A 61,271-nucleotide genomic window follows, 5' to 3' on the forward strand; every position below is an offset into this window, starting at 1 on the left:
AGTTGCTTCTGGAGTGAGAGAATTGGCCATCTGCAAGGACGTTGCCCAAGGGGACGCCCGGATGTTTTGATGTTTTACCATCCTTGCGGGAGTCTTCTCTCATGTCCCCACATGGAGCTGGAGCTGATAGAGGGAGTTCATCCGCGCTCTCCCCGGGTGGGATTCGAACCTGGCAGCCTTCAGGTCAGCAACCCAACCTTCAATTTCCAAATGGTAGCTGTTTTGAAAATGACAGTTGCAGCTTATTAGGAGTGTGGGGATCAAACCCAGTTGTAGTGGATTGCTCCTCCTGGCCATCCTGAGAATGACACATTTATGACTTATGTAAGGAATCCAGGTCAAAGATATACTGGTAATTAGGAAGCAGAATTTATTGGTGTTTTACAACCTGATGAACCAAGCAGTATTTGTTTTGTCATAGGAGTGGATGCATGGCCAAAATCTGGTTTCCTGACAGATATCATTCTTTTGTTTGCTGAACCCCAGAATGGATCACCCCAGCTTTTGAAATCCATAGAAGTTTGGTTTCTTGTTGGGATCATTTTTAGCCTTTGAAAAGAATAAAAACCAGATGGTTAATGCTGTCTTATAATATCAGGAATCAGTATTGCACATGTGTTGATGCTGTGTAACACTAAAAGGAAAAGAAAAATGGCAGCTAGTCAATAAGCTAACATTAATTTTCAGTTCCCATTTTTTTCAAGTCTTTTTCATTTTTGTTGCATTGTAAAACAAATTAAACTACATGGTATGTGAACAACACATGGGTGGATGGGTAAGACAAATTTTCTCCAGCAGAATGTCTCCTCCCTGGCAAAAGCAAGAAATATGGTCTAGAACATGTGTCAACCTCAAGGCTGATGGGTCACTCAGTATCATTTTGTGAGGCTCTCAGATGCTGGACTCACAACTCCTCATCATTAGGCATTATGGCTAGAGCTGATTGGAGTTGTGATACAGTAACTTCTGGAAGGCTGCAGCTGGTTCTGTTTAGTCAGGAGAGCGGGGTTTGGATTTAGATAGAAGGCTTGTGGATATGAAGTCTTGACTTCAAAATGTCCTCTAACCTTTCTCCAGCCTGAGCCACAAGTGCTGTTGAGCTGTAATTCCCGTTACCCTCAGTCTGCATGGCAGATTATCAAAAGCAAATGGAGTTGCCATTCAGTAACATTTGGGGATCCAAACTGGGTAAAAACTAATGAGCACTGGCAGATATGTAAAACCACTGTTGTTGGCTCTCTGTACCCACAGATTTTCCATCCATGAATTTTGATGGAGGACAGATGTTTATCTAGGTAACTACCATGTACCAAAAAATAGGGAAGGTCATGATTATGTGGTTTAAAGCCACAATAACCACTTGCAAATTGGAACAGGAGGTCTTTTTAAAACAAAAAAATTCAGCATGGTGTAGTAGTTCTGCAGGCAGACCTTTGCTAGGCTGAACCATACACCACCACCACATAGTCTCTGAGATATACCTCCTCCCCTGGACCCTGCACAACCATTCGCTGCTTCATGGGGAACAGGCAGGATCAGATAAATGTCCTCATAGCCAGATGTAAAGGTATGACAGCTGAGATGTGCTGGGTCTCTTCTCTTCCCTTGGTTAAAAGTAAACCTCATGACAATAACATTCATCCTGTATTTGCAATGGGGAGTAACTGGACAAGTTTAAAAGCACTCCTTAAAAAACACCTGGGAGCTCTGGGGATTGCATGCAGCCTATGGGCTGGAATTTCCTCATTCCTGCTGAAGGCTAACCTTTTTTCCAATAAACATATTCAGGGATAAACATGTTGACTATGCACCAAAATCCACAAAACAGCAATCCATTATGTAAGCTTTTGAAGTGCCATTGGCTTTTTCATCAGGCAAAAATTGTAAAAATTAAACGACAGAAAAAGTGTTGATTTTAAAGATCTGCGATTTGTCTCAGATGTCACTTCTGTTGCCAGTTAAAATGGTCTGGAGCAGTGGTTCCCAAACTTTGGATTTTTGACTTCACAGAATTATAGAGTGGGAAGGAACCCACAAAAGCCATCCTGACATGTAGGAATACATAATAATCAAAGTACCCTGACAGATGGCCATCCAGCCTTAACTTTAAAACCTCCAGAAAAGGAGCAGCATAGCCCACCGGCAAACAGTTCTTGGCATCTGGAAATTCTTGCAAATGTTCAGGTGGAATCCTTTTTTCCTGCCATTTGAATCCATGGCTCCATCTCCTAGTCTCCAAAGCAACAAAAACAACCTTCCCCAATATGACATCCTTTCAACTATATAAACATGTCTATTATATCCACTCTCAGCCTTCTTCTCTCAAAAGCATAATATACTCAGCTCCCTAAGCTGCTTCTCCTAGGGATTCATGGTCTCCAGACATTTTATCATTTTAGTCGTCCTCCTCTGGACAAATTCCAGCTTGTCGATATCCTTCTTGGATTGTAGTGCCCTGGATTGGACACAGTGCTATTCCAGCTGAGGTTTGATCAAAGCAAAATAGAGTGAGACCATGACCAAGTAGCCACAGTAAGAACAGATCACGGAACAACAGACTGGTTCAAGATTGGAAAAGGAGTACGGTAGGGCTGTATACTTTCACCCTACCTATTCAACTTGTACGCAGAACACATCATGCGACGTGTGGGGCTTGACAAATCCAAGGCTGGAGTTAAAATTGCTGGAAGAAACATTAACAACCTTAGATATGCAGATGATACCACTCTGATGGCTGAAAGTGAGGAGGAGCTGAGGAGCCTTATCATCAAGGTGAAAGAAGAAAGTGCAAAAGCCAGGCTTCAGTTAAACATTAAGAAAATCAAGATCATGGCAACCAGACTGATTGATAACTGGCAAATAGAGGGAGAAAACATGGAGGCAGTGACAGACTTTATATTTCTAGGCATGAAGATCACTGCAGATGCAGACTGCCGCCAGGAAATCAGAAGACGTTTACTTCTTGGGAGGAGAGCAATGGCCAACCTCGATAAAATAGTGAAGAGCAGAGACATCACTCTGGCAACAAAGGTCCGCATAGTTAAAGCAATGGTATTCCCCATAGTAACCTATGGATGCAAGAGCTGGACCATAAGGAAAGCTGAGCAAAGGAAGATAGATGCTTTTGAACTTTGGTGCTGGAGGAAAATCCTGAGAGTGCCTTGGACCACAAGAAGATCCAACCAGTCCATACTCCAGAACATAATGCCTGGCTGCTCATTGGAGGGAAGGATATTAGAGACAAAGATGAAGTATTTTGGCCACATCATGAGAAGGCAGGAAAGCTTGGAAAAGATCATGATGCTGGGGAAAATGGAAGGAAAAAGGAAGAGAGGCCGACCAAGGGCAAGATTCATGGATGGTATCCTTGAAGGAACTGGGGGCAGTGACGTCTGACAGGGAGCTCTGACGTGGACTGGTCCATGAGGTCACGAATAGTCAGAAACGACTGAGTGATTGAACAACAACGACTTCCCTTGATCTCAACACTAGACTCCTACTGATGCAGCCTAGAATCACATTGGCCATTTAACCTACCGCATCACTCTGTTGATCCATGTTCAGCATGTGGTCTACCAAGATTTCGAGATCCCTTTCACATACCTTTGAATATACCAAAGTGTAGTAGCTTTGAATATGCATCAAATATGTTTGAATAGTTTTAACTGTGAATCCTTTAATACTGTTTATATTTAATTCTGTTTTAATATTTGTATATTTTAAATGCTATGCTAACATTTTTATGTTAAGCCACTTTGAGTCCCCTTTGGGGGAAATAAAGCAGGTCATAAATGAATATAATTACTTATTTTGTGTCAAAAGTATTGCATAAATAAGTATAAAATTGATAAAATAGAAGGAACACAAACAGTTAAATAATTTTAGACCAAAAACGGGGAACAGCAACTGCATTGTGTGTAGCTTTAAACAATTCTTTTTGCATGAGGGGGGCAATGCGGGCAAGCATACAGATGTAGAGAAGTTTGTTCTGCTCCACAGTCGCACAAGGTGGAGGATTCTTCTAGGTAGTTCAATTTTGCCGGGTTGTCTTTTGATAGGCCAACTCCACTTCTGAGTCTATTCAGTGACTTCCAATTTGCCCATTCCTGGTTTGCCCTTGGAAGAAGACCCTCGTGCGAGGGGGGCATCCATTTGGGATTTCCTGGTTTAGCTGCCCACACAGATACTCTTGTTGTTGCTGGGGGAACATTAAGTGGTTCTCATGAAGCTTTTCCTTGATTTAATTCTACTTGGAGGAGGCTAATAGCCAAGCAATGGATGTAAACGTAACATCAGATCAGATAGCACAACAGCTAATTCAGAATGCATAATTGCAGCAGAGTAAAGGTGAAAATCAACAGGGCACCAGAACTTGAAACCACCAATTGTCATCTCCAATCTGAAAAAACTCAGAGAAGCTATTAAGCGATGTAAAACTAGTAACACACCTGGCCTAGATGACTTATTGATGGAACAAATCAAACACTTGGGTCTCAAAGCTGAAAACTGGCTTTTGAAATGTTACAATCAATGCTTGGCACAGAAACAGATTATGGAGGGAAACTAAGATCATTGCCACTTTAAAGCCTGGTAAAGACACCTCCAATGCAAGGAACTACTGACCAATCTCTCTCTTATGTCATCTACGTAAAGTGTATGAGAGGATGCTATTAAATCGATTAGGACCTGTTATTGAACTCCAGTTTATTGCATAACAATCATGTTTCAAACCAGGGAAAAAATGTACAGCCCAAATTCGTAATCTGAATATTATAATAATAATAATAATCATCATCATCATGCCATACATTTCTCCCTGTTGAAATTCATTTTGATCGTTTTGACCCAGCTCTCTAATGTTACAGTCGTTTTGGATTCTGATTAATATTAAATATTCCTCCCAATTTAGTTTCATCTGCAAATTTAATAAGCATGTCCTCTATTCCATCACCCAAGGAATTGATAAAGATGATGAATAACACTGGGCCAAGACCAGAACCTTGCGGCATCCCACTAGTCACTTTTCTCCAGGACAAAGATATACAATACTATCCTTCCTCCTTTCCTGTTTGGTCTATTTTTCCGAAATAGGTTACACCCTTCTATTATGACATTCCAATCACAAGACTCGTCTCACCAAGTTTTAACTCCCAAAATTTGTTACTGTTGGTTAAGGAGGCCAAGATGGCTAGACATATGGGAGCTGAAGTCTAAAAATAAACATTTGGAAACCACTGATCTAGAGAGATCTCAATGCTGGCAGCTTCCCATATTGGCCTGGGAGGACAGGGGAAAGGGGCAATAAAAGGCAGGTACTAGAATTCCAGACAGAAGGAGCTACATATATTTAAATGAAGTGAGTAAGAGATGTTCTTTGAAACAATGACTGAAATTGATGAAAAGCTTTAACAAATGGAAAGGGGGAAAAAATAAAAGCCAAAGCTGAAAGGAAGACTGGTACAGGAACGTTAATACATGGAAGAAGGTCAAAAAACAGCAAGTTGTATAACAGGAATTGTGAAAAAGAGATTCAATGAAAAAGATGCACTCGTGTGATTAGCGAGAAAGTTGTGACAGGAAACCCATAACGAAAAGTATAAATAAAGACAAGTAACAGCAGAGCATGTTCTCAAACAGTGAGATGGTTCCAGTCATCTTGCAATCAGGTAATGCTCTCCTCCTTCTCCTTCAGGGTAAAAAATATTTGCCATTTTCCACACTGATATACCAGTTTTACAAAGGAGGAGTTGTCAGCCTGATACTGGTTCCTGTTGGGCTTAGGCAAACTGCATGGATTCATGCAATTATGCTTCTGATCTTCAGAGACAAACATCTCAGATTTTTAGCCACCATCACTAAACTCTTCTTCCATGACCAGGAAAGCAGTCATTCACTTGATCCACGAAAGGCACATACATTTATCTACGCCACCACCCCCTTCAAAGGAGAAACTTTCTTTAAAAAGATTAACACGTCTTACTGGCTCCTCAGACGAATTTCACTATCCACATATCTAGGTGGAACTTTCAGCCACTCTATTGGACTCAAAAGCTGTCGGCTCAAGGGAAGCAATGGCAGCTCTGTCTTATGGAGTTCATTCATCTCTTTGTGAGATAACATTCTTCCTGCAGGAAGTGGAAACCATGAAAACAGAAGTCTTTTCAAAAACTGGAACAGCTAAGCTGGAGATGAATTAAAGGCAACCCCCAAATCCACTCCTCCCAGTTGTATCCCCTCCACCGATCAACCACATCAGGAAGCATTACAGAGTTGCTGTGAGTTTTCCGAGCTGTATGGCCATGTTCCAAAAGCATTCTCTCCTAACATTTCACCCTCATCCTCAGAGGTTGAGGGGTCTGTTGGAAACTAAGTGGCCAGCTAACACCTTCCAACAAAAGACCCCCCCCCAGGCAGCAACCAGTCAGGCCTTGAAATTGCAAGGCCATTAAATGCTAATCAAAGTGGCAAATTGCAATATTCACACGTGCCTCAAGCAGACAAGAGTTCTTTCTCCCACCCTCCCAGAGATATATAAACCTTAGTTTCCAACAGACCCCTCAAATCTGAGGATGCCTGCCACATATGTGAGCAAAACATCAGGAGAGAATGCTTTTGGAACATGGCCATACAGCCCGGAAAACTCACAGCAACCCAATGATTCCGGCCATGACTGCCTTCGACAACACAGTAAGCATTAAAGGCTACCTGTTTCACATTGTTTGATAATGCCGGCTTCAAGGTATCTGTCTTCTATTTCCTTTAACAAGGGATCACATAAAGGCGGAACTGATACCTATTAAAATATAACTAAGTTTATGCTTTTGCAATCAAAATGTCATCGCAACATCAAATTAGCAAGAAATCATAGATACAATATATGGAAGTGAACAAAAATTTATACACTGAGGGCCAAATAAATTTGCAGATCATTTGTGTAAGGCAGTGGTTCTCAACCTGTGGGTCCACAGGTGTTTTGTCCTACAACTCCCAGTAGGACAGTTTACCAGCTGTTAGGATTTCTGGGAATCTCAACCCATAGGTTGAGAACCACTGGTGTAAGGTCTGAAAAGCTTCCTACATGTCTTCTATTATACTGTTTTTGGGGGAAGAAGTATTGGCATGGGAATATGATGCTGCCAGAACTAGGCTGAAAATACCATACACACATAGAGGAGCATATTTCTGTGTTAATGCTCTATTGTAGACCAGCCAAGGCCAGAACCAGGAGAGCCCCTTGGCATTCCAGTTTAAAACAAAGAGGTACAGAGAAGAAATATACTCTTAGTGATAAGGAGCCAGCTGCTTTCCCAAACCCAGTAGAAACTGGTTAGAACAAATATGACAGGGAAAGAGCTGGGACCCCCCCCCCCCCCCCCCGACATATAGGTGAAAAAGCTTCATTTATATAAGGACTAGCCAGGATTATTTGAAAAGGGCCTTGTTTGTTTTTGGGTGTTGGTTAATATCCGTTTGCTCATATTTCTTAGAAAAAAACTCAGTCATTGCTTTTGTTTTTTATGAATGCTCCCATTAGAAAATGCATAAGGGAGTTGAACTACAATTCACCAAAAAATCTTGGGTCAGCTCTCCCAAAACTCCCACAGTATTCACCGTTGGCCATATTGGGTCTGTGTGCCAAGTTTGGTCCAGCTCTGATGTTATCTGGGTAAAGTTTTTTCTGAAAATGGGTGAATTGTAACTCCCGGATGCCGAATTCAATCAACCCCAAACCCTGCCAGTATGCAAAGTTGGCCGTGCTGGGTGTGTGTAGCAAGTTTTGTCCTAATCCGTCATCAGCTGGGTTCAGTGTTCTCTGGATAAAGTGAGCTACAATTCCCAGATTCCCAGGGCAATCTTCCTGAAACACTTGCCAGGATTCAGGAATACAGGTGAACTATAATTCCCAGAGATAAAGGTCAATGACCTTCAAAGTCCACCAGTATTCCCAGTTGGCCATGTTGAATTTGTGTACCAGGTTTGGTCCAGATCAGTCATCAGATGGGTTCAGTGTTCTCTGAATACAGGTGAACTATAACTCCTGGATGTCAAGGTTAATCACCCCCAAACCTCGCCAGTATGCAAAGTTGGGCATGCTGGGTCTGTATGCCAAGTTAGTTCGAGGTCCACCGTTAGTGGAGTTCAGAGTGCTCTTAGATTGCAGGTGAACTATACATCCCAGTACTTAAAACTCCTATAAATCATAGTGAATTCTCCCCAAACCTCCCATGCCACATATACACATACAGATATGTGTATAGATATTCCCACCCCTGCTATTATGATTAGATGTTATTTTTTTGTTACCTGAGTATCTACAAAAAGCATGCACAGATCCTGATTTATAATTGTAATATTAAGCATTTTGCATATAACCAATCAAGATATTTGAGTGCTAACGAAGGAAAAACTTTATACTATAAATATATAATGTTCATATAAGATTTGGTTAAGTAGACTTTCGAGGGTGACCCCACAGTCGGCCACAACCTGCAAATCTGTTGAGTGATATCCTATCCTTGGCGTGGTTTTCTGTACATTGATGGGGTGGCAATGAAAAGTTTGTTGGTCATGGTGTATTTGCTATCTAATTTTTTAAAAACTCATCCCTTTGCAAGCTCTGCCTATATAGCTAAGCAAACAATACAATTCTAGCTTTATTAATTACAATATTTACCCAGAACAGAAAGAGCACGCTGGCTACCCTACCTTGGAAGCATCTGGAGTCTTCAGGAAGAAAGGGTCATAAAAGGAAGTATTATAGTTGTCTAAAGATACAACACCCTGGTTAAGAAGAAAAAGTGACAAAGCAAGAAAAACTGCAATTTAACAATACTTAACAAGGAAATTGTTCATATCTGTACATCACTGAAGATATACCCTAGATCAGTGGTTTTCAACCTGTGGGTCTCCAGGTATTTTGGCCTACAACTCCCAGAAATTCCAGCCAGTTTACCAGCTGTTAGGATTTTTGAGAGTTGAAGGCCAAAACATCTGGGAACCCATGGATTGAGAACCACTGTCCTAGATGAATCGTCAACATATGAACATTTGCCAATCTCAAATTTAGCAAAAAATGTATTTTATCCCCATAATGCTTTAATGCAAGGTATTTAACCTACTCCTTGGGGAAGCACAGAGGAGGAAAGATAATTCAAATTGCAAAACAACTCTGCTACTAAAAAGGAAAATCCCACAATCAAGCCACAAATCAACATATTACTTTCAGCATTATTGAGGTTGCAATTTTGAAGGCAATAAATCCCAAATTAAGTTATGAGTCTTTTAAGAAATCTCAGTTATTAAAAGCTTAACTTAGGAACATTATGGTCCAGCTTAGACATTATACTAAGAATTTGAAACAGTGTCAGTAGTCAGATTTTTCAGAAGAAATTTTCCAGAACCAAAAGCATGGGGTTGAAAGGTTTGACATCTTTTCTTAATGTCTGGTCCCAACTGGTGTCTTGCTTAGCTACTTTTTTATTGTTTGTCGTGAGGAGAAAGTGGTGAATGCTAAATAAGTACACTACTCAAAGGTAAGTGCCTAATTTATTTATATTCTGTTTATAGCCTGACCATATGAGACCCCAACTAGTTCACAGCACAGATTAAAACGCAATACAGATAAGCAAAAATATAATTTAAAATCTTAGAGGAATTAAATCAAAGGCTAATTTAATTTTACATAATTTAAATGTTATTACAATATAACCAAGACATAGATATGCAGCACAAACACCCTGCTAGAAGAGTGTTCTGCAGCAATCAGTTAACGACCAAACAGCAATCTAAATAATAAAATCTGTGCTTGCCTGGAGGAGGCCAGCATAGCTTCCTGAGGCAAAGAGTGCAACAGTCTGGGAGACACCAAGGTGGCCCTCACAAGTCCACATCAAATGTGACTGCAAATGTGATGGTACCAAGAGATAGTCCTGATGGTTTGAATGCTCAGGCAGGCTTATACAGGAAGATATAGTACAAGATCCTACATCAAGCTGGCAGAGCATAATGCTCCATTTATACAGCTTCTTGGTCTTTCCTCCTTCCCCAGAGCAAAAAGCAGACCAAGGACTTCATCACATTAAGGCAATGAAATGGATGAAATTTTTTTGCTCAGTAGAGCTCAATTTTCTTATGAAATGGATGAATTCCTTACCTTCACCATACTTTCATGCAACTTAGTATGTTCTCCTCATTCTTTGAGTAAATTTCTCATCACATTACAGATTTGAGGCCCCGCCAACCATCCCTCCCCCCGCATTATTTGTTGAAAGAAATCCTCCTCTCCAAATAAATTACCAGGGGATACTTGCATCATAGCATTATTGTAGCTTTGAAGTTGCAAGGCTATTCTATGCTAATCAAGGTGGCCAGTTGCAACATTCCCTCTTGCCTCTGATAATAATGAGATAATGCTTCTGGAACATGGTCAGACAGCCCTGAAAGGCACTGGGCCTTATTTCCAAGAAATTTTATCTTGATGTGGCAATTGCAACAATCCCACTTGCCTCTGACAATGCCTGCCACAGATGTGGGCAAAATGAAATACAGCTTCTGAATCTGGATACTTGCTTGATAGCATTATTGCAGCCAGGCTTTGAAGCAACAGAGCTATTCCCCCCCTCCTCTCTCTCTCACTCTTTCTTTCTTTCTCTCTCTCTCTCTCTCCCCCTCCCTCCCTCCCTCCAACAGCTAGCTATTGGTTGCCTTCCTTCCCCCCCCTCCTCTCCCCCCCCTTCTCTCTGACAGGGATGGATCGGCTGCCTTCCTCCCCCCTCTCCACCCCCCCCCCCTCTCTCTGGAAGGAACAGAGGGACGGAGGGACCCGGAAAGGCCTTTTAAAAAGAAAGAAATTGTTTTGGCAACTTGCTCCATGAGGAAAAGGTAATGGATGCAACTGAACTCTTCCTTACCAGAGTGGGTGGTTTAGCTCCTCCTGCAACTTTCCCTCCCACATTTTCAACCTGGGAACAAGGTTGATTACAGAAAAGGCCAAACTTCCAGATGATTTAAAAACATCCAGTTCCCCACCACCTTCTGAAATGTTGAAAAAGACTGCTGGCCACCACGCTTAAAAATATGCAAGAAAAGCTCTCTCCTACTCTTGAAGCCAAAGTAATGTGGTGGGAGCAGTGGCTTCCTGTATTTTAAGTGTAGCACTCAGTGGAATTTAGTAAATGTGATGAAGCGGCAAATTACTGCTGCTGCTTACCAGTGGAGAGAAATGGAGGAAGGCAATTTGAACAGGGAGAACTAAGGAGGCACTAACAAACTGAGTGTGTCCTCCTTTTCCTTCCCCACCAAGGCCACAGCAGGTGCCTCTTTGTTGTGTGAATTGCCTCTCCCCTCTTGCTCCCAGAGCTTTACAGCTGTTGGGGGTTGGGGGGGGGGAGTTTTTGGATGAAAAGAAAGCAAATTGCAAAGGAACATCTTCTTGTATCACATGCATCATTAACAGGAGGTTGTACATAATCCTTCAAACAGTTTGGACCTCAAAGGTTTTATAGGTCATAATCACCACTCTGAATTGTGCCCATAAGCAAACTGTGAAATTATACATTTCCTGAAATGAACTGCAACCAGCAGTCTGGCCACAGCCTTTTGGATTCAAGATCTTTCCGAACAGTTTCCAAAATCAGCCACATGCCAAATTCACTTACGATCCAAACAGGATGCAACTAAAGCACATATTACTGTAGTCAAATCTGACATCTCCAAGAATGGGGCACAGCTAATGTATTCGCAGTAACAGACACCTATAATTTGTAACATGTTATTTGGGAAAATAATACAATATGTTTTTATACCAATTTTATCCTCTGATCATCTATCACTTGCAACTAACAACCTGGGTGAAAAGCAGATAAATGGAGTGAACTAGAGTTTCCAGTAAAGTATTCCCCGTCCCAGTAAACTACAATTCATAGGTTTCTCTTGTCCTGGGCATTTATATTAAAAACAACCTTGAAACCAGATGTACTTGCAGTGTAGATGTATTCAATATAGGAGAGGTACTACAGTCAACAGTCTGGAAATCCTAATTCACTTTTCATTAATCATACATTAAATATACAATTACAAGGAGTGAACCCTGAATGAAAACAAAAATGGAGGTGTTCCTTCTCCAAAAAGCTCATAATCTCATGGTCAAAAGACATAGTTGTGATGGCATGAAATATCAATATGAAAAGCTATATTGCAGCATCTTAAAGAAGGAGAGAACGAAGTTGGTAGCACAAGCTTTCACTGATTAAATCCACTTTCTTAGATACGGTCTTATGAAGTGTACATTTTTCCCAGTGTTGAAGAGGAATAAAAGTACTTCACTACAAAGTCAATATGCAAAGTCTATAACAACCACATTCCCTTTGCTCCTTATTACATTTATGGTACAGGAAGCACTGGACCCTGAAGATGTTTCCTTCAAGCCAACAGTAATATTCACTGAGTATTTGAGAAGCACTATAACTATGAGCACCTGAACCTTGTCTGTACTGTAGAAAAGCTGATTCTTGTTTATGGGTTATGGTTCTGAAGGAAACCAAAGCATCTTGTGTCTTCAGGGGTATTTAACGCTGTCACTATTCTTCTCCCGAGCTTGATACCTTCTGCAGGACTGGATCGGTGCAGGTACAGGAAGGAAGAAAGGATTATGGGAAAAGTAAGCACTGAAATCACGAGAAGGCTCCTCCTGTTCAGAAGCCGGAGGTTCTTTTGGGGCCACAGGAAAGTCAGCCAAAGAAGGGTGAGGAGCAGAAGGGTAAGAGGCGGAGGGATGAGGAGGGGATGGAGGGGGAGAAGGGGAAAGATCTGGTAGAGCAGTTGGGGGATCACTGGGAGCTGAATGGGAAAGTTGTAAGAAGGGTGAATGAAAGAAAAGGGAAGGCGTGAAGAGGTAAGGAGGAAATGGGGGAAGCAAGTGAAAGAAATGGCATGGAACTGAAGGAGGAAGCAAGACTGAAGGGAGAACTACCACTGGTGGATATATGGATGGGGAGACAGAAAGGAGAGAAAATGGAAATGGAGGAAGAAAAGAGGGAAAATATGAGCTTTGAGAAGGAGAAGAAACGAGTGGGTGAAATGGAGGAAGGAGCACACAAAGAGAGAATGGAGATCCAGAAGAACCCTAATGGAAGGAAAGACACAGTGAACACAGAAAACAAATACATGAATAAAAAGTCCAACATGGGACAGCTTATGCATGAAAGACAATAATGGTTTGTACACCTTTCCCTTTTCTATATTACAAAAGGTAGCAAAGCAAAACTAACAAGATGCATGAAGTGCATCCTTAAACTGAAAAAATGACAACACAGATCTGCACCAATTCAGAATGTGGGTTTATTACGTCTGAGGAGGTTGAAATGTAATAATAATAATAATAATAATAATAATAACAACAACAACAACAACAACAACAACTTTATTTTTATATCCTGCCACCATCTCAGGGCGGCTTACATGGGGACCAAGCCCAGCATAAATAAAGATTACAAGCTAAAACACAATTAAAAACATAATAACATATAAACAATCCAAATAGATTAAAAACAGAAGAGTAAAAACATCATAAAAATACATCAATCAACATCAACAACTAGTAAACCAGGACATGGTGGGCATGATCAGATTCAAGGAGGAAAGGCAAGGACTTGTGCAAAGCACAGACTATAGGACTGGGGATGGGGGTAAAGTGCTGAGAAAACCTAATCAATAAATGAGGGCTCGGCAGACCTGAATGATCATTCTGGGATGGCAGGAGGAGCAACCCACCCATTAATACATTAATTCCTGCTATATTTGGACTCCATTCCTATCAGTTTAATTACTTAATCCTGACCAAACTATATGCCACTTAATAGCTTAATACAACTCAACTGTATTCTTGTTATTTTTGGTTGTGTTTTGCTGTCACAGAATTATCATTCAAGGTAAGTTCCAACATCCCACAGAGGAAGATGTCTAGCATGGGTCAGACTTACTCAAGACCCATATACTTGGGTGGGAATGCCAAATACTTTTAAACTATCACTTGAAGCACAATTTGCCTGAACACAGACCGTGCTGATGTGTATCTACCTAATTTGTAATGCTTTATAAATATAGTTAGTATACTCCAACCTACTGCAAAAAGTGGGTTCTTTGATTGGGTCAAATGGAAATTTTGATACAAAATTTAATACAAAATTTAAGTCTCATATTGGAAATCTACGGATTACAGAAAATAACATGACAGATGTACCTTACTGAAATGAATGGATTCCACTGGAAATTACTATAGAGTTGTGCTGGAGTATCTAGGAAATTCCCAGTGATCCTTTCTAGGAATTGTCAAGAGGATTCTATGTTAGCTTCCAAAAGAAGCATACCATAGAATTGCCTGGAGAACATAGACAATTCCTAGAGATATGGGTCGGATATGGATAGGTGCAACCACAAGTACTGGTCAGAACAGAATTTGTGAATGCAAGCATAATTATGACTGGGATTCTTTTTCATTTTGGCAGTGTTCGTATTGTTTCCCGTTGCAAATATTTGAGCAGAGTCACTTTCATAATTCTACTTCAAATTCTTACCTCATTCCTAAAACAAATACCAATTATCATATATTAATTGCCCATCCAGACTGAAAATCTCCCTTATCTATAATCTAACTACCAGCATTAGTAAAATAATACTTTTCTACCCCACAATCCTGTGAGGTATTATTCCTGTTTTACATCCAAGAAGTTGGGGCTGTAGATTAGAAATCTCCTCTGAGATGCACAATGAACTTGAACCCAAATATCCATGTTCCAACTCCAACCATCTATCTGCTGGTCCAATATTGTATGGGTTTTTTTTTTCATTTTCACTTATCCAGTTCCATGCACTTCACTGAAGATGCAAGTGACATCTTATAGTCCAACTGTTTGCTCTGCACGCACACTAAGATTTCCGTCTCATTTTATATGAATATGCAGGTTTGCTTTCCGATTGTTCAGATGGCTTGTGGCCATCATATCCATATTCATAGTCCACTGATACAGAAGCAGACAAATCATTAGAAGAAATAAATGAATTCATATAAGCTGTATACTCTCGTAACAAATGATTTTAGAAAAAATGTTCAGAATCAATATGAATTAAGGGTGTAACAAGGGGGACAAATTATGCCAGAGTCCTGCACTTCACCCATTCCACCCACCTGCAGATAACAGGTGACAAAAGGCCCACTTTCCCTTTGATATTTAGTAGCTGGCAGTAGAAGCAGAAACCACTGAAAGCTACCAGCTTTTCCCTGCCAACTGTACAAAGAAAAATGAGAATGAGGTGGGAGCTGGCTTTTAAGTAGCTTGGCACCATAGTCCACATATGCATACTGGTACATATGTTTCATTCCATATGATGAAAATTTGAGTCAAACTTCCCTGAAGAAAGAAATGTTTTTGATTTCTTTCAAACCGGTTGTATTGCCCTCAAATATTCAATTCAAACTCAGATAATGCTGAAGTATTTTGTTAAATTGTGGCACTGACCTCAATTTTTTTCTCAGAACCCTTCCTGGTTCACAGACTGTACTGACAAGAACAAACAAACAAACAAAGAAACACACACACACACACACACACACACACACAGCACCTCAATCTCAAATGACTTATTTAACTGCCTGGGCCACACTTTACATATACCCAGTAGAACACAACCTGTATTAGAACTTAAAATGAGTATTTATTCTAGGGTGGCATAATAAAGGCATATGGAAGAAAGGATGGATTATTTCTTCCCCACTGCTTACAAGGGCAAGCATAATCCAATGCATTTTCATAATAAGAAAGAATTAAGACACTGCTTTATATCTGTTGTTAACTACCATCATTGAAAGACCCCCATAAACCACAGTTCCTAACAGTTCTGCTTAGATCTTCCAAACTCAGGCCTGTGGTTGTCTTAGTCAATCCAATTGTCTTCTCCTCTTTTTCTACTACCATCTACTTTGTTGAACATCACTGTATATTCCAGTGAGTCATGTTGTCTTATGTGTGTCTAAAATACAATAGCCTCAGTTCAATTATTTGGGCTTCCAGTGAGAATAATTACAGAAGGAAAATTACAGTTCTTGCCTGGCCTCTAAGCGAGTGATTATAAATCTATGGTGAGTGTTAGAACAGAGTAAGGAGACTTGACCAGAGGCAATGTGAGTGCTTTGAGCACCATTAGGGGAGACTAAGGAACCCATTCCCAGGGACTAAAATGATCAAGGGTCTAGACAACAAGCTGTATGAGGAGTAGCTGAAAGAGCTGGACATGTTTATCCTGCAGAAGAGAAGGCTGAGAGGAGATATGATAGCTATGGATAAATACACGAGGGAAAGTCATAGGGAGGAGGGAGAAAGTTTGTTTTCTGCTGCCCTGGAGGCTAGGACGCGGAACAATGGCTTCAAACTACAGGAAAGGAGATTCCACCTGAACATCAGGAAGAACCTCACTGTGAGAGCTGTTCGGCACTGGAACCCTCTGCCCCGTAGTGTGGTGGAGGCTCCTTCCTTGGAGGCTTTTAAGCAGAGGCTGGATAGCCATCTGTTGGGGGTGCTTTGAATGTCATCTTCCTGCTTCTTGGCAGGGGGTTGGACTGGATGGCCCATGAGGTCTCTTCCAACTATGATTCTATGACCTCTTCATGTGAAGGAAGAAATCAAGAAGAAAAGCATAAGGTAGAGATCACTGATACAACAGATTTTAGATGAAATCAAAAACAAAGAGGAGGAATGAACAAAAATCCATCTAAGACAATGCTTTAAAAGCAAATAAAAATGCGTTGAAAGCAAATAAAAATATACAAAAATAAATCCCCATGAATATGATGGTGGAAAATGAGAGAAGGATGAGCCAATGCAAGCAACAACATTTTTTGCAAATATTTTTGAAATAAACCTGATGAGTAGGCTTGGAAAGGAAAAATAAAGAGAAGAAACTGATCCTTAAGATTTGAGATGAGAAAAAGATAACTAAAAAGATTTTCTATAATTATTCTTCTTCTCCATCTAATAAGCAAGATGTTTCTGTGGAGAACACTGAGAAATACTTGGAGAAGCAGAATTTACCAACAGACATGTAGAGGCTATGACAATGGGTAGTTCTACACTGACCCTAAAAGTAGGTTTGAACTGCCATCCCAAATGCTGGTTCAAGTCCACTTGTCAGTCTGAAAGGGAGTCCCTGAGCTGCCTAGTCAGTAGTCCTATAGAACAGCCATGCCATCTTCTTCCCCATGTTACTGCTGGCTACATGAGGGACACAGACACCTACCTTGCTCTTAGGGGTCCACAAGCCTTCTGGTGACTGACTAAGGAGGTTGGGACAAGGGAAAGGAAGGGGTTTTCCCCCTTCCTCCTCAGCCTCCTTCATGGATCATGGGAACTGCTAGAAGGCTTGTGAACCTCTGAGAGTAAGATAGATGTCCCAGTCAATGGGGGAAGCCGTGGAGGGGAGAGCTATCCCATGTCCTTGGGCCACTTGAGTCAGAGAGTGAAAGATGGCCGTCAAGACAACTGTAATCAGTTCTGTTTAGGAAGCAGTTGAGGCTGTCTGGACTGTTTCCTAACTGAAGGGGCAACCTGATTCCTTCTTTAGGATTCGGGGTTGCCTTCAAATTAGGTTAACTCAGGGTAAGACTGCATTAAGCAGCTTTACATCATGTGAACCCGGATCAGCACTGTGCAGTGTTTAGCCCTGGTAGGACTTCTCAAATCACACATTGGACAAAGTGTAGAGGTGCCCTTAATGTTGCAGAAATAGTGAAAACTATTAAGAAAACTAAAGTAAGGAAGGCCCCTGGACCAGATGGTCTTTGAGCCCATTCCTATAAATGGTTAAAGAACTAGTTGTTTCTACCATTGCAACAGACAATGAATTTAATTTTAAAAATTAAAAGATCCCAAAGTTATGTATAATGCAAACATTAATTATAATACCAAAGAGGATCTGTGATGTGATAAACCCTAAAACTATAGCCATATTTCCTTATTGAATTGTTTTTTTTAGTTTTAGAATACAGGATGAAGATGGTTTACAACACTTGATAAATGATGACCTAGAATCATAGAGTTGGAAGAAACCACATGGGACATCCAGTCCAACCCCCTACCATGCAGAAAAAAAACAAATTACCTCCAACAGATAGCCATCCAGTCTCTCTGTTTAAAAGCCTCTGTTTAAAAGCCTCCAAAGAAGCTTACAAACCTATGTGGTTTTCTACATAAGAGAGTGGAATAGCTAGATAAACATAATATTTTTGGGAGGGTATAAATTGGTCATTTATGTCAACAGTACTCATTAAAGAAAATTAAATTATTGACTAGACCATAGAAGTCATTTTTTTCACATACATGCACACGAACATATGTATTAGTCCCTATGATCCAGATAGTAACAATTAAGTTGTGAAATCTTGCTTTAAACATTATTACCAATCTTGCAAAGAACTAACACTGGTCCTAATCTTGACCAAGATTAAAGAGCCCAATAGTTTCCTAAGAGCCCTTCAAATATATTTGAGTAGTAAATGTTTCTTTCACCAATACCTTCTTATTACAGTAGTTTAAGTAAAGGGAGAGCTGTTTTCGTTTTCTTTCCTCTATTTCTTCACTTGACTCCTTGTCAATTTTGTCCTGAATTTTCTGGTGTAGTGGTCTTGAAACATTCTCAAACCATTTCTTGTGCAGTATTTCCTTCCTCCTTAAGGCTAAGAAATCACTGTGCTTCAAATACCTGTCTACTTCCTAATTGACAGAGAGGCTATTATAAAGACAGGGAGCTTATGAACAAATGAAACAATCAATATCACTGGTTGTTGCAGTGGATTAAAAAGGCAGATTATTAATCAATAAAATGAATTATTAATTCATAATAACATTCCTATATGGAAGACATTTGCATGAACAAAATGTTTTCAAAGAGACAGCAATGTTACGTTTGTTTCAACATAAAATGGAGAGGGGAATGAAAAGATCAAGTAGAAACCCATTTGTACAGTATAATGGCAAAATCTGTACACTCAAAATCTTTTCTTGTTCAATTTATAAATATGCTTGAGTTTTTAAAGTATTTTTAACAAAATCTAAATCATTATGTGTTTAAACCGATTGAACTTTTACATTTCCTGAGATCCAATGGCATAAGGCAAATTTATGCAAATATTTTATAAATTATATAACAACTATTTACTACATGGTAACAATGATACGACTTTCTACAGAGCAAACATTATTTGCTACATAGAAACAGCTTTTCATAGGACATTTCCAACATACATTACATTTCTAATACAAAATTGGGTGTTCGCAAAGAGAAACAAATGATAGATCAGGAACAGCTATCTTGCAAAAAAGGCAATATTTTAATAGTAACAAACAGAATCTTCGAATAGTGCAAAATTCTACTTCAACTTATGGGACTCTAATATTTATACTTCAACATTAATATTTCTTTGGTGTCAAAGTTGTACAGAACGTATGGACAACCTAGCTTTTAGGATGTATCATTATCACATAAGAATGATGATGATGATGATTTCAGAGGCTAGATCAGGCATGGGCAAACTTCAGCCCTCCAGGTGTTTTGGAGTTCAACTCCCACAATTCCTAACAGCCACTGTTAGGAATTGTGGGAGTTGAAGTCCAAAACACCTAGAGGGCCGAAGTTTGCCCATGCCTGGTCTAGATTATGCTTGAGATATTGGTTTGGGAAGACAACTAGAGAGCACTGTCACACTAACTGGTCAGAATCCAAGCACTATTATCTATTTTACACTCTGCTCAATAACAGATCTCTCTGGAATATAATGTAACATGATGTAACAGTACTAAGGGCCCTTCCACACAACCACATAACCCAGAATATCAAGGCAGATAATCCACGATATCTGCTTTGAATTGAATTATCTGAATGCACACTGCCATATAATCCAAATACCAACTAAATTGCTCCACGCTCCCTTATCTATCCTCTAAACATGGACACAGTAATAATCTGCAGGCAACACTGCATGCATCAGAGAAGTGGGATGCAATTCATGAAGGTTCACCAATATAAAACATTTTCATATTGAAAATGTCACAAGACACTTCGTTTAATCCCCATGTACGAGAATTTTAAACATTGTATTTAGTAGTTGTGGGTATTTCATGGTCTCAGTAAGAATTCTCATCCCCACCCTATGGCATTAACCTACTACAGTCAAAGGACATTATTTCAGGTTTGCTGAAAAATTATTAGACATTTTTGACCCATTACACTGGGTAGAACGAACAAAATAATACTACAATGATAAAAAGCAAGCAACCCTTCTTTCTACCATTTCTGAAAATGGTTTACAACTATTTTGCGAAAATGAGAAAGAATGCCTATATGGCAAGTCTAGGTGTTGTCGACTCTGCCACAAAACCTGTCTCAGGGACAAGGAGAGAGACAGGAAGATGTCCCATTCTAGTTCTGAGAGTTTATGTGCCAATTTTTGTTATTTTAACAGCATCTGGGAGGCAGGGAGCTATAATTTACACCAGGGGTCCCCAAACTAAGGCCCGGGGCCCACATGCGGCCCATTGAAGCCATTTATCCGGCCTCCGCAGCAGCAGCTCCCTCCTCCTCCGTTGAGGAAGGTGAGTGCAGCGCAAGGGAGAAGGGAAAGGCACACGCCTTTCCCACCTCCTCCCTCACCTGGTGCGCGCCTTCCAAAGCTTTGCTTGTTTATAATGGTATTTTAATTATTATTTAATTGACAATTAATTATTAAGGGGCGCTTTGCTAATGCTTTTGGTGCACAAAGACAGAAGGGGGTTGGACTAAATGGCCCAAGGGGTCTCTTCCAATCCTCTTTATTATTATTATTATTATTATTATTATTATTATTATTATTATTATTATTGACACAAAGACACAGTATAACACAGCAAGCGAGATATAGGTGCTGGATTTTGTATCACAAAATCACAAGTCAAAACTTCCCAAGTGTTTAGGACTGTGTAATGTATTATTATTATTATTATTATTATTATTATTATTATTATTATTATTATTTATTAACAACAACATTGAAGCTGGGTGGCCAACTGTCAGGGGTGCTTTGCTTGTGCTTTTGGTGCACAAAGGCAGAAGGGGGTTGGACTAATGGCCCAAGCGTCTCTTCCAACCCTCTTTATTATTTTTATTATGATTAGGATTAACATTGAGGCTGTATTTGTTCCCGTTTTGTTTTTACTTCAAAATAAGGTATGTGCAGTGTGCATAGGAATTTGTTCATAGTTTTTTAAAAAGCTATAGTCCAGCTCTCCAACAGTCTGAGGGACCGTGACTGGAGCCTCCGGTGGCCAAGGGGATAAAAGCCTCGTAACTTGAAGGTTGGGTTGCTGACCTGAAAGCTGCCAGGTTCGAATCCCACCCGGGGAGAGCGCGGATGAGCTCCCTCTTTCAGCTCCAGCTCCATGCGGGGACATGAGAGAAGCCTCCCACAAGGATGGTAAAACATCAAAACATCCGGGCGTTCCTTGGGCAACGTCCTTGCAGACGGCCAATTCTCTCACTCCAGAAGCAACTCCGGTTGCTCCTGACACGAAAAAAAAAAAAAACTGGCCCCCTGTTTAAACAGTTTGGGGTTCCCTGATTTACACAGTATGGAAATAATAATGAGACTTGGAATTGCTCCTGATTCCTCTCCGACCTTTTATTAGCCTGAGGGAAGAAGCCTCAATTGTTACCTGACTACTAAAAATCAGGCATACGAAATGCTTTTGAGATTTTAATATTATGCCTACTTTATCCCATAATGGGCTAACAAGTAGTTTATCTACTCCAAATTTATAACAACACTAACAAAAGAAAATTTGTAGAGAAAAATCAAATAGAAAAAGAAAAGACGTTCATCATTTAAAATATATCTATACTTTCTTAATGTTCAGAAAGGCATACTGCAAATAAACGTTATGTTTTCTTACCCTGACAAAGCAGTTTTCTCTATCCAATAGGGATTGAGTAGAAGCAATATCCTGTCTTTCATTAACTAGAGCCTAATAAAATACCAATAAAATCTGTAAAGTAAAACTGGTTAACAAAAACAGAATTAATTTAATGAGCAGATCTGCATTCTATGATATAGTAAGTTCCATGACTGAGAAGAAACAGCTGAAAATAAAATAGGTTTTAAAGAATTCTTTGATACAGAATCATGAGTATTGGGATGGCACAACTTTGAGGGCATAACATATAGATAATTATTTCATGATAAAATATAAATGGGAAGACAATTAAATGGGAAGAAAAATGTCACTTTTACTAAATGCACTGTCTAGATGGGGGAATCATCCAAACATGCTTCAAGAGATATTAAATTAATTAATATGTAGAACATTCCTAATCAACTTGTAAATCCCAATTTAAAATATTTTAAATTTTAGTACAATACAGTATAATCCCTGTGAGCACACCTGAGTACTTTGCTATGCTCTGACAACATACAAAGTTAAGTAACTAGGGTTAGAAAAGCTGTATCAGTGTAACTAAACAGATGCACAAATACACAAAATCATCAGTTCAAAAATAAAAAGCCCTACTTTTACACATATTCTAAATCCATGCTACCAACCATATTTTGCCATGTAGAATAGTGGTGGGAAAAAGACAATGGTGGTTTTTCTAGCATTTCTGTTGGTCTGTGCCAGCTATCACGGGCTTCAGATTCACATTTACGAGATCTTCAAAAAGTGTGGTTGGGACTTCCAGGATGGAGTCCCTCTCAGTTATAAAGCTCCTTTCTTTCTCTGAGTGGTAGGACAGCTGTCAGTCCTACATGCATACACATTTAACCCAAACAATTTATAAAACTATATTTGAATTAGATATTATTAAAATACAACTACAGTATGAAAAACCCTTATGCAGAGCAAAGAGGAACTACGTTTCTTTTAAAATCAAAACACAATCAATAAACTGCATGGACCTCGAAAAATGGATGCCTTCATAACAATGAAGTGGCAATCAGCCCTAAGAATGTGTAGCTTGGGGTTTTCATTCAAAGAAAAACATTGTCAAGATGGCTTTTTCTCTCCCATAAGTTGATAAAGCTTTAACAGACAGTTGGTGGAATTAACCATTTACTCTTACCCCAGTTCCCAAGTCAATTTTACCTGTGCAATGGAAAATCGTTTCTGAGTTTGCCAGTTTTCTGAAATTTTTGACTTTTCAGGCTGAGTATTTCTTGTCTTGCTTGTTGATCTGCTTAGGCATGTAGAGGCTGTTGGAAGAGACTTGAAGGGGGGTGGGTACAGTGAATGCTCCATGTTCCATATATCCCAATTTCAAAACAACATATTGTATATACTCGAGTAAGGCGTGTTTTCAGCCCTTTTTAAGGCTGAAAAGGCCCCTCTCAGCTTATATTCGAGTGAGGGTCCTGGTTGGCTTATGTTTGGGTTGGTTTATACTCGAGTATATAGGTAATCAGAGTTGGACAGTCTTATCTTAAATTACAGTTTTACGTAAATATTCTAAAACATTTAACCTACTAATGCCTCAATTACGTAATTTTATTGGTATCTATTTTTATTTTTGAAATTTACCAGTAGCTGCTGCATTTCCCAGACTTGTCTTATACTCATACTCACTTACAGGTTTTCCCAGTTTTTGGGATAAAATCAGGTACCTATGTTTATATTTGGGTCGGATTATACTCGAGTATATACGGTACATAAAAATCAAACACATGTATGTATGTATGTCAGTTGATTGTTTGGTTTGTACCACAAAGGCTCCTCCTTGGCTTGATGGATCTGAACCAAACTTGGCACACATATGTTTCATTATTCAAACTAGAACAACCAAGGCGTTTAAACTAACAAATCACAAATACAGCAATTTCTTTATTTATGGTTTTTCACTTTCATGGGGAGCCTGTGTTCCTAACTCCCATGAATGTGGAGAATGGATTGTACTTTTTTTAAAAAAAAATCTGAATGAAGAAAATAGTATCATTAAAATATTTAGAAATCACCTCAAAATCATACTGGACATGGGGGTCATTAAGTCATGCAGAATAGAATGCTTAGTCAAACTTGGCTATATAACCACATATAGCTAAGTTTCAACTCCTCTTCACTGACATGAAATATGTAATTCTCCACAAAATTTAGCAAGTGAGCAGTGATTTTGAGTATTCAAAGTACTTCACATATGTTATCTTTTACAATCTTTATAACAAACATGTAGCAAATGTGAACCTTAGGCCAAGAGAGCACAAATCTCCTGATCTATTTATAGCAGAAGTGATTCAAACCCCGGATCATATCTATATTTGTTCAGCGGTAAGTTCCACTGAGTCCAATTTCCACATAATTTGTTTATTTAATTTATATTCCACCAATGAGGCACAAAGTAATTAAGGTAATTTCAAAATATCATGACAATGTGATATTATAATCTTACCCTCTACACAACCATCTTAAAAAAAAAAACAGCTTTCTGAAATACTAATCCGAAAGGTGATTGAAGCCAGAAAACCTTTATAACTTTTCACATGTTTAAAATCCAGTTATCTGTGGGAAACGTTGCTATATGTATGAATCAATTCATTTCACTGGAGGTTTTAATTAAAAAATAATTATATTATATTTTAATGTACTGCCAAACAATTGATAAGTTCCCACCCTAGGCACTCACTCACCTCTTTGGCCTCTGGTGTCATCTCTTCCATTAGGGCCCTTGGACAACGAAGTCTTATAAGCCACTGCAAATCTAAGCTCTCTTGTTTTGGCACTCCCGGGTGCACCTAGTAAAAGGATGTTTAAAATTGAAAAACAAAACCACACTATAGTTGTTTAGGGTGTGCAAAAATAAGAACCGGGATGAATAAAAACAACATTCAATGAAAAATATATTGGCAGACACACTTTCGGACTATAGCTTGTCAAACCAAATATCAGCTTTCTAATAACGCTGTGTCTGTCTTTTCTACCAAGTGGAACAGTTAGCCAACAGTCAGATGTTGTACATCAGAACATAGCAGTTCTAGTGTCACATCACAATAGGCACTATGGTAACTGTTCTCAATTCCAACTTGCTCTGTTCTTTCCAACCTACCAGTTTTGCTTCACAATCAGCCCTTGATATCTGCTGGAGTCTGGTTCCAAGACCTCCCCCTCTATGGATACCAAAATCTATGGATGTTCCAGTCCCACGGTATACAATAGCACAGTAGAATGGTGTTCCTTATATAAAATGGCAAGATCCAGGGTTGCTTTTTGGATATTTTTTGGGAGGGAAGAGATAGTGCTCTGCACTAAAGAAGGTGGCACAAAAGCAGTAAATATATAGAAAGCTTAAAATGAAGAAATAACCAAAAAATTCTTTAAAAATATGTTGAAGATATTGAGGTCATAATGTTGTTTACTCATTCAGTACTTCTCAGCAATTCTTACCTTCTACAACGAGGTGGGTAAACTGGGCAAAAACAAGTCCCTTAATTACACAGAAACACATCCCATAAACTGAGAAAACAATAATTTTGTTTATCTGTAACAATCACAATAAGCCCTAAAAAAAAGTAAGTGACTGAACCGCAAAACCCCTCATTCTAAGCCAGTGGTTCTCAACCTGGGGTCTCCAGATGTTTTGGGCCTACAACTCCCAAAAATCCATCAATTTACCAGCTGTTAGGATTTCTGTGAGTTGAAGGCCAAAAACATCTGGGAACTCCAGTTTGAGAGCCACTGTTCTAGGCAGTTTTGCTATCAATGCTTGCCATGCTCGTATATCCAAAAATACATGTCTCTCTGAACAAAATAAAAAATAAGTTTGATCACAGAAAATGAAACGCTGAACAGATGGATGTTCAGGAGGCAAGCACAGAGCAGATGATTAGTCCCTTTCACCTTGTGCTCACTTCCCGAGGATGGGGCTGCCCTGTGAATTTTTACAGAACAGCCCCATCTTTGAGTGGCAGGTGTGCCACATGTCTGTTTCGTCTAGTAACTCCTTAGATGTTCTAAATCTAAACCATATTAGTGTTGCAGATTTCCAAATAGCAATAAGAAACAACTAGTCATGACATACAGAAGGCCCCTCCAGACAGGTGCTATTTCCCAGGTTTTCGGTTTATCCCAGATTATCTGGCAGTGCAAACTCATATAATCCAGTTTAAAGGAGAAAACCTGGGATCAGATCGTGGGATAAAAGACCTGTCTGGAAGGGCCCAGAGTTGACAATCAGAAAGTCGCTAAATACCAAATCAATTTCAGTTCACTTGGCCATGTGCTTCTCTGAAAATTTAACGCATCGTCTACATTTATACATTGCATGATGCATACATTTCTGTCTTTAGAAGGACCGCATAAATTCAGGATTTTTGGCATCTTTTCAGTCTGTCTAAAAGGAAACACTTTTCAATCATAAAAATAGGGAACTTCCCTTATAAGGACACCTGCCAATCCTATAAGGGACAAACTTTCCAGCTCTCATAAAGGGATATCCCTTATAATTAGGGACATGAACTAACCCTACTCCAGAGGACATGGGCTTATGTAATGAATAAATTGTAGATGATATTTTGATTAAGATGGTTTCAAATTCTTTCTTGACATCTGTTTTTAAAGTTACTGTTGATTTTTTAAGATTTCTATTTATAAAGTGTATTAATTCTCTACCCAATATAAAACATTCACACTTCACTTCATTTACTTATTTTTTTAATTCAGCCTCTCTAACAAAAATGCAGAGGGAACACATAATGACCTAGCACAGGGAGTACAAAGACTGATATATTAACCAATTATGTTTTCTCCTAAGGGAAAATCAACTCTGTAATTTCTATTAAGATCCAAAACTAACCCTCCTACTAAATCAACTTCACTCAATGTGTTTTTGAGGTAAAGAACACTTTTGAAAAATGATAAAAATTGTACGAGGAATTGCTAGGAAAAAAGGAAACCTGTATCTTTAAAATGTGCAAGAGAAGAGGTTACAAATAAACATTACTATCCCCATAAAATCCAGCAGTATTCCCTTAAGATCCATATGACCAATAGAAATAATGCCTCAACTTTAAATACAAAACTTTAAGAAAAGGTTTGACTGTGTACCTTGTAAGATGTAATAGGCATCCATTCTCTTGCTTTTGTTAAAACATCTGCATCTAAACTGTCTGATATTCTTGCCTTTTGATGTGATGTCGTTCGCTGTATCAAGGTGAAGTAAGAAAAAAAATTCATCTGAAACTATGTCTCATTGCCATCTCTGTCTGATCAACATGCTTCAGGGACAACAGTGTGCATCAGAAATGGTTTTAACACCTAACTGAGTGATACCCAAACTCTGGTCTTCCAAGTGTTTTGGACTTCATCTCCCAAAATTCCTAAACATATTTAGTAGTCTTATACTTCATGAATCCACATACTGCTCTTTTAAAGATATCCATCATTATATTTTGTAGCAATTTAGTGTTTAACTATACATTGTGTGAACAGACATTTATTTAAACTGTCCTGGATCTTTAATCATTTAGCTCCACTGGGTGATTTGAAATGTCAATATGATGTGAAAAAGATGTGAGAAAGAGAAAGATCACTGTTCAGTACAACAACAGTCACTCTGCTAGTAGACAACGAAGGAAGAGAACATCTTCCTTGAAGCTACTCACACAGGAACAAAATGGAGCTTTAGGAAATGTGGGAAAGGAGTGTGTCTCTTATGAAAATCCCACAACTCTAGAATATTTCAGATTCATGGCTCTGCAAGATTCATAGGCAAGGCCATTTGTGTGAGTTGCAGATGCTATTAAGAAGGTGTTCACAAGTGCAATTCTTGCAACAAAATAAGATGGTGGTTTCATCAGGTTTATGTTTCTTGACTGTGTGCACAAGTACTACTAGATGTTATACTCTCTTGTATCAGTGAAATAGAACATAGAACAGGAGGGATAGACAACTTAGAACCCCACTATATGCTAAATATATGTGGACAACTTGGCATACAGTTATAGTTATATAGTTACGTAGCCCATTAGGCATCTTACACAGTTAAAACAGTTAAGACAAATATTTACTTTTTTGCGTTTAGCATATCTACGATATCGATGCCGTGCTCCTGGACAGCAAACCTTTATAAGCCATTCTTCTCCTGAACTCTCACTACTACTTAAGGATGTTGATGAACCAGTCTGAAAAACATTAATACAACCAAAATTAAATATAAATAATTTAGCGTACTAAGTGCTTGTTAGTGCCGCAAGATGTGGAAAATATTCAGATCGATGTAGTTGACTGGTTTCTTCTCAGATGCTAATTTGACATAAAAATCCTTCTAAGTCAATCACCATGAACTAAATCAGCCAAGTCTTCACCATAGCTTATGCTGGATAGGGACTTACAGTCAAGCAACACTGAACATGTCTCATGATTCCCATCACTAAAAAAACCAATTTAATTTTTCCACCTCACTCGAATGCCATTCTGATATCTCTTCTTATTGGGGGGCAGAGTAGAAATATTGTAATAAATAAATGACTAGATGATCAATTGAAATGAATTGATCTATTCATCATAATTAAGTCATATTCATTTCAGTGGAACTATTCTAGTTAGGAATAACAATAGATTTAGCTACAAATATGGATATTTCCTGTTGAAATGTCAGCGAAAGGGGTGAGAGAGCAACAGTACTGCTTCAGCTTTCAAAATGGTAGGAAAGAAATTTAGTGAATGATACTAGGACATCGGTAACTGCATACTATGCCATTTCTGCTTCAAAAATGACAAAATATCTTTCGACCCTTCAATCCTAGATAGATTTCAATATCTGACAGTTGAATACAGAGATATTTGGGACTGTGCTCTTTAAGCATGAATTCAGATTTGACACATCAGTGTGATACTTTGGTAACTGAATTAATCTTGTGGTAGGATTTCAACTAAAGTGAGGAATATGATTATCATAATAAGTGATCAAATGTGAGAGCCAGAAAGAACAGACTTGATTTCACTAAAAGACAAAAGTCTTGCAGAAGAAAAAAAAACGTGCACATGATCAAATATTCGGTTAGCGATGACTATGCTTTGTTAAAGTAACCAACTAATATACATACTTTATAATTTCACGGTTTTTAAAAAGCTCCCAAAATTGTAAGTCTATGTTGCTTACCTGCAATCAAGGCCTCTTCCACACAGCTGAATAAAATTCATTTAAAATCCACATTTTCTGCTTTGATAGTCAGGGGTATATGGCTGTGTGGAAGGGCCCCAAGTAGCAACATACATCCTATTGGGCACTATACATTATATATAATGGCTTGACAGTGGCAAAAGGTGCTACATAGAAAGATTGATAATCCTCCTTGAATTTTATATTCTGAAGTCTCTGAAGGGCCAACGGCAAGTCATGCACACCTTCTTCACTATGTTTGGCCTTTCCAGATAAACTTTCAAAATATTCAATAGGAAAAAAACCTATTGGCAAGCCACTCGCTGGGCCCACCCTCGACCGGTTCATCCTGCTGGACGCAGAGGCTCTCGATAGGCTCATAGCTGCAGCTAGACCGACCACTTGCTCCCTCGATCCGTGACCCTCATGGTTGGTGAAATCCTGCCTGGAGGGATTACGTGACCCGCTGCTGAAGATAATAAACAGCTCCCTTGAGCAAGGAGTCTTTCCAGAGGGATTAAAAGAGGCGGTGGTCTCTCCTCTGCTGAAAAAAACAGATTTAGATCGTTCGGTTCCCTCCAGCTACCGCCCAGTTTCGAATCTTTCATTTCTGGGCAAGGTGATTGAGAGGGCAGTAGCGGTGCAGCTGCAGCAGTTCCTAGATGACACAGCCGGACTGGATCCTTTCCAGTCCGGCTTCCGTGCGGGGCATGGGACAGAGACTGTATTGGTTTCCATCACGGATCATCTCCGATGCCAGCTTGACCAGGGCGGGTCGGTGCTGCTTGTGTTATTGGATCTCACAGCAGCATTTGACACAGTCGATCACAATCTTCTGACCCACCGCCTTGCCGTTGCTGGAGTTAGGGGGACAGCTTTAAACTGGCTGGCCTCCTTTCTTCACAACCGTGGACAGCGAGTGGAGAGGGGAGGCCTGGTCTCTGAGAGGTCCCCTCTACATTGTGGGGTTCCTCAGGGGGCCATTCTCTCCCCTCTGTTGTTTAACATCTATATGCGACCACTTGCTCAGCTGGTCCGAGATTTCGGTCTCGAGTGTTATCAATACGCTGACGACACTCAGCTTGTGTTAAAGATGGAGGGCCGACCGGAGTCTGTACCCGACAGTTTTCATCAGTGCCTCAAGGCCATTATTGGATGGTTGCGTTCCAGTAGGTTGAGGGTGAATCCAGCAAAGACGGAGATCCTATGGCTGGGCCGACCGGGCAGTGGGGATATCCAGTTGCCAACCCTGGATGGCGAAGTGCTACGCCCGTCTTTACTGGTAAAGAGTCTGGGAGTCCTCTTGGACCCTTCATTGACGATGGAGGCCCAGGTCTCCGCCGTTACCAAAACTGCCTTTTTTCATCTTCGACAGGCTAGACGGCTAGCCCCCTATCTGTCTAGGGACAACCTGGCTACGGTGATCCAGGCTACAGTCATCTCGAGACTGGATTACTGTAACGCCTTTTACATTGGCCTTCCTGTGTTGGTGATCCGGAAGCTCAAATTGGTGCAAAATGCAGCTGCCCGGTTCCTTGCAGGAGTCCCGATAAGATGCCCCATAACACCAATCTTACGGCAGCTGCACTGGTTACCAATTGAGCACCGGATCACTTTCAAAGTGATGGTGCTTACCTTCAAGGCCTTACATGGTCTAGGGCCGATATACCTGAGGGACCGCCTCACTCCCTACAAACCTCAGAGATCCCTCCGTTCTGAGGACCAAGACCTGTTGGAAGTCCCCAGTTTTAAGACTTTGCATCTAACTGCAACCAGACGCAGAGCCTTTTCAGTAGTGGCGCCATCTCTCTGGAACACCTTGCCACCTGAAGTTCGTGCCTTGCAGGACTTGTTGGCCTTCCGCAGGGCATGTAAGACACACCTGTTTCGACAGGCTTTTGAGTTCTGTTGTTGATGTTTTAAAAGGTGCTTTTAGGATGTTTTTTTTAAAGATGTTTTTAAAGACGTTTTTAAAGATGTTTTTAAGATGTTTTTTAAATTGTTGATTTTAGCCGGTTCTTGTAAGCCGCTCCGAGCCCTAGGGGAGTGGCGGCATATAAGTTCGAGAAATAAATAAATAAATAAATAAATAAAAATTATTGTTGTTTGTGAACAGACATTGTACACATTAGACAGAATTGGCAGAAGCTATAAAGCAAAGCCTTTGGCTGCCATCTATAGGTGTGTCATGCAAATGAGAAATGACAAAAATCTTGGAAACGTTATTTTACAAATCATATATTTTAAAAAATATAAACACATGTTTTTCATGACATATGTTGTGGCCCCATAAATTCTGTTATTATCGTTTATGTGTCCATATCTCTTTATAAGAAACCCCTCTGGTTTGCTAGCAAAACTGAATCACTGTGTTGCGAAATGATGCCTGCCTAAAAAGTGTGCCATCAACATGAAATGTTGGGAATGCGCTGCCTTTCTTGTCATCTTTTCTAGCCTAAAGCAATGCAAAGTGACTGTGGAGTATATCTTGTTGCGTTCTCTCCAACCTGGTTCAAAGTTACAGCCAAACACTAAGCATGGACAGACCGAGTGCAGAACAAATGCAATTCGACAGTAATTGCACAACTGCCATAGCTCCCTCCCCCACGTGGGATCCTGGGATGTGTAGCTAGTTGTGGCCCCAGGGCTCTCTGACATGGCGGGAGGGTCAAGATAGGTTCTATTTTATCCCCCATGCTTTTTAATGAAACCGCTGGGTGAGGTCATACAGAGTTTTGGAGTGCGGTGCCATCTCTACGCGGATGACACCCAACTCTACTACTCTTTCCCACCTAAATCCAAGGAAGCCCCTTGGATACTGGACCAGTGTCTGGCCGCTGTGTTGGCCTGGATGAGGGCAAACAAGCTGAGACTTAATCCTGACAAGACAGAGGTCCTCCAGGTCATTTGCACGTCTGATTGGGGTATTGGGTGGCAACTGGTGCTTGACGGGGTCGCACTCCCCCTGAAGGCGCAGGTCCGCAGCTTGGGGGTCCTCCTCGACTCGGGGCTGACACTTGAGGCCCACGTGTCGGCCGTGGCCAGGAGGGCCTTTACACAACTAAAACTTGTGTGCCAGCTGCGACCATACCTCGAGAAGTCAGATCTGACCATGGTGGTGCATGCCTTAGTTACCTCTAGACTGGATTATTGCAATGCGCTCTACGTGAGGCTACCTTTGAAGACGGCCCAGAAATTACAATTAGTACAACGCTCGGCAGCCAGGTTTCTAACGGGCAGATTACAGGGCGCATTCAACGCCACTGCTTAAGGAACTCCACTGGCTGCCGTTTATTTTCCGAGCCCAATTCAAGGTGCAGGTCATTACCTACAAAGCCCTAAACGGTTTGGGACCCATCTACCTTAGAGACCGCATTTCCCCCTATGAACCAGCACGATCTCTTCGCTCGTCGGGGGAGGCCCTCCTCTCGCTTCCACCACCCTCGCAGTCGCGGTTGGTGGGGATGAGAGAGAGGGCCTTCTCCGTCGTGGCCCCCCGGCTCTGGAACTCACTCCCCAGGGAGATTAGGCAGGCCCCCACCCTCCTTTTTTTTCAGAAGAGCCTGAAAACCTGGCTCTTCCAGAAGGCCTTTGATGATTGATCCTTGTAGGATCGACTTACTTGCCTACTAAGCAATAGACCCTCAGATATGCTTTTTCAAGATACACTTAGCACTTTAATTACCTGCTGTGTAATTACCCCTCCCTGATGACTTGACATTTTTTTCTGCACCTTGGCCCAGATCTTTTGATCCAACTCATGATTTTAACATCATTTTGTATATTGACCTTTTATGATTGTTTTATCCATGTTGATGTTTTATTGTTGGCTGATTTGTTTATTGTTCTTGTTTTGATTTTGTGCTGTTGCGTCTGGGCATGGCCCTTCGGGGAGATAGGGCGAGGTATAAGAATAAAGTTATTATTATTATTATTATTATTATTATTATTATTATTATTATTATTATTATTAAGATAGGCAATCTCCAAGTTACAAACAAGATTGGTTCTGGAGGTTTGTTCTTAATATGAATGTTTGTAAGTTGGAAAAGGGACATTTTTTCAGTGTAACTTCAGCCATATATGCATACACACACACACAGGAAACTCAACTTGAGCATCCCAACTTAAAAGCATTTTGAATTAAGAGCAGTTTCTCAGCCTGGATTTCAATTTGACATAAGGGTAATGTTTTGAATTAAGAGCTGCCGCTAGGTCTCATTTTGCTTTAACATACGAGTACTTTGAATTATAGGTTGTTGCTTGGGCTGAATTTCGCTTTGACAAAAGAGCAGCATTTCGAGTTAAGAGCTAGTGCCAGAGGGAGCGCTAGCACAAGAATACAGGGCTTTAGGGCTTCAGGGCTTCAAGGGAGCAGCCTCTGTGCCTCGTGCCTTTGTGTCTCCATGCCTTGTGCTGTCAACTTCGAGGAAATTGGGGTTAGTTGATTTTGTGTGATTTTTCCCCCCTGGTATGTTTGGCTTCATGGAGAGAGAAAGGGAGAGACAGCGAGGGAGGGAGGGAGGCTGGAATGAGTGCAGTATGAAGCAAACGATGCTTCTGCTTCTTCGCTTTGTGCTTCCTTGAAATACTTTGTGCTTCTACCATTTTAAAGTTGATCTTTCTTTTTTATTGTACCATGTGAATGTACTTCCTTGACATAACTTTGTGCTTCTACCATTTCAAAGTTGATCTTTCTTTCTTTATTGTTCCATGTGATTGTGCATTTATACATTTGTTATTTATAAAGTACTAGCTGTGCCCGGCCACGCGTTGCTGTGGCGAAATATGGTGGTATGGGAAATAAAGTATTGAGGAATTGGTGGTAGTTAAGGTAAAGGGTAAAGGTTTTCCCCTGACATTAAGTCCAGTCATGTCTGACTCTGGGGGTTGGTGCTCATCTCCATTTCTAAGCCGAAGAGCCGGCGTTGTCCGTAGACTCCTCCAAGGTCATGTGGGATGACTGCATGGAGCGGCGTTACCTTCCCGCCAGAGCAGTACCTATTGATGCACTCACGTTTGCATGTTTTTGAACTTCTGGGTTGGCAGAAGCTGGGGCTAACAGTGGGGGCTCTCTCCTCTCCCCCAATTCAAACCTGTGGCCTTTCGGTCCAGAAGTTCAGCAGCTCAGCGCTTTAACACACTGCGCCATCAGGGAATATTATTTCCTAAAGGTTGTGAATATACAATATTTCTGAATGGTTTTTTTTTTCCTGTTGGACGCAAGTATGAATGCTGCAATTAGGAAAATGACTAGGATGTAATGGCCTTGCAGCTTTAAAGCCTGGCTGTTTCCTCCCTGAGTGAATTTTTTGTTGGGAGGTGTTAGCTGGCCCTGATTGTTTCTTGTCTGGAATTCCCTTGTTTTCAGAGTGGTGTTGTTTGCGATATTTTATGTGCTTCTACTGTCTGTGGCCCTGAGAAAACAGAGGATTTGCCAGACTTTGATGATGGGAATACTTTGTTGGGAGGTGTTAGCTGGCCCTGATTGTTTCCTGTGTGGAATTCCCCTGTTTATTTACTGTCCTGGTTTTAGAGATTATATTGTTCTGCATTATTCTATCCCAGTAATTATTTCATATTAAAGTAGAATCTCACTTATCCAACATTCACTTATACAATGTTCTGGATTATCCAACGCAGTCTGCCTTTTCATAATCAATGTTTTTGTAGTCAGTGTTTTAAATTCATTGTGATATTTTAGTGGTAAATTTGTAAATACAGTACAGTAGAGTCTCACTTATCCAACATAAACGGGCTGGCAGAATATTGGATAAGCGAATATGTTGGATAATAAGGAGGCATTAAGGAAAAGCCTATTAAACATCAAATTAGGTTATGATTTTACAAATGAAGCACCAAAATATCATGTTAGACAATAAATTTGGCAGAAAAAGTAGTTCAATACACAGTAATGCTATGTAGTAATGCTATACTGTATTTATGAATTTAGCACCAAAATATCACGATATATTGAAAACACTGACTACAAAAATGCATTGGATAATCCAGAACATTGGATAAGCGAGTGTTGGATAAGTGAGACTCTACTGTAATTACTACATAGCATTACTGCGCATGGAACTACTTTTTCTGTCAAATTTGTTGTATAATATGATGTTCTGGTGCTTAATTTGTATAACGATTACTTAATTTTATGTTTAATAGGCTTTTCCTTAATCCCTTCTTATTATCCAACATATTCACATCCTGCCGGCCTGTTTATGTTGGATAAGTGAGAGTCTACTGTTTATTGATAATCTTATATTATCTGCTTAGAACTGGATTATATGAGGACCCTTCTTCACAGCTGTATAAAATGCCCACTGAAGTGGATTATATGGCAGTGTGGACTCAAGATAATCCAGTTCAAAGCAGATAATATAAGATTATAAATGGGTTATATAGCTGTGTGGAAGGGCCTTGAGTCTACACTGCCATATAATCCAGTGCAAATTAGATAGCCAAAGTCTGCCTGTCCCCTAACTGAACCCTGGCTGTCCCTTGGCTTGCTAGGAGTTGGTTGCTAGGAGACGAAGTGGGCAGAGATTAGCCCTCTAAACTGGCAGCAATTGGATAAAAAAAATATTGCTCTCCCTCTAATTAGGACTTTGTTTTTCTTTTCTTTTTGTTGTATCAACCTGGAGGCATTGATGATGGATTGTGTTGTCAAATTTCGAGGTTGCGGGGCCTGTACTTTTGTGAGTCACCGTGATGCCATCACTCTTTTATATATATAGATATGTGCTTATTTAAAAACATGTAACACAAAATGGGGAGTGTCGGGGGGGGGGGGGGTCAGAATGGATCAACAGCATTTCAGGGGAAAAAATCACTTTGAGATAAGCATGTTTTGTGTAAAGACCTAAGTCACTGAATGAATTAAACTCTTGTCATGATATCACAGTATATATAAACTTTGGATAGCATAGGGAAGTGTTAAAACCCCTGTGGTGTTTGTTTTGCCATCTCTGCCAATATTCATATTTCACTTCACTTTTGTGCCATCACTACTCAAGCCAGGAGCTTTGAAATGCTTGAACAGAAGCTCTCCAAAGTTTTAGGTGCTCTTACGGCCTATTACAGGAAAAAACAGCTGATTCCTAATCCATCTAAGACAAAGATAAAGACAAGCATCTCGAGCTCTGAGGATTATCTGGGAAGCAATCACACTGGAGCATTGCAGCACATCCAAATACTTGGGAGTCACTCTGAACCATCTCTAATAAGAAGTACTGCTTGAATAGCAAGCAAAAAGTGGATGCTAGAAATAACTTCATACAAAAGCTGACTGGCACAACCTGGAGACCACAACCAGATACAGTGAAGACATCTGCCCTTGTGCTTTACTACTCTGCTGCTGAATACGCATGGAATATATTTCACCACATTAAAACAATGGATGTGGCCCGGGCTGTGGCGCAGGTGGGAGAGCAAGCCAGTGCAATTAACTGCAATGAATCACTCTGACCAGGAGGTCATGAGTTCGAGCCCCGCTTGGAGCCTATGTTTGTTTGTCTTTGTTCTATGTTAAAAGGCATTGAATGTTTGCCTATATGTGTAATGTGATCCGCCCTGAGTCCCCTTCGGGGTGAGAAGGGCGGAATATAAATGCTGTAAATAAATACATAACAAATAAATAAATAATGAGAAATGCCACATTATCAAAAGATGTCTACACCCAACATCGCTGGAGAAATTATACTGTTCAGCCGGTATTGAAAGGACCAAGGCAGTGACATCTTTGGCCCATCCTCTGTTCGAATATCAGCCAGCATGCCAACATCTTAAATCAAGAAACAGTTTCCTAAGATCTACAGAGATACTCGCAGGAACACCTCAGCAAGCAAGAGGCCAAAAGTGGCAGGCTAAAACCCGGAACCTCAATCAGTGGCTGAGACTGGATGAAAAACTCCCTCCCAGGCACACAGAAGACTGGGTGGCTTGGAAGGTGCTGAACAGGCTGTGTTCTGGTACCATGAGATACAGAGCCAATATTAAGAAATGGGGCTACAAAGTGAAGTTCACGACATGTGAGTGTGGAAAAGAGCAAACCACAGACCACTTAACTACAGTCCCTGGCAGCTGTGATGGGCTGGATGAGGGCTAACAAATTGAAACTTAATCCAGACAAGACAAAGGTCCTCCTGGTCAGTCGTGGGGCCGATCGAGGTATAGGGTGGCAACCTGTGCTTGGTGAGGTTACATTCCCCTGAGAACACATGTCCGCAGTCTTGGGGGTCCTCCTGGACTCAGACCTGACCCTAGAAGCCCAGGTGTTAGCTGAGAAACCCTTTGTACAATTAAAGCTTGTGCATCAACTGCGCCTGTACCTTAAAAAGTCACATCTGGCCACAGTGGTCTATGCCTTAGTTACATCTCAGATGAATTATTGCAATGCACTCTACGTGGGGCTGCCTCTGAAGATGGCTCAGAAACTATAACTAGTACAAAGATCTGCAGCCAGGTTGCTGACAGGAGCAAATCATAGGGAACATACCACCCCTCCTATTAAAGCAGCTCCATTGGCTGCCTGTATGTTTCCGGGCCCAATTCAAAATATAGGTTATTACCTATAAAGCCCTATATGGTTCGGGTCCATCCTATTTACGCAACTGCATCTCTCCCTATGAACCTGTCCGGGCCTTAAGATCTGCCGGGGAGGCCTTTCTTGCAGTCCCACCTCCCTCGAAGCGTCGTTAGTGAGGACGAGGGAAAGGGCCTTCTCAGTAGTGGCCCTCTGGTTCTGGAATGCCCTCCCCAGAGAGATTAAGAAAGCTCCTACGCTCTTGACCTTTCAAAAGGAACTGAAAACGTGGCTTTTTAAACAGGCTTTTGATAATGGTTAAATGTAATAATAAATTAATGACCTAAATAGAATGAAGTATTACCCTGTCATTTTAATGTTGATATTTTAACATGTTTTGTGGCTGGGACGCTAAACTTGGTTTGTATAGCTCGTTTTAACTACAATTCATTGTTGTGTTGTCATTGGTTATTTTTATTTGAATTCGAGTTATTTTCTGTTAGTTTTATGTTATTTGATGCTGTTCATTGATTTTTGCAAACTTTTGTTTTATTTTATGTGTTCTGTGCTGCACTTCAGTTCTTGTAAGCTGCCTCGAGTCCCCTTAGAAAGAGTGTGGCGGGATATAAATAAAGTTATTATTATCATTTTTATTATACCCAATGGTTGGAGGATGTAAACGGGATTAATTCTGAACTGGATTTCATCGGTCTTATTAACCAGAGCAGTGGCTGGGATGCTTTAATACTTTTATATAACATAATCACACCTTATTTATGGAGGATAGTTTTTGGTGTCAATTTAATACGTCTTATTTTACTTCCATATCGATTTTTATTGGGTTTTTTGTTGATCTGATTTCAAATTCATTGCTAGTCTTACTACTGTTTATCGTTTTTACATTGTTGTGCGCCGCTCTGAGTCCCTTCGGGGAAATGGGGCAGGATACAAATAAAGTTTTTCATTATTATCACTACAATGCATTCTCAGCCTTAGGAGCCCTTGGTGGCACAACAGGTTGAACCCTTTTGCTGGAAGGACTCCTGACCGAAAGGTCGGCGGTTCAAATCCGGAGAGCGGGGTGTGATCCCGTCTGTCAACTCCAGCTTCCATGAGATAATCTTTCCACAGGATGGTAAAACATCAAATATCTGGGAGTCCCCTGGGTAATGTCCTTACAGACAGTATAATTATGTCACACTAGAAGCGACTTGTAGTTTCTCAACTCGCTCCTGACATGAAAAAAAAAGTCTGAGCTTTGCCACATGTACAATGAAGGACTTTCTCACAGCGACACCAGAGGCACTCGAAGTGGCCAGCTTCTGGTCAAAGAAAATCTAGCATGATTAACTCTCTGGTTTTTTGATAAATTAGAACTGTAGTCTCAACAGTTCAGGCCCAGCCAACTTGAGGGACTGCATCTTCTCCTATGAGCCCACACGAGCTGAGATAATTAGGAGAGGCCTTCCCTCGGTCCCACCACCGACACAAGTATGGTTGGTGGGAACGAGACAGAGGGCCTGCTCGGTGGTGGCCCCACTGCTTTGAAACTCCCTTTTTCTAGAGAGGTGCAATCCCCAGAACCCCTTACTGACCTTTTGCTCTCCAGTGAAAACCTTTTTATTAAACCAGGCCTTTTGTGAAGACCAACAATAAGCAACAGCCAGATAGATATGGGTAATTGTATATGTTTGGAATGTTATTTCAGACCAGCATTTTTTGGACCCTAGAACAACTCTTTTAATGGATAACCTTAATGGTCTGAGGGTCAAGGAATTTTTTTATGATATAGTGTTTTAACTTATGTAGTGTGTATTTGTTTACTTTGCTTATGTTTTTGTTGAATTTGTATGTTATGTAATTTTGTTGTTTTTAACTACTGTACGCCGCTTTAAATCCCACCCATGGGAGAAAAGCAGGATAAAATAATAATAATAATAATAATAATAATAATAATAATAATATGCTTCAGACACGATAAATAATACTTCGCTTATGTTGTTGAAGGCTCATTGCTGGAATCCCTGGGTTGCTGTGAGTTTTCCAGGCTGTATGGTCATGTTCCAGAAGCATTCTCTCCTGATGTTTCGCCCACAGCTATGGCAGGCATCCTCAGAGGTTGTGAGGTATATCTGTAGAAGGTCCAGGGTGGGAGAAAGAACTTTTGTCTGTTGGAGGCAAGTGTGAATGTTATAAATCCCACTTGCCTAGTTTCCAACAGACCTCACAACCTTTGAGGATGCCTGCCATAGATGATTCCAGCCATGAAACCTTCAACAACACAATAATATGCTTCGGGCACCCATCTTGTCCACATTCCACAAAAAATCTAAAAACGTGGATGTTCCATTGTGCTTTCGATTAAACAGTCATAGGAAATTAGACCCCAACTATAACTACCATCAATCCCTGCACTTTATCCGTCCTTCATCCTATAGGTTTGGTGTTAAATGACATTGCTCCTTCAGTAACAATTTATTATTCTTATTCATTTTGTCCTCCAGTCCTATTTTAGAAGTATACTGCACTAATCCCTTTCCTCGTACTTCAGTGCTAATTTTGGGATAGACTGTTGGTTGATGATGCTGTTTTATGTTATGTTATTGTTTTTGTAATGTCATTGATTTTATTGAGTTATGTTTTAATCTATGGTTGGTTTTAACTGTTGTTGGATTGGGCGTGTTCCCCATGTAAGCCGTCCCAAGTCCTTCCGGGGAGATGGAGGCGGGATATAAAAATAAAGTTGGTATTATTATTATTAAATAACACCTCACTTTCCACCCCTGTGAGAATGGGATTTTGACAAATGTGGCTTGTTGTGGAAACAAGGCTTGGTAAGGAAGCTTCAGTGGAGACCCCTTTCCCCCATGATAACTCTTTCAGGCGTGGATTTCCCTTCCTAGGGGAAGATTTCTCTCACTCCCTGTTGTCTCAACCCTGTTCTTAACTGTGAGTCGCTTGTAAGTGGGGTATGTGTAACTCAGGGACTGCGTGTACCTCACAAAGGCCAGGACTCTCCATGGTGGCGGATGTGGGGGGCCAAGCTGCAATCACCCTACATCGTATGGGCTGCCTCAGAAATACTTCTTTTCCCTCTCACTCGCTCTCTCTCTGCCTGCCTGTCACTCACCCGTTGGGGGGGCTCCGAAGGAGGCTCGGAGGTAGGCGGGGACTCTTTGGGCGTGGAGGTGAGCGGCCCCTCGGGGAGCTCGGACGCCCCGCCGTCGTCCCCCGAGGCCTCCATGGCCCGCTCGGGGCCCCGGGAGGCAGATCTTCCCGGCCGCCCACCTTCCTCCGTCCTCCGCTCCTCCCTCCTCGCCTTCCGCCCTCCTTCTGCCTGCGTTGCGCCCTCAGCTGCCCACTACAGTGACGCAGCACAGCGCCCTTCCCGTGTCCCTCCGCCAGGACAAAAAAAAGTCCCCCTCCTCTTTCCTTTCAATTGCTCGGAAAAGCTGGGCTGGCCCCCAAAAGGTCCCCTTTTCCAAAAAACATTCTGCGAAATGTAAACACTTCTTTCTCACTCCCACTCTCTTACGGTTCAGCACAAGGAAGGGACAATCTTGCCGTATCCCTCCGCGCCGCCTTGCTGAGTCTTGGCCCCGCGCAGCCGCAGTAGGCCCATCCTCCGCCAGAGAGGTGTGCATAACAGCCCTTCTTCTTCTAAAGGAGACGCCTGGCCCTGATTAGTGTATTAGTCGTGTCAGAAGCGAGTTGAGAATACAGTAGTAATGTATTAAAGTTACAAACTTGGCATTATGCTAAATGCCCTTTGACCAGTAGCTATGAAGCCCCCAGATGGCGTAGTGGACTAAGTGACTTGAAGGTTGGGTTGCTGACCTGAAGGCTGTCAGGTTCGAATCCAACCCGGGGAGAGTGAGGATGAGCTCCCTCTATCAGCTCCAGCTCCATGCGGGGACATGAGAGAAGCCTCCCACAAGGATGGTAAAAACATCAAAAACATCCGGGCGTCCCCTGGGTAACGTCCTTGCAGACGGCCAATTCTCTCACTCCAGAAGTGACTCAAGTTGCTCCTGACACGGAAAAAAACAAACAAACAAACCAGTAGCTGGCCACTTGGAATGCCTCTGGTGTGGCTAGAAGAAGGGCCTCCATTGTTCATGTGGCAGGGCTCAGGCTGCATTGTAATAGGTGGTCTGTGGTTTGCTCTCCTCCACACTTGCATGTCGTGAACTCCACTTTGTGGCCCCATTTCTTAAGGTTGGTTCTGCATCTCGTGGTGCCAGAGCATTGTCTGTTCAGCGCCTTCCAAATCACCCAGTCTTCTGCGTGCCCAGGAGAGAGTCTCGCATTCTCATAACAAAAGACCCTCCCCATAAATGTACAGCAGAGTAACTTCTTAGCAGCAGTGTGACCCGGTGCCAGTAGCTAAAAGTAATAAAAAGAACAAAAACACAGACCAATGTTATATCTTCCTTTGGAGGCTTTTCTTTGTAGCAAAATAATATGGTTGCACTATTTACAAAAATAAAGTTTCCATAATGGAGTTGAAGGTGCCCCCCCCCCCCCATAAAAGATAGCAACTTATAGTTTTGCTAAGGACAAGGACATCAGGCTGGATAATAAGGATTAAATCTTGATCAATTTGCAAAGGCACGAACAACAAGGACCCTTCCCATGTTAGATAGTGTGTACATTTAATCAAGGCTTCATGTCCTATATTTCATATATTTATAGCAGAAGGTAACTGCTGGAATTTATTTATTACTGGAAATTTATTTATTATTTATTACTGGAAACCCTTGTCACAAAAGTTATTTTACTTTTTCCATCTGAGCCACACCTGGACCAAATAATTTACTCTTCCAGTTGTTTCCCATCTCAGTCAACGACTCACAAACAAAGGGGACTCCATTTTGAGCTGAGAAACATTTACCTATCTAGGCTAAAGGTTAGCCAAGAAAACATTATGCTTTATAATCTTTCCCTTGCCATTCATTTCCTCTTCCTATGAACTATTTAGGTATCGGGGACCTGTTTTTCTTTTTCCCTGCATGAACCCCATGTATTCCTTGTGCCGTCTCTCAGTTCTAGGGAACCCCAAAAAGCCCTATTGCCTGAAGGGCCACTGGAGAATCTCTGGGATTCCTCTCTTTGAAACAGAAAGGAGATCAAAGCCCTTTGAAAGCCACATGGGACTACCTGCGTCTCTCTCCCAACACATGGGGATGCTGGATCTCGTGTTTCTCTCCCATTGTGAATCCCACATGTCTCCTATCAATTTTATGTTACTATTTTTATTATACTTTATGATATCTTGCCCCTTATAAAAGAAGCACTGTGACCCTGATGTGAACTTTTGACCAGCACACCATGCTGACCTGAGCACCACCAGCATGCCTCAGGCCATGATCACCATCTGGAAATAAAACAATTGACTTCTTCTCAAACCTCGGAGGGCAATGCCAGGCCATTTGAGAATGAAGAAACCTTTGGACATTCCAATAATTCATCTAAATGGCTTACCTCCTCTTTGGAGAGGCAAGGGTAAGCCGCTGCTGTCGAGACAGAGTCATCTCCCTTCCTTGGGCTCTGAATCATTTTAATCCCATCAAGATTTCCGATGCTGCTACTCTTTTGACAATAGGGCTGGCATTCATGTGTCAGACTCCCATCCAAGGGACTTGGTATTTCAATCAATGTATCAATACACAGGTCTGGCTTGCAGGCCCTGAGGGCTCTCGCCAGACCGCTTGACAAAGGACCTGACATAAGGTCTCTCATTAATCCTGTCATCGACATATGATTGCCTTTGTTTCTCCTGCTGCCGCACCTCCATCTCCCCCATTGGCCAGCCAGGGAGAGACATCACAAGCAGGCGGCACTCTCTCATTGGCCGAGGCGTGTCAAGTTCCCACCTCTCCAGGGAGCCTCTGCCAATCAGAGCAAGGCTGGGTCCAGCCAGGGACGGTGGGAATTTTGAACCTGAAAACTGTATAAAGGTGCATGTTTTACTATGTTATGTATCTCAGTCTGTTTTTGGCATCACCTTCAGCTGAAATTAAATAAAATTCCTGGGTGGCTTCTGCTTCAACTTGGTGAGTTATATTCTGGAAATTATTGGCTTCTTTTACTCACCAAGCTTAACCCACAGCTTGGATCTCACTATCCAGTGCTGCTCTAAATTGCTTGTTGACAAAAACTTCCTCCTTTGCTTCCACACTGGACTTCTTTCTCATGCAGATAAACAGTTTCTAGCTTCACTCTCACAGACCCTCCTCTCACACTAAACTTACACAGGAGATTCACACAGTAGCTTTACACAAAAGGCCTTCACACTGGAGCTTCACACACAAGGCCTTTAACCTGGGGTTTCTCTCACCGAAACTTCACACACCAGGCCTTCTCACACTGGGGCCTTCTTACACTCCTCAGGACAACACTAGCTTTGGTCTTCTAACTCTAACAGGCTTTGGCAAACTCACTATTCTCAGGGCTATCTTATGTAACCCTTTCACTTGACTCACATTTTTGTCATTTAAAATGCCTAGTTAATTTTTAATATTTCAGATAAGTTTTTCATCCAGTCTCAGCCACTGATTGAGGTTCCAGGTTTAAACCTGCCACTTTTGGACTCTTGCTGAGGTGTTCCTACAAGTATCTCTGTAGATCTTAGGAAGCCTTGTTAACTGTGTAAATGTAGTGAGGTGGTTCATCTAAGGCAGGTTCATGGAATATTAACCATGCTGGCTAGAGAAGATGGGATGGAATTCAACATCATCTGCAGATTCACAAACCTAGTTTAAACATATATCCTTAACAAATATTCCTTTAATCCAAAGTCGAAAACAGGAGCCCTGTTCCAGTGGAGAGGGTGAGGAAAGACACTATGAAAGTTAGATCTTTAAACTGCAAAAAGCTGTTTATTGTGTGGCCATAGCAATAACGACAAAATACATACAGGAATGCTATTAAAGGTTTTGTTGCAACCTGAAATGGGTTGCAAGGCTTTTTATCATTTTTACAGAAAGTTACAAATATGTTCTCATTGGTGTACAAAGATAATTTCTCCCATTAGTATAAAATTGATTATGTCACAAGCATCTTAACTAACATACATTTCTATTGGTTTCTTTAGACAATGGCACTTTCATGTCACTGACCCTGAGCATTGTATCCATGGGCCAGGCTTATCTACCTCTTCTGTTGCAAGCATAACTCCAATATGGCTGGGAAACTTAGGGAGTATGAGCTAACCAGTTTTGTTCTGATGTACTTTTGAGGGGAACGTGGGTTTAAAAAGAGAATGTTCAAAGATACTTCTAATGACTTTAAATCCCATATGTTTTGATTGACTTAAATTACAAAAGCCTACGTTTGAGAGAAAATGCTGATGTTTGGAAGAAGAGTTGTTCCAGAGAAAAAGAAGTTACTTTTCAAGAATAACACTATATCAGGACTAAGCTGGTTAGATCATCACTCCCTAAGGTTCCCAGCAGGTTTCGAACCTAACTTGCAACAAGAAGTAGATAAACAGATGCTGAGATCAGGGTCAATAACATGAAAAGCATCATTGTCTAAAGAGTCACATGTTGTTACAGCATAGAAAACGAATGGAATTGCATGATGGTTAAGATGCCTGTGACGTAGCCAATATTAGACGAATGGGATAAATGATCTTTGAAAGCCAGTAAGAATATGCTTTCTACTTTCTGTAGAAGTGATAAAAACCCTTGCAACCATTTCCCAGGTTGCGACAAATCCTTTGATTGCATTGATGTATGCTTTATTGGTTGTTATTGCTAAGCTCGCAATAAATAGTTTTTTGCAGTTTGAAGATCCAACTTTCGTGTTGTCCTTCCTCGCCCTCTCCACAGAAAGGGACCTCCTGCTTATGACTTTGAATTAAAAGGAGTATTTTTACATCTTTGCCCCTTAATTTTTATCCTTGAAAAGTAACTTCCTCTCTGCAGAAACGTTTTCCCAAACTGTCAGCATTTTTCTTACATGGGCCTCACAAGGGCATTTGCAAATTGGGTCAAATGGCAGTAAATCAGGACATATGGGACTTTGGTCCATGCTTCCCTATGTAAAGAGCCAGTATAATAGCCTTGACCAGTACTGGTACTGCAGCATGGCAATAAATCCATCACACTATGTTCCTATGACCAAAAGGTCCCAGGTTCAAATTCCGGGAGCGGAATGAGCGCCCGCTGTTAGCCCCAACTCCTGCCAACCTAGCAGTTCGAAAACATGCCAATGTGAGTAGATCAATAGGTACTGCTCTAGCAGGAAGGTAACGGCGCTCCATGCAGTCATGCCGGCCACATGACCTTGGAGGTGTCTACGGACAATGCCGGCTCTTCAGCTTAGAAATGGAGATGAGCACCAATCCCCAGAGTCGGTCACGACTGGACTTAACGTCAGGAGAAACCTTTACCTTTACCTATGTTCCTAATTTTCCACCATCAGCAATGGGGTGCGGTGGGGGAAGCAACTGCATTGACATGAAATAAAATTCTTGCATTCAGGAAGCAACTAGATAAGGTTACAGACAACATTCATCTTTAATGTTTTATTTGCCACCTATAATAATAATAATATAATAATAATACTTTATTTTTCTATGCCGCCACCATCTCCCCGAAGGGACTCGGGGCGGCTAACATGGGGCCAAGCCGAAACAGAAACAAAATATGACAAATAAAACCAATATAAAACAGTATCAAAGGTAACATTCAGATACCATAAACAAATTAAAAGCACATTAAAATGCAAAATACAAAAACACAGTTTTAACCAAATAGCGAAGGTAATAAAGCAAACATCACCATCAATAGATAAAATGGGGGCCATCAGGTCATAACTTCCTCCTTAACTCCTCAAAAAGAACCTTTTTAAATTTGGAAATAATATTTTAAAAGGGGGGATAGGAGTGCTGTAAGCAATCTGAGAGGGTTGTTCAAAGGAATGTCATTGATTCCTATTCCAAGAGCATTGCCTAAATCCACCTTTCCACAATGGAGTGCCCTTCAGAGGGACCGGACCACAATTCCCACCATCCCACAGGTTGTGGGATAATGGGGACTGTAGTCCAATCCCTCCAAAAGGCACCCCAAAAGGCACCTAAAGCTCGGATGGGGAAGTATAGCCTTTCAGATGTTGGACTACAATTCTTCAAAATTAGGAATATTAACCATGCTGGCTAGAGTTGATGAGATGGAATTCAACATCATCTGCAGATTCCCAGTCCTAGTTTAAACATATATCCCTAACAAAAATGTAAGACAAGGACAAAGTGACAACAAAAGTGTATGTTTCACTGATACATTTGAGGTGCTACTTTTGTATTTCATGCTATCTTTCTTAGCATGTAGACGTTATTTCCTTTTGTGCATTTGGGTTGCCTTCCTTTGTGGTTCAGGAGTGTCCCTCTTTGTTTGGCCTATATTGATTGCCAGAGCTTCTTGAGGCCTTGTTCTTTCTAAACAATAACATTCAATTTTTTCTTCAGCTGAGACGGTTCTGGTGCTTATCAAATGAAACCCTTCTCTCAGTAAGATGTCGATCAGCAGGCCTAGAACATTAGCACCACTAAACAGTTTCCTTTGATCAGGTTTTATAGAAACATATCTGAAAAAATAAGAGGGAAAGATTTTTGTGTTAAGAGATTTTATGAAATATTAATGCATTTGGTTCAGTTTTTGAAAAGTCACATTTCTGAAGCCTAGAAAAAGGAAATAACATATTAGAAAGTCAATGTGAAATTGTCTGATTTTCAAGAGTTTATGGGAAATATTGTTGGACTTGTCAAGGAAGCAAATTCCAGTTGGAAGAAAGCAACATTCTGACACCATTTGAATATAAGAGAAAGCTCTATGTGCTCATGTGCTTTAATTAGAGAAACAGCAAGCTTGGTCTTCTTATGTCCTTTACACTTAAAAGGACATAAGAAGTGGTCTAGTCCCACTTTTTGTTTTTACCTTTCTCACCTGGACACTCCACCCTCATACCATAGCTCCTATTTTGAAATTGACTTACAAACAACAACTAGTTAAGAACAGGGGTGAGACAACAGGAAGTGAGAGAAATCTACCCCTCAAAAAGGAAAATAACTTCTTAAAGAGTTATCAACAGGTGTCTCCACTGAAGCTTTATCACCAATTCTTGTTTCCACAACAAGCCAAATTTTTAAAAATCTAATTGTCATAGGGAGAAAAAGTGAGGTGAAATCAGGGGCACAGGCAGCAGGGGTGTTAACCCTTCGCTATGCTATCCAAAGATATATTTGGCATAGATTTCTTCAGATGACTTCCTGTTTAAATTTAGGATATTGATGACATATATATTTAAAAATACACACTGAATGAAACTTACTGAAGGATCTACCTTGCAGAATTCTTCCTTTTTCTTTTTCAAGCCAATTCTATATAAGAGTTAAGGCAACCTCCGGAGGTTGGGGTTGTCTATATCGGCTCCATTCCCCATGAAAATATCTGCCATTTTCGACCTCTCCTGTAGTTTGCACCTCTTTCCCCTCTGCCCCCAAGTGAGAACCAAAATATGATCAACCTCCAGTATATATTGTATAATTGCTATTTTTCTCATAAGTCTATTTTATACTCAAAGGACCTTTTTTTCAATACCAAAAGAGATCCCAAATGGCCACTCATGCTATTGAGATTGGGAGGGAGGAGATTCTGCCCAATTTCTGGTGTACAGTTAGGTTGGAGGTGAACTGGGAGTACATGAAGAGCCAGGGCATCGGCTATGGATTGTATATGCCCACTCCTGACTTAAAACCAAGACAAGTAGGAACCAAAGGTTTTCACAGATGGGCACAAAATAGCCAGCTCAAGTGCTTTCTATTTCATTCTTGCAGTGACTGAAATAATTTAAGAAATAAATCCCAGTATATTGTTTGTGTTGTGTTATGCAAGATATCTATAAATGCAATTAAAGTACCTTGCTACAAACTGATCATTGTAGTCAGTGCCGCACTGAAAAACAAGATCATGATGGGAAGGCTTCTCCAGAAAAAGGGGTGTCAGAAACTTCTGTGACGGTACCTCGTGGTTTTTCCAGCTTGTCCCTGTAAGTTTCTCTTCAAAGACCATGATCCTTCCAGCAAGTTCACTGATGGTTAGGCTACAAGAACCGAAAACCCGGAAAAAAGCCTGGGTTTCTTGGAGCAAGAACCGTATTTCCAAGATTTCCAGTTTTGATTTCAGCAAATGTTCTTGACTTAGAAGATCGGCCACAGGATAGAGCTCATAGAAAACAGCTTCCCTCTGCAGCCTTTGGTAGTCTGAGAAGTCACTGGGTAAGGAAATCTGGAGGGTTCGTAAGATGTCTAGAATATAGCTGAACAGAACTCCATCACGGTCCACAAAAAAAATGCCATTCACCAGCCTAAATTCCGGGTCATTGCCATTGAGCATTCTTGCCAGCCTAGACTCAGGGAATCTCTGCAATGTAGAAGACCATGTTATGAATTTCAGTCCTCCCACATTCAAAGTTATCACACTTTGATTGTTCATCCTCCCCCCTTTTAAAGCAAGGAAACAATATCTTAAATTGCTGTGTCTCAAAAGTATAGTGAAAACAGCATATTCCACTAACTGTGCTATGGAAATGAAAAACTATGCAGGTATTGTTTTCCTTAGCAACAAACACCATGTACACATACAAAGTCAATACACAGAGGCCTGGTTACTTGGTAAATATTATAGGCCATACCTCAGTTAACAAACCCTCTGACAAATAAAGGTCCTTTTTGTAAAGTCTTTTTACAGGAGCTCAGCCTCCTTTTTCTGTTTTCAGGGCGGGGTGGTGGTGGTGGTTTTTGTTGTTGTTGTTGTTGTTGTTGTTTGTTTTTTGCAGGGAGGGGTTGCAGCATTGGTATGAGAGAATGGTGAAGGAGGGCTAAAATGGGAGAAACGTGGAAATGTGCAAAGGAAAGAAAAACTATGGCAGATACATTTTGGAAGACTTTAATTGATTTCTAAAAGGTTCAAATATTTTTGATTACATATGCAAGTCTTATGTGACCCGAAGGCTTCATTTCACACATGATAATATTAGTTTGAATATTAGGGGTTTGGAAACATGTTGAACTGCTACTTTTCTTTCTGCTTCCTTTATTTTCAGTCATGGTTTATCCAAATGAACTCTGGGACAGAGAAGTCCATAAGTGTTGCTACACCTGAGATTTGTGATCGAGGAGGTAACTGGATTGCTTTGTTATTTAAGTTGATAGAATAGACTTTGTTATTCCCAGATCAAAATGGTAATCTTCTTCCAGGCAGTTTTCTTGCATGAAGAAATGCTCTTCTTTGAAGGTAGTATAGAGTTGCTACAGGCAGAGTGATAATATCAGCCTCTACTGCATCCAAAATAAGTTTGTATCCACAAGTGAATGTAAAAAAAAAACACACACACACACACATTAAAGATATTGCTATATCCCCTGTTTTATGCTTCTTCTAGGCTGGATCCACACCAGCAAAAAATGTGTTAATATGTTGTTGAAGGGTTTCATGGCCAGAATCATTGAGTTGCTGTGAGTTTTCCGCGCTGTATGGCCATGTTCCAGAAGCATTCTCTCTTGACAGTTTGCCTGCATCTATGGCAGGCATCCTCAGAGGTTGTGAAATATGTTGGAAACTATGCAAGTGGGGTTTATATATCTGTGAAATGTCCAGGGTGGGAGAAATAACTTTTGTCTGTTTGAGGCAGGTGTGAGTGTTTAAATTGGCCACCTTGATTAGCATTCAATAGCCTTTCAGTTTCAAGGTCTGGCTGTTTACTGCCTGGGGGACTCCTTTGTTGGGAGATGTTAGATGGTCCTGATTTATTCATGTCTGGAATTCATCTGTTTTCAGAGTGTTGTTCTTTATTTACCTTCCTGATTTTAGATTTTTTAAAATACTGGTAGCCAGATTTTGTTCATTTTCATCATATCTTGATGCCATTGCTGTGGGAACACACAATGTTCCTCCATTTTCAAAGTGAAAGCACTTCTTTTGGGCTTTAATGCAAAACTTCCCTCTTTTTACTCCAAACATTCATTTAAAAAACAGCTTTTGTATATGTTTTTTTCTTGAAGGGGATTGATTTAGGATTTGTTGGAAGAGGGGTTTGTAGTGTGGGATAGGTTTTAATTAAGTTACCTTTGCCAGGTGGGTCCCCTGATCATTAACCATGGATGGTTAACTCCTTGTTTCCATTCTGAAAAACATGGCACTGACATTTAAAAATAAATAAATGATGCAAACACCTAGGGTAGTGTACATTCCCAACCCAGCCATATGACTTTGCTTTATAGAATGGTGGGTGGCCCTTTGAATCATAGAATCATAGAATAGTAGAGTTGGAAGAGACCTCATGGGCCATCCAGTCCAACCCCCTGCCAAAAGCAGGAAATCGCATTCAAAGCACCCCCGACAGATGGCCATCCAGCCTCTGCTTAAAAGCCTCCAAGGAAGGAGCCTCCACCACAGCCCGGGGGAGAGAGTTCCACTCCTGAACAGCCCTCACAGTGAGGAAGTTCTTCCTGATGTTCAGGTGGAATCTCCTTTCCTGTAGTTTGAAGCCATTGTTCCGTGTCCTAGTCTGCAGGGCAGCAGAAAACAGGCTTGCTCCCTCCTCCCTATGACTTTCCCTCACGTATTTGTACATGGCTATCATGTCTCCTCTCACCCTTCTCTTCTGCAGGCTAAACATGCCAAGCTCTTTAAGCCGCTCCTCATAGGGCTTGTTCTCCAGACCCTTAATCATTTTAGTCGCCCTCCTCTGGAGGCTTTCCAGCTTGTCAACATCTCCCTTCAACTGCGGTGCCCAGAATTGGATGCAGTATTCCAGGTGTGGTCTGACCAAGGCAGAATAGAGGGGGAGCATGACTTCCCTGGATCTAGACGCTATACCCCTATTGATGCAGGCCAGAATCCCGTTGGCTTTTTTAGCTGCTGCATCACATTGTTGGCTCATGTTTAACTTGTTGTCCACGAGGACTCCAAGGTCTTTTTCGCACACACTGCTGTCAAGCCAGGCGTCCCCCATTCTGTATCTTTGATTTCCATTTTTTCTGCCGAAATGAAGTATCTTGCATTTGTCCCTGTTGAACTTCATTTTGTTAGTTTCGGCCCATCTCTCTAGTCTGTCAAGATCGTTTTGAGCTGAGGGAAATGATGAGAAGAATCTTACGTAGCAAAGAGAAACCTAGTGTGACTTGATAGTAATTTGAGGTGAAACAAAAGAACAGGAGCAACTGAAGAAAAGACACAGAAACATCAATACACATTGCTTGTGAGATGCAGAAAAAGAGCCACAGGAGGAGTCCAGGACGATAAGCAGAACTCTCAGACAATGTTGAAAGGGAGTGTGCGATCACCACAAAAGACAACTTTCTCCATGAAGATGTCTCAAGACACCCCAAGTGCAGAACTGACAGCCCTATGTCCTGGATCCAATAGGACAGGTTTCTGGCTTGCAGCATGGGTATTCTTCCCACCACTTACCCCAGGTGAGGTCTCTGAGGAATTGTTCTCTGAGAATGAATTCAGGGCTGTAAAAAAAAGTGGAACCTTGGGTAGGTGTTCCTAGCCCTCTTCGGGTACTTTGAAAAATGTTCCATGGGCCAGGTGCTTACTAGTGGTATGTTCGTGATGCTGAACTATATTACGCCAGATTGACATGTGTGTGTGTAAAGAAATCCTTGCAAAAGTTAGTTTGCAAGGGAACTCTGCAGAGGAGCTCCTTTTGCAGAGGCAAAGCCACGCCTCAAAACAACAATGTATCTTTTGCTGGCAGATGGCTGGATTTGACAGTTGGAGATTTGAGATTGCTAAAGGAGCACAGAAATGAAAGGCTCCTCTTGTTATGGTCAAATAGCAGATTAGTTATGCTATGCTGGATGTATATATTGATGCTGATTGATTGGTTATTGATCTTATGCAACTACATGGACATTGTAAGATTGCAGAACTGTTTGTTTATATTTCAACTCTACAAGCAAGAGTAAAAGTTCCTTTGTTCATTTAAATTCCTCTGCCTGGTCTGAGTCGTTTGCACATGGTGTTATCTGGATGCTACTGATTTCCGCTGCCATACTCTCACCCGGCAACAAACTATTCAAGTCCCAGGACCTATGCAACACTGAGTCCGTCCCTGGTCACAGCATTCCTTGATGAGGATTAATCTTTCTCCACTTCCATTGAAGGAGGCATCTTCTCATGTCGTTCTGTAGCACAGCTCATCAGGAGTATCCAGCATCTTGTGATGAGAGTGTGATCAAGGAGAATCCAGAGGTAACTGTCTAGGTGGCCCCTATGTTTCCAATGACACATTATGCAGCTATTCCCAGATCCGCTGAGTATCACTGGCAGACTCCTTTGGATGTTGACTTCATAATCAAAGAATTGTATATTAAACTACTGGTGGCAGCCCTTTTTGCAACACAACACATGTGGATATTCTCATATGTATTTAATATTGCAGGCAGACTATCTTGGGAATCTCCTGGTGTTCTATGGGTCACAACCATCATTTTCTATTTTGTCTGGGGTTGTTGTAACAACCGAAACAGCCCCAAATCAACTGCCTGGCTGCAACGTTTTGGACCAGCTGAACTTTCCAAACATTTTTCTAATGGAGCCACATGTAGAGTGCATTACAATAGTTAAAATGGGATAGAATTAAATCATGAATTACCATTCTCACCTCAGCATTTCTGGCTTCACTCAAATCCTGAGGCAATTCTATTCTGCAGAGGTCAGATGTTTATTCACAGATATCCCTTTCAACTGACCAGGATCTCATTTTTCCTCTGGCATATGCTTCCATTTGTTCACTTTCATTCAGTGCTGTTTTAGATGTTTCCTTGGCTGTGATTTAAGCTGAAAAAATTGTACACCCCCCCCCCCCCCGGCCCCTCCTAAGAAAACCCTGAAGCTGCCAAAACTCCAGCCCCTTACAGATAAAGCAATTACAGATAAAATTGCTTAAAACCTAATAAAATTCCCCACAATTAAATACATCTTACTTAAAACAGTATAACATTTTAAAGGGATATAAAAGTTAAAAACTCACACAAAAAGCATCCTCCTCAGTACAAGGCCCCCTGAAAATGATTACGTATTAAAAGCTTGGCTAAAGACATTCTGCCTGCTGATTTAAGACTTGAGGGCTCCAGACCTGCCTTCCATGGAACAGGTTCAAGAGTGGGACCAGGCCCACTGCTGAGGTGTCCTCCTTTCTCTAGTTTCCTTACCAAGTGAGCCTGCAATGGTGGCCAGATTGAAGAAAGCCTCTCACTGAAAATTTTAATGTTCTGGCAAATTTGTACTTGATGGGAACAGGCAGGGGCTACAGCCCCAAAGCGGAAAGGCACAGCCTTTAGCCTAGATTATATATACATAAATACACACACACTACTTTTCTCCACACTCCACCTCTTCCTCTCACACTCCCACATTAATTTATTCACTTCATTTTACTGAATGCCTATCCACATACATTTACTATCACCCTGATTCCACTCACACATCTATATGCACATAGAAACTCCACTCATACAAATACTTTACCTCAGTGGTTCACAAAATAAGGTCCTAAAATAAGGTCCGCGAGACATGAAGGGAAAATCAGCTCTAGACTATTAAATATGGTATCTGTGGGCAAGCAGATGGTGACTATTGGATGGCTTAGGTTCTGTATCAGACACAAGAGCTGATGTGGTCTATCCAATTCAATTTTCTGAATCAGTACCCCAAACAACCAAACCGAATCTAAAGTTGACCAAAAACTTATTCGTAACCCTTTTAGTACTGATGTTGGAAAGTGGTCCCAGGTCAAAGTGGTCCCTTATCAAAAAAAGGGTGGGAACCACTGCTTTACTTGGATGACGAGGAAGCCTGCTTTCCCTCTAAGCAGTGCAGAAATGCTGCAATCTCAACACAGAGAAAGAAAATGTTTATGTGGCTGGATCAGCATTGCTGCAGCACTGAACCAGAGAGGAGGGAACGGAGGGAGGCTCTTCCTTTTGTGCAGAAGGAGAAACTGAAAAAGGGGCTAATGATCCTGCAATTCCAAACAACTTCAGCCTCACAAACATGGCCAAAAGCCAGAGGCAATGCATATCCAACCACAACTGAAGGGCCACAGCTTCCTTACCCCTGCTTCAGTTAACCAAAGTTCTGAATAGGAGCAGTATTAAGTTGCAGGCATCACATATCAGTTACAAAAATGCACTATGTCCCCATGTCTCACTGCCTCAGCCCAGTTTTCCCACATGAAGATTGCTGGAACTGGGCCTTGAAAGAATATTCCAGGGTAGATGCAGAATGGCTTTTCTGTCTTCATCAGAAAGGCAGAATAGACTTCCCTATTGGCACACATACCTAATATCTAATTTCCTGATAATTAGTTAGATTTACGTCCATATTATGTTTAGGATCAGAGTCAACTTAAGCAACACATTGAAAAACATTAATGCTGCTTATTTTGTTCTTTTCTTTGTAAAAGGTAGAAAAAATATACAATTTGTACAATCTGAAGACAAAAATAATTTTTCATTTGTGTATACAAACCTGTAACAGATTATTACAACATACATTATTGGAAAAGAGTCACACTTGCTGACGATGCTGTATATACGTATCTAAACATTTACCTCGTCCACTATAAAATTTACTCAGTCATACTGCATTTTATGTAAATACGTTATTACATATTCTGTTGTGTACACAAATTCACATTACACATTAAACATGTTTCTTTCAGTTTGGGAAAAATAGAAGAAATAGAAAGTAATGTTGCCATCTGGTTAGTGAGTTACTATGACATAAACCGAACTTATGTCATTGTAACCCACTTTTTTGGTTGGTGTAGAGGTCAGAATTCTGTTCAGACTGAACCACCACCAAAACTATTTTAACCCACTTTTTCAGTGTGGTAGCTCTTGCCCCAAGGCAGCCACCTTCATGTCAGCAGACAGCATAGGAACTTTGTCTATAGCTGGATGTACAGCAACCGTGCCACCCACAGGCACTTCCAGAGGAGCCCCGTCATATCCTGGATGATGTCTGTCTTAATATCGTATCCAGCTACAATGACAATAGCAAGATAATCTTTGTTGCCCCTCAACACATGGAAGGGCACACTGAAAATGTGGATTTGGGGCAGTTACACTGGGAGACTTTGAGAGATATGTGCCAGAGGTATTGTCTTCTTCGTCAGTATTTTCAACTTTACATAATGATCTTATTTCAGAGGCTACATGTGTAAAGCATGTCAACATGTATTTGGACCACAGGGAAAATGTTATTGATACATCAATATAAAATTATTTTTAAAAACCACTAATATTTACCAATAACCTCAGAAGAATCTTTTAAAACTCCAGGCCCTCCATGTATTGGATTATAATGCCATCAAATCAAGCCAGCATGAACAATATTGAGGGATTGTGGGCAATGCATTTCAACACCTGAGGAACACTTGTTCACCAGCCCTGCTCTAAAATAATCACTTCAAATGGTCTTTGTATGTGAGAGCTAGTTACAAAAGTTTATATTTACACACAAACTGGGCAACGTTATCCATTATCACCTGAGCATAGTTTACACATTTTTCGCTAAGAATGGATGCACTGTCTGTCATTTTTTCCCAGTAGAAGGCAGCGTGATCTGCAATCTCTGCTGTATCTGCCAGATAACGTGAGCTTAATGTCAAGACAAGAGTCTTCCAGTACTGGAGAGTATCAACAACAACATCCATGAAGCACATTTGCATAGTGCCAAGTAAAAGCAAGCAAAACAAAGCGGTCAGGATAAATGTAGGTGAAAAGAATAGAGAAATTACCCCTTTCACATCGCTTTTCTCTTGAGGTAAAGAAAGTTTGTCCACATCTGCTAACTTAAATTGTTCCCAGTGGCTGGTATCAAAGTCTTTGATTGCAGAGCTGATCTCTACAGTAAGACAAGGCAATCTGGTTTCCTTGATCAGTTTGATTTTCTCTCGAAATTCTTGCATCTGTTGCAGGAATACAATGGGTTCAGACACATCCTTAAAAGCTTCCGCAATGTTAAATGCTGTTCGTTGTTCTCGTATGATTGTGTTCAGTTTATTGATTTCTGGGTCATAGGCTTGCATAACTGCAAGCTTCATTGTCTCAAAGTCTGAAAGTATCTCATTCTTTTTTTGTTCCAGTGTATACTGCAATTTTTCAAAAAAGTCTTTGACTCTGTCATAGTCCTTTGTCAACATCTGCAGGGCTTTCCGTTTGCTAGTTTCCAAAGTGTCTAGTCGGGAAAGGGCATCCCCACAACGCCAAGTCTCAAACCCTTGGAACAATGTCTCAAAAGCACGCTTTTCCTGACAGTAAGCATCTTCAATGGAGCAGAACACATGCTTTATATGGTCTCCTCGAGTTGCACAAATACCACAGATCAACTGTGTGTCCGTCTGGCAAAAAATATTAAGAGGCTGGCCACTGTGCACTTTACACACAGGCATTTTTGTGGTTACTTTAATTTTATTATACTTCTCCACAATACCTTTTAAAGAATAATTGACTTGGAGGTTGTTAACTCCTGTGACAGTAGTTTCCTTCCGACATGTAGGGCATTTGAAGGGAGATTGCCTCCAAATTATGCTCCGGGCATTTCCCTCCAAGATCCCTTCCAAACATTTCTTACAGAAGTTGTGTGAACAGGGCAAGGCCCGTGGGTCATCAAACAAACTGCAACAAATGGGGCATGTAAGGTCTTCTTCAAGGAGCTCCATTGCAGTCTATAATAAAAGGAGACCATAGTTTAGACAAAACATTATAATGAGTATCATAATAGACTAAGGCTGGATCTACACTGCCCTGTATCCTAGGATCTGATCCCAGCTTTAAGCTAGGGCCCCTTCCACACAGCCAAATAGAATCCCACATGTTCTGCTTTGAACTGGGATATATAGCAGTGTGGACCAGTTCAAAGCAGTTATTGTGGGGTTTTCTGCCTTGATATTCTGGGATATAGGGCTGTGTGGAATGGCCCTACATTAGGTGCTGTTCCATTATCTGGGAAGACTCCAAAGGGGCCTAGAGAGAAGGATAGTCTATTTAATGGGGGGGGGGGGGAGGAGTTGAAGGAGGAAAACCATTCCCCCTATTTTCGCTGGTTATCCCCTGCTTCCCAAATCATAAATCACAATACGATTGGAGGGAATAACAGGAAAACAGAGGGAAATGGTTTCACTCCTTCAACTTCTCCCCCCATCAAATGGACTATCCTTTTCTCTCTCTCTCTCTCTCTCTCTCTCTCTCTCTCTCTCTCGCTCTCTCTCTCTCTCTCTCTCTCTCTCTCTCTCTCGTGCCCCCTAGTGGCCTCTGTTGGATAATAGAATACTTCCCTGGAGTCTATGAGGCCCCTTCCATACAGCTGAATAAAATCCCACATTATGTGCTTTGAACGGCAATATAGGGCAGTGTGCACTCAGATAATTCAGTTCAAAGCAGATATTGTGGGATTTTCTGCCTTGATATTCTGGGTTATGGCTGTGTGGAAAGGCTCTGAGTATCCACTGCCAGTTAATCTGGGATAAGATAATCTTGGATCAGATCCTGGGATATAGGGCAGTGTAGAAGAGGCCTAAGAAAAAGCAATATCTTTCGTCTTTCCAAGACCATATTTGTCAACCAATGCAAGAGAATGTCAGGAAGCTATCTTATCACAAAGAGATGGTCATTGTATATTGGTTTAAGAATACTATCTCCTTCAAAAGAGTGACACTAGGGGCCCTTCCACACAGCCACATAACCCAGAATATCAAGGCATAAAATCCCACAATATTTACTTTAAACCGAGTTATCTGAGTCCACATTGCCATATATTCCAGTTCAAAGCACATAATGTGGAATTTTATTCAGTTGTGTGGAAGGGGCCTAAGATGTATACACAAAATAGTGGGCTTTTTATGGAACAGAGGAATGTCTTGCTCAAATAACTCACTACAACTGTGAAAATATGTAAAAAGAAGAAGAAATAAATGCCCTGTATTCTTCTTCACATTCTGTCATGCTCTGCCTTCCCTGCCTGGATGCATCATGTGCTTTTAGTTGAACAGCCAGAAGGGTAGAAACCTAAAAGAAGTTTCTCTTCCAGAGAATTAAAATGGGCCATTACTTTTTCTTCCTTGCATAGCAGTTTCTATAGGATAGTCGCACATTTATCTGCTGCTTTGGCCCCAACTTTCCAAAAGACAAGGCCTTGTAGAGGAGGCACGTGCTGGATTTAAACTCAGCACTGGTATACTGTCTCACTTGAGGCCCCTTCCACACAGCTGAATAAAATCCCACATTATCTGCTTTGAACTGGGATATATGGCAGTGTGGACTCAGATAACCCCGTTCAAAGCAGATAGTGTGGGATTTTTACCTTGATATTCTGGGATATAGGGCTGTGTGGAAGGGCCCTCAGATAACCCAATTCAAAGCAGATATTGTGGATTATCTGCCTTGATAGTCTAAGCAGTGCCCCTTCTACACGGCCATATAAAATCCAGATTATATGGAAGTGTAGACTCATATAATCCAGTTCAAAGCAGATAATATGAATTATCTGATTTGATAATCTGGATTCTATGGCGGTGTAGAAGGAGCCTGAGTCTCCCTGGCCTCAAAAGAACCTTCATGGCGTCCCTTGCTCCACTTTTGGGGGCGAGGAAGAGGACGCCACAGGCTGCTGTAGCCCTTCCAGCTAAAAGCAGAACGGAGGGCCTCATGTGCGCATGCGCGGGCGGAGCCGCTGAAGCGGGCGATGGGGTCCGCCTTCACTCACCCGCCTCCTCCCTCTTTGGCCGGTACAGCCACCCCGCCGTCGCTTTGAAGGCCGCAACCGCCTCAGATAAAGGCGCCAGGCGCCGACGGATGTTGCCTCGAGACGCGGGAGGGCCTCCTCTTCCGCTTCGGCCGCCACCTCGCCCCGCCTCCCACTTTCCGCCGTCTCTTTCCCCGAAGGGCTAGAGACGCCCGCCTCCTTGGACTCCACTTCCCAGAATCCCTGGCCATTCCCACGGCAGCGGAGGCTTCTGGGAAATGGAGTCCAAAAGGCCTGGAGGACTAGCTTTAGGATTGACTGCCCTAATTGACTGCGTTCTGTATCGAAAGCGACAACGGTGTGACTTTGAACTGGATGATACGAGTCTACATTGCTATATAATCCAGTTCAAAGCAGATAATCCACGTTATCTGCGTTGAACTGGATGATATGAATATATATTGCCATGCAATCCAGTTCACATCAGACAATCTGGATTTTATATGGCAGTGTAGGCCCCTTCTACCCTGCTATATATTTATTTATATCCTGCTTTATCTCTCCATATGAAGACCAAAGCGGTTCACAATTAAAAACATGACAACTTCAAATATACAAAAATAAAACAGTATTATCATTTTATCTATATATATAAAAGAGTGATGGCATCAGGGCAGTGGACAAAACAACAAAACTACAGGCCCCCCAACCTCGAAATTTGACAACACAACCCATCATCCACGCCTCTAGGTTGATACAACAAAAAGAAAAGAAAAATAAAGTCCTAATTAGAGGGAGAGCAATAATTGTTTTTATCCAATTGCTGCCAGTTTAGAGGGCTAATCTCTGCCCACTTCGTTGCCTAGCAACCAAGGGACAGCCAGGTTTCAGTTAGGGGACAGGCAAATTTAGGCCTCACTTAGGCTTCTTCCACAGATTATCTAATTTGCACTGGATTATATGGCGGTGTAGACTCAAGGCCCTTCCACACAGCTATATAACCCATTTATAATCTTATATTATCTGCTTTGCACTGGATTATCTTGACTCCACACTGCCATATAATCCACTTCAGTGTGCATTTTATACAACTGTGAAGAAGGGGCCTCATATAATCCAGTTCTAAGCAGATAATGTAAGATGATCAATATACAGTAGACTCTCACTTATCCAACATAAACAGGCCGGCAGGATAAGTAAATATATTGGATAATAAGAAGGGATTCAGGAAAAGCTGATTAAACATCAAATTAGGTAATCGTTATACAAATTAAGCACCAAAACATCATATTATACAACAAATTTGACAGAAAAAGTAATTCAATACGCAGTAATGTTATGTTGTAATTACTGTATTTACGAATTTAGCATCAAAATATCATGATATATTGAAAACCTATATCCCAGGGTCTGATGTCACATTATCTGCTCTAAACTGGATTATATGAGTCTCCACTGCCAGATAATATGGGATAAGAAGATAATCTGGGATCAGATCCTGGGATATAGAGAAATGGGGATGGGGCCATAAAAGGATCCTGAGGCCACATCCACACTGACCATTTAGTTCAAAGCTAGTTTCAAATTATATAATAATAATAATAATAATAATAATATAACACTTTATTTTTATTCCACCCTTCTCTCCATGGAGACTTAGAGCAAATTACAGTATATAAACGGACACAGGCAAACATTCAATACCTTATTACAATACAATGAGAACACACATACACAAACAAAGGCAAATTCCCACAAAAGTGAATAAGGAAAAAGGCCAAGAACAACCCAAAAGAGTAAAGACAAAGATCCACCCAGAA

At 40.9% G+C, this 61,271-nt stretch overlaps 3 protein-coding genes and 1 long non-coding RNA gene across 6 annotated transcripts; 1 reads left to right on the plus strand and 3 right to left on the minus strand.

Annotated features, from left to right (window-relative positions):
- Positions 1 to 347: 347 nt before the first annotated feature.
- On the minus strand, positions 348 to 41,056 carry fam228b (family with sequence similarity 228 member B). Of its 3 annotated transcripts, XM_062957279.1 has the most exons (11): positions 40,818 to 41,055; positions 28,067 to 28,180; positions 27,105 to 27,200; positions 24,692 to 24,796; positions 23,160 to 23,279; positions 21,972 to 22,043; positions 18,564 to 18,761; positions 8,707 to 8,781; positions 6,706 to 6,793; positions 5,981 to 6,125; positions 348 to 549 (listed from the first exon to the last, which is right to left on the minus strand). In XM_062957279.1, exons 1-11 carry the CDS (start codon positions 40,929 to 40,931, stop codon positions 357 to 359), a joined length of 1,320 nt encoding a protein of 439 aa, XP_062813349.1. In that variant the 5' UTR covers positions 40,932 to 41,055; the 3' UTR covers positions 348 to 356. The 3 variants fall into 3 exon arrangements, with proteins under 3 accessions (XP_062813349.1, XP_062813354.1, XP_062813356.1); XM_062957284.1 differs by lacking the exon at positions 21,972 to 22,043 and having other exon boundaries at positions 40,818 to 41,056; XM_062957286.1 differs by lacking the exon at positions 18,564 to 18,761.
- LOC134292409 (uncharacterized) lies at positions 25,027 to 50,079 on the plus strand. Its single transcript, XR_009999653.1, has 2 exons — positions 25,027 to 25,206; positions 49,796 to 50,079. It is a non-coding gene; the product is annotated as an uncharacterized LOC134292409 (long non-coding RNA).
- kcnrg (potassium channel regulator) lies at positions 46,194 to 49,289 on the minus strand. The gene is made up of 2 exons (XM_003215355.4): positions 48,611 to 49,289; positions 46,194 to 47,278 (listed from the first exon to the last, which is right to left on the minus strand). Exons 1-2 carry the CDS (start codon positions 49,183 to 49,185, stop codon positions 47,026 to 47,028), a joined length of 828 nt encoding a protein of 275 aa, XP_003215403.1. The 5' UTR covers positions 49,186 to 49,289; the 3' UTR covers positions 46,194 to 47,025.
- Positions 50,080 to 55,196: 5,117 nt separating the features above from the next.
- Positions 55,197 to 59,627, minus strand: trim13 (tripartite motif containing 13). The gene is made up of 2 exons (XM_003215354.4): positions 59,473 to 59,627; positions 55,197 to 57,436 (listed from the first exon to the last, which is right to left on the minus strand). Exon 2 carries the CDS (start codon positions 57,428 to 57,430, stop codon positions 56,204 to 56,206), a length of 1,227 nt encoding a protein of 408 aa, XP_003215402.1. The 5' UTR covers positions 57,431 to 57,436; positions 59,473 to 59,627; the 3' UTR covers positions 55,197 to 56,203.
- Positions 59,628 to 61,271: the final 1,644 nt, after the last annotated feature.

Source organism: Anolis carolinensis, chromosome 1 (genome assembly GCF_035594765.1).
Source record: "Anolis carolinensis isolate JA03-04 chromosome 1, rAnoCar3.1.pri, whole genome shotgun sequence".
NCBI lineage: Eukaryota > Metazoa > Chordata > Lepidosauria > Squamata > Dactyloidae > Anolis > Anolis carolinensis.

Coding starts and splice junctions, on each gene's coding strand:
- fam228b (XM_062957279.1), bottom strand. CDS start 40,931: ATGGAGGCCTCGGGGGACGACGGCGGGGCGTCCGAGCTCCCCGAGGGG. Junction 28,181..40,817: donor CTTCGGAGCCCCCCCAACGG/GTGAGTGACAGG, acceptor AATGTTTTTCAG/ACTGGTTCATCAACATCCTT. Junction 550..5,980: donor GAAATTCGTCTGAGGAGCCA/GTAAGACGTGTT, acceptor TTCTTTTCAAAG/GCTAAAAATGATCCCAACAA.
- kcnrg (XM_003215355.4), bottom strand. CDS start 49,185: ATGAACAATCAAAGTGTGATAACTTTGAATGTGGGAGGACTGAAATTC. Junction 47,279..48,610: donor AATGATCAGTTTGTAGCAAG/GTACTTTAATTG, acceptor TTATTTTTTCAG/ATATGTTTCTATAAAACCTG.
- trim13 (XM_003215354.4), bottom strand. CDS start 57,430: ATGGAGCTCCTTGAAGAAGACCTTACATGCCCCATTTGTTGCAGTTTG.